A 72,089-nucleotide genomic window follows, 5' to 3' on the forward strand; every position below is an offset into this window, starting at 1 on the left:
AAAATGCTACTATTGGTTGTGACACACCTCTCTCCTCCACCCCCTCCTCTTCTTCTTCCTCCATGGCCTCTTCCAGTGCTCTGTCCTCAGAACCAGCGGTGCTCCGTAGGCGTTCCAGGGGCTACGCAAGTACGCAGGCAAAACAATGCCATGCCGTGCTTGCGCTGGTTTGTTTGGGGGACAGGAGCCACACTGGGGCGGATGTTTTGTCAGCTCTGCAGGGGCAGGCCGAGAGGTGGTTGACGCCACGCCAGCTTAAGCCAGGAATGGTGGTTTGTGACAATGGCACCAACCTCCTCTCCTCCCTCTGACAGGGACAACTGACCCATGTGCCCTGTGTAGCTCACGTCCTTAACCTGGTGGTGCAGCGGTTCTTGGGCAGGTACCCCGGCTTACAGGATGTACTGAAGCAGGCCAGGAAAGTCTGTGTGCATTTCCGCCAATCATTTAATGCCTGTGCTCGGCTGGCTGAGCTCCAAAAAGAGTTGAACCTGCCCAAGAACCGCCTTATATGTGACATGCCCACCAGGTGGAACTCAACGTTGGCCATGCTGCAGCGGCTGCACACGCAGCAGAGGGCCATCAATGAGTACCTGTGCGACTACGGCACCAGGACAGGGTCAGGGGAGCTCAGTTTTTTCTCACCACGCCAGTGGGGCATGATCAGGGATGCATGCACTGTCCTGTCACCTTTGAGGAGGCCACAAGGATGGTGAGCAGTGACAGTGCATGCATCAGTGACACTGTACCTCTTGTCCACCTCTTGGAGCATACGCTGCGTGGAATAATGGACAGGGCACTTGAGGCAGAACAGAGGCAGGAAGAGGAGGACTTCCTTGCCTCTCAAGGCCCCCTTTATCCAGACAGTGTTCCTGCTGTGCCACCCATCACACAGGAAGAGGATGAGGAGGAGGAAGAGGAGGAGGAGGATGATTGTGTCAGCATGGAGGTGGAGGCTGGCACTCAGCATCAGCAGCAGCAGTCTTGTAGGGATGATTTACAGTCCCAAGAAACACGTGGACTTGTACGTGGCTGGGAGGAGGTAGCTGCGGATCATGTTGCCCTTAGTGACCCAGAGGACTCCGGACCGAATGCCTCAGCTAACTTACGCTGCATGGCCTCCCTGATCCTGCAAAGCCTGCGGAAGGATTCCTCGTATTCAAGGATCAAGGAGAGGGACCATTACTGGCTGCCCACTCTCCTTGATCACGGTACAAGGGTAAGGTTGCCGACCTTATCTTGCCATCGCAGAGGGAGCAGAGGATGAGACATCTCCGGGAGGCCTTGCAGAAAGGTCTGTGCAACGCGTTCCCAGGGACTGGGAGGTTACAAACTCCTGGTCCTGGACAACATGTTGCTGAGGCATCGGTCAGAAGGAGTGGTGGAGAAGGTGGCCGTCTGACTGATGCTTTCAGACAATTTTTTAGTCCGCAGCCCCAAGGTATGATTGGTTCCAGAAACCATCGCCAGCGTCTGATTTACATGGTGCAGGAATACCTAGGGGCAAGGTCAGACTTGGACACCTTTCCCACCGATAATCCTCTGGCTTACTGGGTCTTGAGGATGGATCACTGGCCAGAGCTTGCACAGTATGCAATTGAGCTACTGGCCTGTCCTGCATCCAGAGTTCTTTCGGAACGCACCTTCAGTGCTGCTGGTGGCTTTGTTACTGATCACAGGGTGCGCCTGTCCACCGAATCAGTTGATCAACTTACCTTCATCAAGATGAATCAGTCTTGGATCACCCACAGCTACCAAGCACCTGAAGCTGATGTAACCGAATAATTTTTTTTTGAAATATCACATCCCTTCAAGACTGCCTATGCTGAGTGACTGTCCTCTTATGTTGATTGTCTATCCTCTTCCTCCTCCGCTGATATGTTGGAAGAACATTTCTGGTTCTGGGTGATGCCATTAGCCCAATTTTTCTGCCCCTGTTTAACAGGGGCGTTTAAGTACAATTTTTGATGCAATGCTTTGCAGCAGGGCTAATTCCTGCAATAAAACTAGAGTATATGGGATAGGTTGCAGTGTCGTGGCACCAGCACCAGTGCCTAAGGCCCAATTTTTCTGCCCCTGTTTAACAGGGGCGTTTAAGTACAATTTTTGATGCAATGCTTTGCAGCAGGGCTAATTCCTGCAATAAAACTAGAGTATATGGGAGAGGTTGCAGTGTCATTGCACCAGCACCAGTGCCTAAGGCCCAATTTTTCTGCCCCTGTTTAACAGGGACATGTAATTACAATTCTTGATATAATATTTCACAGGAGGGCCCGTTCCTGTGCCCACCCAGAGTAACTGTGAGGACTTATAGTGTTGTGGCACCAGCACCACAACCACCAAAGGTCAATTTTTCTACCACTGTTAAACAATGGCATGTAATTACAATTCTTGATATAATCGTTCACAGCAGGGCGCTACAGCGCCCAGCAAGAGTCACTTTGAGGGCTTACAATGTTGTGGCAAAACCAACACCTTGTTCCGCCATTTCTGCAGAGCATATAGGGCAGGCCCCTACTTTCAAACATCCAACTTACAAACATCTCCTACTTGCAAACGGAAGGAGACAACAGCAACTGAGATGAAAAAAGATGGACGACAAAACAAATTATACAGGGGTGATAACCCTTCCCTATGTTTTCCAAAAAGCTTAAAAATAGTTTTTTTGACTGGAGGTACACTTTAAAAATGTACCAGTTGAAAATTACAAACAGATTCAACTTAACACAACAAACCTACATAGTCCCTGTCTTGTTTACACCGCCTGTATACTGCTGTTCTGAGTATATAGGGCCTGGGGGCCACACGCATTTCCTTTTTTTAATATGGGTACAGGGTTCCCCTTGATATGCGTACAAGACCCAAAGGGGCTGGTAATGGGCAGGGAGGGCTACCCATGCTATTTTTCTCAATGGTTTTCAACCATATTGCAGGAACCAGATATAACATTAAAACCGCAAGCAGTTTTCAATGATGTTATTTCTGTTTAATGTCATTTTGTGCAGGGACTGTTCTAAACACGGGAAACACGTGGCACTTCACAGGCATACTACAGACACCCCTCAGGCACCATATTTAAAGGAATATTTCACTTTTTTTTCACTTTAATCATCATTAAAATCAGTGCTCCCGCCAAAACGGCCATTTTTAAAAACATTTTAGGCATTGACCCATGTCCCCTGGGGCAAGAGCCAGGTCCCCAAAAACTTTTTAGGACAGTATCTTGCAAATTAGCACTTTTAATTTCGAACATTCGGTCCCATAGACGTCAATGGGGTTCTAAAGTTCGTTCGAATTTGGGGTCTGTTCGAAAGTTCTGGTGCGAACCGAACCGGGGGGTGTTCGGCTCATCCCTAGTTACATAGTTAGTAAGGTTGAATAAAGACACCAGTCCATCCTGAGTGCCTACAATTGTCTCCCATCAGTCCCTATACTCAAGGAACCCACAATCCAGGGTCCCGATTCATATACCAGTGCCAATTTTGGACAGAAGCCAATTAACCTACCTGCATGTCTTTGGAGTGTGGGAGGAAAACGGAGTACCCAGAGGAAACCCACACAGGCACAGGAAGAACATGCAAACTCCAGGCAGGTAGTGTCGTGGTTGGGATTTGAACCGATGACCCTTCTTACTGCTAGGTGAGAGTGCTAACCACTACACCACTGTGCTGCCCACATACTTACACTATAGTTAAAAGCATGTTTTAAACTACTACACTCAGGTTGGTGCTGCTTGTTCTCTGTTTTATATATAAAAACATGTCCCATCCTTGCAACTTTTGGTATGCTTATGAAAAAAATACCATAAAGACTCAGTATAGTGAACTGTAATGTCCAGCGATTGATACAATACAGATCAGATATACATCTAAAATTCTGTGTGTTACAAAAAAATTGTACAGTAGACACTGAAAAAAATATATTTCATGGGTAAATAAAATGCTATCTTATATTGCCTATGTTTGACAAAAAAAAAAAAAATACTGTTTAATCTTTTGTTGTTGTTGTTAATAATATTATGGACATGGATCCAGGCATTATTTTATTGTTTGGTCACTGAACACTGCAAGTGGAGAGCAAACATGTTTTTGCTCTAACACAATTTAAACTAGTATGACATAAAGAAAGGGTTATCATGGTTAACTTATAGTGCAGCAAAATGTCATAGGCCTTAGCAAGGCCTTATTAGCAATAACTCAAGTCCAGTGAAGGGATATGACATTCAAAACTGATGAGCATTAATCCCCAAGGCCTACTTCGATCTAGCCACACTCAGGCCACTTGGTAACCTGAATGACCCAGGAGTCAAACAATGATAGCCCTCTTCAATTTAAATAGCTGCTTTTCCCATAAGTTTAAGTTCTGACTCTGCACAATAAATTTCCCAAAGAGCATAAAGAGCCATCTAGTGTATATCAAATCAATATCTCTGTGGCTTGTAAGGATATCTAAAGCTACAGTTCACAAAATAAACTAGGCTAGGGGCTGGAATTCTGCCCTTGGCAATCAATCATACTTGCTGGCTCATAGATTTTATTGTACATTAACACAGCTCATGTTGATGATATAATACAATATTTTCTTTTTGTCTATCTTTTTTTACAACTTAAAAAAGATACAGTGGTTAACACACTAAATAAAACTGTAAAGAAAAGATCATATATTCATTTTTATATGCTTTTAAAGTGTTTTTTCCCAAAATGTACGTGCAATCTAAATTATTCCAGGTAATTCAACAACATTTCAGACACAGCAAGAAACTTTCAACTATTTAAAATCCACGCTCTATTAAACAATTACTTAAGCACCATCTTTTTTTTAATAAAAGAACAATGCAGCTTTGACTTTTTTCTTATAATTTTTGGCTTATTTACAGTCTGTACATAAGATTATGTTGTTTAGTATGCTTTTCTACAATAAAAATAACAGTTCTCAAAGGGTACTCCTAAAAGTCAGTAGCCTGCAAAGGTAGTTTATTGTTAAATGGATTTGTGGATTGTTAGATTATGTTAGGAAAAAAATAGTAATTGTTTTCAGCTGCATGAAGCTTTCAAAGATAAATGCCCTATTGCATAAAACACGGCCACTGCTAACTACCTTAAAATATCAGTTGACTGGTTGTTATCGTGACCCAATGGCTTCAGTACTTTGAGTCACTGATCTGGGAAAAAAAAAAAGACTTGCATATCTAGAGAGTCATAGAACAAGTCAGAAGCAAATTTTTCACACACTTGTTCTAATTTAGTGAGGGTGAAGATGAAAGCTAGACAATTAGTATTTTAAAGCGGAGGTCCACCCTAAAGTGGACCTTCCGCTCATCGGAACCCTCCCCCCCTCCGGTGCCACAATCGGCACCTTTCAGGGGGGAGGGGGGTGCAGTTACCTGGATAATCCAGGTAACTGCACCCACTTCCGGGATAGCTCTCTGCGGAAAGGGGCGTAACTTACGCCCCTTTCCGCAAGTGCCCGCCCCTTCCCGCAAGTGCCCCGCTGCCTGCTGGGAAACACACAGATCCCAGAGGCAGCGGGGAGTGTCCTTATTGCGCAGCGCGATTCGTGCATGCGCAGTAGGGAACCGGGAAATGAAGCCGAAAGGCTCCATTTCCTGATTCCCATAGCCAAGATGGCGGCGGCAGGACCCGACAGGCGACCTAGAGATCGGCTTCGGGTGCCGACATCGCGGGCGCGCTGGACAGGTAAGTGTCACTATTTTAAAAGTCAGCAGCTGCAATATTTGTAGCTGCTGGCTTTTAAAAAAAAAAAAAAAAACGCGGAGTCCCGGTGGACTCCCGCTTTAAGGAGAAGAGCTTAGAAATTACATGTTTTACATGTAGGGTACAGTAGACCTACTGCTCACTGGCAAAATGTCTTCAGTGCAACAAAACTGCTATACCTTTCCATATACAGTATGCAATGGTTAACTGCATTTGAGGTTACATAATTAGTAAGGTTGAATAAATACTGAGTCTGGGGTACATGGTACCACTACCCATTCACCAAATAAGTGTAAAAAAATAATAAAAACACAGAGACAGTTCTTGACTATTCTTTTATTAAAAAATAAAAAAAGATGTCCCTCGATGTAAATCCATCGCCAATCACGATGCCCGTCACACTGTTGGAACTCAAAAAATAAAAATAAAAAGCTTCACACTTATTGACGGCTGACCGCCGAATGCCTCCTCTTATATAGGCAAGGGCGGGGCCACCTGGCGACCTCACCTGGAGGGACTGCCCCCTTGTAACATCACGGAGCGGTGCATGCTGGCATCATGATTGACGATGGATTTAATTTTTTTATAAAGGAATTGTGTTTTTATTACTTTTTGACACTTTCTTGGAGAATGGATAGGGGTACTATGTACTATGGACAAGGGTCCCCATGATGATGGGGACCCTTGTCCCCATCATCATGGGAACAAGGTGCTTGTTGAGGGCATGTGGCCTAGTATGGTTCAGGAGGGGGCACTCGCTTGTCTCCCCCCTTTCCTAACTTGCCAGACTGCATGCTTGGATAAGGGTCTGAAATGGGTTTTTGGGGGACCCCACGCCAATTTGTTTTTTTTACATTTTGGCATGGGGTTCCCCCTAAAATCCATATCAGACCTGAACGATTTGGTATGGACTGGAGAGGGGCCCCACACCATTTTTATTTTACAATTGTTTTACTGGCAAATGTTTTTTTTTTTCATTCAGTTGTCAGCGGGGAAGTCCATTGACAGCTGATTTGACAGACTTATCGGTAGTTAAGGAGGCCACGGCTGGCTTCCCAGTCCAGCTCTTTAACAACCAGATTTTACCGCAGCCTAATTGGCAAAGCTTTGCCCAATCAGGTCACAGAATGCACTGTGCAGCCAGCAGTGCATTGCAGGGTGTTTGGCGGGGCAAACACCCAGCTAATTTTCTACAAATGTGGGTGTTCCCTGAATGGGGCGAACAGCCAATGTTTAGCCCTAACTCATCCTCGGGTCAAACCGTTCGCCCAACCGTAACTTTGAAAATGGAAGTTGCACATTGCAAGAGAATTTTCCCCATAGCTTAGTAAATATGGTAACATTTTACTTTGGAATCACATGCATGCAAAAATAAAATAACAATATTGCTGCTACAAGATTATATCACTACTTGGAAGAAGGGCGTTCTACATTTTTGATGCTCTAGACAATTTCTGTTTAAGGCCCCATCTAGGCCTATGAATTTTTTTGTACATTTTAGCTGTGATGTGTTAAAAAATCTTGCTTAATGTATCTTTTATGAAATAAACATTCATGAAGACTCATTTTACATAAGGTCCAATGGTAATTTGCCTAAAACACATGTAAATTGCCTAAAATGTACAGCAGCACGAACTAACCACATAGATTTCCTCCAGTCCTAATTTGTAATGTTCTCATCAGGAACCTAGGATTAAACAAGTTGTTACAAAATGTACAGTCATCATTGATTAATTTATACATATTGATTATATATCCCTTTAAGCACCTCCTCTCCAAGGGTAAATCTGCTTAGGTTACCTAATTTTTGGGGTCCACAGCCCCCTGCATACTGAAGATGAGATCAAATCAGTGTTTTGTAAAATAGTATCAATATACTGATCCCTTGAATAAATACACTTTCTAATGCATGCACATATTCTGCTTGTTTGCTAGCAGCAGCCTGACATTGCTGAAGACCTCCAAATCTTTTTCCATCACTGATTGTCCCTGTCTAACCTATTCTAATGACTATCATCTCTAAAAGGTTTTATCAGCCAAATACATAACGTTGCATTGTTCAACATTTGGCAGGTCTCTAGCCATCCATAAATTGCATCCAGATCTTACTGTAACGTTGATACAGCCCTCTGTACCCGCTACTGAAACCAGCCCTCTATCCATGTACATACTCTTTACCCCACTTCAATAGACCTTAGTTTATATTGTAGGAGTTTGTGGGATACAGAGTCAAATGCTTTTGTAAAATTGAGATGAATTACATTTACCATTGTTCCTTTATCTAAACGGCTGATCAGTTTCTTGTAGAGTGTTAACCGGTTGGCCTGGCAAGAGTGGACTTTAACCACTTTCAGACCGGACCATTTTGCTGGCTTAAGACCAGACCACTTTTTGCGATTTGGCACTGCGTAGCTTTAATGGACAATTGTGCGTTCGTGCGATTTGGCTCCCAAACAAAATTGACGTCCTTTTTTTCCCACAAATAGAGCTTTCTTTTGGTGGTATTTGATCATCCCTGTAGTTTTTATTTTTTGCGGTATGAACAAAAATAGAGCGATAATTTTGAAAAAAACTCATTATTTTTTACTTTTTGGTATAATAAAAATCCCCCAAAAATATATAAAAAAAAACATTTTTTTCCTCAGTTTAGGCCAATACATATTCTTCTACATGTTTTTGGTAAAAAAAAATCACAATAAGCGATTGATTAGTTTGCGCAAAATTTATAGCGTTTACAAAATAGGGTATAGTTTTATAGCATTTTTATTAATAATTTTTTTTTTTACTAGTAATGGCAGCGATCAGCGATTTTTATTGTGACTGCGACATTACGGCGGACACATCGGACATTTATGACACATTTTTGGGACCATTGTCATTTATACAGCAATCAGTGCTATACAAATGCACCGATTCCTGTGTAAATGGCACTGGCAGTGAAGGGGTTAACCAGGGGGTGGCAGTGTAGGGGTTAAGTGTGTCCTAGGGGCGTGTTACTAACTGTGGGGGGCTGGGCTGTGTGTTAGTGAGCACTAATCTCTGCTCCAATCACAGGGAGCAGAGATCAGTGTCATGTGTTGCTAGGCAGAACGGGTTTACATCGGCATCTCCCCGTGAGATGGTCGTGGTTATCCCCGCGGCGATCGAGCCTGCGGGACCCGCGACCGGACTCACTGGGGTCCCAACCGACACACGTGCGCACCCCGATGGCAGGGCGGCAATTACAAATGGACGTACCTGTACACCAATTTGCCTGCCCGTGCCATTCTGCCAACGTACATCATCGTGTGTTGGTCGGGAAGTGGTTAATAAATCCATGTTGATTGTTCCTCATAGTTGATTCCCTTAAAATTCCCTAAAACACCATGCAAACTATTGATGTGAGGCTGACTGGTCTGTATTGCCCTGGCACACAAATCAGGAACAGCGGTATACTAACTCTTGTTATGGGTAACTATATTTTATTAAGTCATCCACCTTGTATGTGGATGGTTAAAAAAAAAAAAACGTTTTGCATTTAAACATGGTAATAATAGTAATAATACAGCACTTTTTAATGTGTAAATTCTGTGTTTGGTCAAGTAAAAATCACAGTTCCCATGCAATGCAATGCAATGCAAGCAGTGCTGTCATTTAGTCTAATGTATTAGAAGAGGTGCCATTGGGCCCCAAGCCAAGTTGTAAGTGTCACATAGCAGCAGCAGCCATGTGGATACCGGAAATGAAGGGAGCAGTGAGAGACATTGAGCCAGGTGTTTAGGGACAGAGGGGGGTTAGCATTAAGGGAAAAATGTTTACACTTTAACAGTTGTGCAACTATTTAAAACTGAATACTTAATAAAGCTTTAGGTTACTTTCACACTGAGGTGCTTTTCAGGTGTTTTAGCACTAAAAATAGCACATGTAAAGCGCCTGAAAACTGCCTCTCATTCATCTCAATGAATGCTTTCACACTGGGGCATTGTGCTGGCGGGGCATTGAGAAAAGTCCTGCAAGCAACATCTTTGGAGCTTGTTTGTAGTGCTTAAAAAATGCCCAAGTCCATTGAAATGAATGTGAAGAGCTTCAAAAGCGCCTTAAAGTGCCTGAAAAGCACATGAAAAGCGTCCTAGACAGTAGACTGAAGCTGTGGGAAGGTCACATGACCTCAGTGCAGTGTAGAATACTGGGATCCAGGAAATCTTGTTGAGAGGTGTTAAGGAGAGAGACAAGAGAGCATGAATGCTGCAGATAACTGGATGCAAGCAAGTGGAGAAAAGGTGGCAAGACCACCCAGTTCCAATGCAGCAGCAATAGAACTGCAGGAGTTTATTCAATCAGTGCGGGACCAACCTGGACTTTGGGACACCAAAAATCCCTGGTGTGCCAACCGCAGCAAAAAGTCTTTAGGATGGTGTGCCATTACTGAACAACATATTGAGGACTGGAGTACCAATCCCATAAACCTTGTCAGATAAGCGGGAGTGTGATTGTCAAGACACAAAAGTTCAATCGTAATCCCAGTCAGAAGAGTCCCAAGACACAATGTTCAACCCTAATCCCAGTCAGAATAGTCCCAAGACACAAAAGTTCAACCGTAATCCCAGTCAGAAGAGTCCCAAGACACAAAAATTCAACCCTAATCTCACTTCTACTAGTCCCAAACACCCCAACCCCTAACCCTAATCCCACTTCTATTAGTCTCAAACCCTGAACCCTAACCCTAATCCCATTTCTACAAGTCCCAAACCCCCAACCCCAAGAGCCCTTTTACACTGTTCCGCCTAGGGCGTCAGCAGTAAAGCGACGCTATTTTTAGTGCCGCTTTACCGTCACTATTCGGTTAAAACGGCCCCGCTAGCGGCTAAAAAGGGGTTAAGTCTGCCGGCAAAACACCGCCGCAGCGACGTTTTGGCGGCGGTATAGCAACGATACTCCATTGGAGGCACTGTGAATTAGGGATGAGCTTCGAGTTCGAGTCGAACTCATGTTCTACTCGAACATTGCCTGTTCGCCTGTTCAGCGAACATTGAACAATTTGGGCTGTTCGCAGCAAATTCGAAAAGCCGGAACACCCTATACAAGTCTATGGAAGAAATTTAAAGTGCTAATTTTAAAGGATAATATGCAGGTTACTGTCCTAAAAAGTGTTTGGGGACCCGGGTCCTGCCCCAGGGGACATGGATCAATGCAAAAAAAAGTTTTAAAAACGGCCGTTTTTTCAGGAGCAGTGATTTTAATAATGATTAAAGTGAAACAATAAAAGTGTAATATTCCTTTAAATTTCGTAGCTGGGGGGCGTGACCGGAAGCCGAGGACGACGGACGTGTTTGGGGAGAGCTCCGCCGAGGCCTAGCACCATCGATCCCCATCCTCGGCCACCGCAACTTTTCTCTGCCCGCCGGTCTCTTCATCTAGCCGGTGGGCCATCGGAGCTCCGGACGGAGCTGATATTTCGGCCGGATCCGCCGTCGTTTTTACTCCGCGGCGGCGGGCGGTGAGACAGATAGGACGCCGCCATCTTGCGGCCTACACCGCTTCTCGGAGCCTCCGGACGGCGCATCCCAGGCCCCATCCCGGCCGGGACGGTGGCATACATCTGGCGTGGACCCCTCCGGACGACCTCTCCTACACCGGACCACCGCTGGTCGCCGCACGGATACATGTGAGGAAGCCCAGGCTCCAGCAGGCAAGGTGAGCTCCGGCGGCCATCTTGCTCCACCCGAGGCCTCTCACAGCTTAATAGCTCTCCCCCCTCTGTGGCCAGAGTGCTACCCCATCCAGCACAGGTGTTAATCCCTGCCCCAGCTCAGCGTATTAGCCCTCCTAAGTGACTGCCAGCATTCATCAGTCCCACCCTCCTACCCAGCTTCTACCCTCGGCCTGCTCAGCGGCCATCTTGGTACACCCGTCTCCTTCTCCTACTGCCTGTGGCCTGCAACTGCTGCTATCTGCCCTGGTTTCTGCCCTAGCTAGTGCCCTCTCCCCTTATACAACCCAGAGGGGCAGTGGTGTCTGGATCTCCCCCCCTGGCTGTTTGGGACTGCTGCGGCCTGCTCTCCTGGTTTGTGTTCTCTAACCGACAGCGAACTTTCTTGGGGTCTCATCTTGGGTCCCTCCCTGTTTGACAAACGTGATCATCCTATATAGGCCTTAGCCGCCTTCCAATGCTCCTGTGCTGCTCACAGTCGCTACACCTCTATGGGAAACACCACATGTAACTAAATATACGCCTAGTCCCAACGCCTCATGGTGAAATACGGGCCGAAACACCTTCCTCAGTCTTTGTCCCCGGATTTGCGGCCCTCACAGACCCTGGATCGATTTTTAAGCAGACCGGCCTCTCCAGCTCCTTCTCCAGGTTCTTTCACGTATGCACAAGCGGCCTCCCAAGGACCGGCACAAGACAGTCCACATTCCTTGTCACATAGCCACTCAGACGGGATGTCCGCCCCGGTCACAGTCGATGTACTTGATGATAAACTGCGAGCTCTCCTGCAAGACTTGACGAGTAATGTTTCTAAGGAAATGGGTAAACTGGCCCATGAATTGCGGGGGGAGCTTGCCCAGATTGGAGAACGGACTGATGTCCTGGAAACCAAATTTGATGACCTGCTACAGTATGTCCACGTTTTGGAAGAAGACAACGCCGGTCTGAAACAATCTGTCTCTCAGCTCCAATCCCAACAGGAAGACCTGGAGAATAGGGAACGTCGCCAAAACCTTTGGATTAGAGGCGTACCTGAGGCCGTTAGTGAGGGGGAGATCAAACCATACCTACTTAGCCTCTTTAATGTTGTTGCCCCTAAAGTCCCGGACATAGACTGGAGAATGGATAGGGCCCACAGATCCCTAGCCCCAAAGCCTCCTGCCGGAGCCAACCCTAGAGACATTATCGTACGCTTTCACTACTACGATAGCAAGGAAGCTTTGACCATGGCCACCCGGAACAAATCCCGTCTGGAATTTAAAGGGGCCAAGATACAAATTTTTAGTGACTTATCCCCTATCACTCTTGCCAAACGTCGTAGCTTCCGCCCTGTGACTGCCCATCTGCAAAATCATCAGTTCCCGTATCGTTGGGGGTTCCCCTTCCGCCTCTCTGCTACTAAAGATGGGATTCAATACTCTATGAGAGATCTTCAAGAGAGTGAAGCTTTCATACGTAACCTGGGCCTACCACCGCTGCCAGATGAGGATCCCACGCCGCTCCCGACGACGCCCAGACCCTCCTCCATTCCTGCTTGGATTTGGACCCCCGCACGCCAGAAGTCGCAGAAATCCTTTTCTACCCCTCAACGTAACCTGCATCCTAGACTCCCTCCCTGATGGAAGCTTCCTTGTGTAGTGTTTGGCTGGCCTAGGCCTCGGCCCCTGTCTCACCATGTTTCCTCTTTAACAGGGGGTGTTTGCAACTTTAGTTACAAGTTATAATTTTTACTGCCCCTGTTGTTTTCTGGTTGTTGGGACTACAATGTTCTGCTCTTATTCCCTGTAACTATTGCTGGAAGGTGGCGGGGTCTCTCCAGATGAGCTGGAACCCCTGATGTGCCTCCTTTTGTTCCACGGTTATGGCTGTGGACTCCTGGGTGGTTTTTACCCCCCAGGCCTTTTTTCTAATTGTAATGTTTTTTTTTTTCTCTATTTTTTAGGCCTATTTTTCGGCCTTTTTTTCATTTTTCGTTCAATTTGGACACACTTTTCTACGCTTTATAATCACATTGTTGTTATTATATGCCTTCACCTGCCTTTTACTTCTAGGACACACCACGGGTCCCAGTATCTTCCTGGTTGGTATGGTTATATCCGTTTTTTTTTGTTTGTATATTATGGGTATCTTAAGTTTTCACTGTTTTCTACACGATGGCTTTGAGGGTACTGACTTATAATGTTAAGGGCCTGAACTCAATCCATAAGCGCTGGTTGGCTTTGAAGGAGTTCAAGTCCTCAAACGCAGATGTGGTCCTAGTCCAGGAGACCCACTTTCGCCCAGGGGGATCTCTTAAATTTGCGGCCAAACATTTTCCGGTCTCTTTTATGGCCTCTGACCCCTCTGGTAAAGCAGGGGTGGCAGTACTGATTAAAAAGACATGCCCGCTACGGGTTAAGTCCTCATTTATTGATCCACAGGGCAGATACATCCTCCTGGACTGTGACTACCTCTCTCGCTCTCTTACTGTTATTAATGTATATGTTCCCAACTCGGGCCAGATTCACTTCCTTACTGAGGTCTTGGACAAACTGGGCACCTATGCTCAGCCATTCATGATCCTTGGCGGGGACTTCAATATGGCCATGTCTGCTAGGAAGGATAGGCAGACCCTGTTTTCAGACAATCCCTCCTTAAAAACGGAACGTCAATCTACTGCGTTTCGCAAGCTCATTAGATCCCATAACTTTTTAGACATCTGGAGGATTAAACACCCTACGCATCGGCAATTTTCCTTCTACTCTCCCCCACACAGGATGTACTCCAGATTGGACTACATCTTTGTTACGGCGCCTCTTCTAACGTCGGCAGTGGCCTCGGAGTTGAATCCCATAACGTGGTCTAATCATGCATCGGTCCAGCTTGACCTCGCCCTCACCCTCTCTACACCTAAGACCTGCCACTGGAGATTCAACGAGTTTCTCCTCCGTGATCCAGCTACAGAAGCCCATTTATCCCACGGTCTAGCCGAATTTTTTCAACTTAACGAGGGGTCGGTGCGGGATGTGTCCACCCTTTGGGAGGCCCACAAGGCCGTTTTTAGAGGATTGTGTATCTCGGCTGGCTCCCGCCTCAAGCGAGACTCGGCTGCGCAGAGACTAGATCTCCTTTCGCAACTGCAAAAAGCTGAAGCTCTGCTTTTGTCCTCCCCATCGGTGCCACGTCTTCGCACAGTGACCTCTATCCGCGAACGGTTAAAATCCTTAGATATGCACAAGTGCTCTAAAGCTCTGCTTTGGGCTAAACAGAGGTTCTATGAATTTGCCAACAAGCCTCATAGGATGTTGGTGAACAAGCTAAAGCCCCGTCCATTTCACTCCTATCCTGATCTCCTGCTACAGTCGGACGGCACTCCGACTTACTGCCCCTTGACGATGTCTAAAGTATTTGGTGCCTTTTACAAAAAATTATATAACTGCCTAGCTTCAGACCCTAACCATGTGTTTTCCCAAGATAGCTTTGATGATTTCTGCGCTTCCTTGAAATTACCAGTGCTGTCTTCCCCACAAGTAGATACCCTGAATACCCCTGTCACGCCAGAGGAATTGGCTGCGGTTATAAAAGACCTCCCGTCCCATAAGTCCCCGGGCCCCGACGGGCTTCCTTATGTTTATTATAAGACTTTTCTCCCGACGCTGAGCCCTCATCTGCTTAATCTCTTTACCTCCCTACAGAAGGGCATTATACCGCATTCTCAGTTTCTACATGCGCACATCACAGTTATCCCGAAACCGGGTAAATCCCCTACCCTACCAGATAATTACAGACCCATAGCCTTACTTAACTCCGACTATAAAATTTTCACCAAAATCTTGGCCAATAGGCTTTCCCTATTGATCCCTGCTCTGGTTCACAACGACCAGGTGGGATTTGTACTGGGCAGACGGGCTGGGGATAACACCAGGCGTACCATCGACCTCATAGATTTACTCGATAAAACGACTCGCCCGGCTATCGTTTTGAGTTTAGACGCACAAAAAGCCTTTGACAGGCTGGGATGGCCATACATGTTTGCTACACTACAGCGTTTTGGCCTTTCTGGTTCTTTCCTGTCAGCCCTCCAAGCCTTATACTCATTTCCTACATCCCAAGTCCAATTGGCGTCTTACAGATCCCCGCTCTTCACACATAGTAATGGTACCAGACAGGGATGCCCCCTATCCCCCTTGTTGTTTATACTATGCCTAGAACCCTTGGCTGCAGCTATACGGGAGGATTCAGACATAAGTGGAATTTCCCTCAGACTGAAAGAATACAAGCTGTCTCTTTTTGCAGACGACATACTCCTCACCCTGACGAAGCCTCTAATCTCTCTTCCCAAACTTCACGCTCTTTTAGATTCATTTGGTAGACTCTCGGGTTATAGGGTTAATACGAGTAAAACCGAAGCGCTCCCTATCATATCCCCCCCACACTTCAAGCTTCCTTGGAATCCACATACCCCTATCGTTGGTGCCCCATTTCCCTCAAATACCTCGGCATTAACCTGACCGCCAAGTACAGCTCCCTTTATGAAGCTAACTATATATCTTTAATAGCGGAAACGCACGGGTTGCTCAGAAGTTGGTCGTCGTGTCCCCTATCTCTTCTGGGCAGGATTAACGTATTGAAAATAGCCATACTCCCTAAGTTTTTATATCTTTTTGAAACATTACCAGTTGCTATCTCTATGCCTCAGCTTAGGAATATTCAGAGCGCCTTTGCTAAATTTATATGGGGGAACAAATTGCATAGGATAGCCCAAACAGTGGTTTTTGCCCCACGGTCCCATGGAGGACTGGGAGCCCCCGATATAGTGAAGTACTACTATGCAGCACACCTTCAGGCGGCTGTCTCCTGGTCGTCGTATTTTGCTACCAGTAGATGGTCAGAGCTAGAAATGGATGTGGTCACTCCTGTCCATCCCTGCTCCATGCTGTGGTCTGATCTGACCTCCTCTATGGCTCAGATTAGGCGCATATGCCTTGGACCGATGCTTTTTACTCTCTCCGTATGGAAACAATGTCACAAGCGGTTCTCTCTCTCTTCTCCATGCTCACCCCTGCTGAATGTCATTTTTAATCCAGATATGCCTGACAGCCTCTCGGTGAAGAATATGTTTCCTTGGTATAGGTCTGGCGTTTTCCAACTCCGCCACCTGGTACATCCGGTATCTCATAAACTCCTATCCTTTTCTGAGCTTCGGGATAAATATGACATTCCAGAGTGACTCTTTTTTTCATACATTCAATTTAAACATTATTTTCACTCCAGATCTCCTGCCCTGACTTTGGCTAATCCTAACACCTTTGAAACTTTGTGCTCCCAAGGTCCTTGCCAGAAAGGACTTATATCCTCTATATATAGTATCCTCCACAATTCAACCTCACCCACCACGGAAACACATCTCTACATGAGGAGATGGGCTACAATTTTACCGTCCCCCTTAACCATTTCTCAATGGCAGGACATTTGGACTTCTACTTCCAAAGTCTCCAGATGTGTGGAGCAGAGAGAGACGGCCTATAAGATACTAATGTTTTGGTATAAGACCCCTGAAATGTTGCATAAATATGATCATTCCATATCTAAACTGTGTTGGAGATGCCTCAGAGATGAGGGCACCCATTACCATATTTTTTGGAGCTGCCCTTTGATTATACCTTTTTGGTCTATGGTCCAAACTCTACTACAATCTGTTTTAGAGGTAGATATCCCGTTAGACCCAAAACACTATTTGTTAGGCCTACCTATCGCGGAGTTCTCCAAGCCCGCCAAGAAGCTGACAGCCTATATTCTCCTAGCTGCCAAGAGAGTGATCCCGGCTCTTTGGCTGTCCCCCTCCCCTCCGTCCCAGCCGCAGCTAATTTCTGCCATTGCGTACATACGCAGGATGGAACGTATGACTGCACTGGTACAAGACTCTCTACCTAAGTTTTCTAAAATATGGGACAGGTGGGACAATTCCACGTTCAACCCTGAGACGACACCTTAATTTATGGCCTTTTATTCTCGGAAATGTTTTTCTCGGGTTTGAACTGGGGATTCATACTCCACGTCCCCCCCGCAAATATCAATACATCTTTTGGTCTATTTACATATCCTACTTGGCAGATTCGTGGTGTGTCCTTTTCCCCTTACCCTTTTGACATGCTGTATTAAACTGTTAACGTTTTATACCCCGCCTGCGGCGGTTTTCTTTGTTACTGTTACATTGTCAATTTTGATTATTTGTATCGAAATGTACAAATCTGTCTGTTGTACAAAACCTTTTTCTCAATAAATATATATTTAAAAAAAAAAAAAATTCGTAGCTGGGGGGTATCTATAGTATGCCTGTGAAGGGGCGCATGTTTCTGGTGCTTAGAACTGTCCCTGCACAAAGTGTCATTTGTGCAGGAAAAAAAGTCTTTTAAAATCACTTGCGGCTATTGTCGGCTCCCCGTAATACAGAGAACACTCAATGAGTGTTCTCTGCATTAGCCGACAATTCATTCATTCATTGATAAAAAAAATAAAAATAAAAAAAAAGCGTGGGGGTTCCCCTAAATTCAATTACCAGGCCCTTCAGGTCTGACATGGATATTAAGGGGAACCCCGTGTAAAAAAAAAAAAAAAAAATTGACGTGGGGGTCCCCCTAAATATCCATAACCAGACCCTTCAGGTCTGATATGGATATTAAGGGGAACCCTGCATCAAATTTAAAAAAAAATTGACGTGGGGGTCCCCCTAAAAATCCATATCAGACCCTTTATCCGAGCACGCAACCTGGCAGGCCGCAGGAAAAGAGGGGGGGACGAGAGAGCGCCCCCCCTCCCTCCTGAACCGTACCAGGCCACATACCCTCAACATTGGGAGGATGCTTTTGGGGTCTGTGACCCCTCAAAGCACCTTGTCCCCATGTTGATGAGGACAAGGGCCTCATCCTCACAACCCTGGCCGTTGGTTGTGAGGGTCTGCGGGCGGGGGGCTTATCAGAATCTGGAAGCCCCCTTTAACAAGGGGACCCCCAGATCCCGGCCCCCCCCTGTTTGAAATGGTAAGGGGGTACAAAAGTACCCCTACCATTTCACAAAGAAAGTGTCAAAATGGTTAAATAAGACAAACACACTTTTGAAAAATTCCTTTATTAAAAATAAAAAAATAAAAAAAAGATTCCAGCGGTGCTAATCCACTCTTGCTATCCAGCGACAGATCTCCGGGGTCCAGCGATGGATGATCATATCCAGCGACGGGGGATCTCTCAGTCCAGCGCTGTCCATACATCCTTCTTCTGTTTTTTTTTTTTATCAATGAATGAATGAATTGTCGGCTAATGCAGAGAACACTCATTGAGTGTTCTCTGTATTACGGGACCCGACAATAGCCGCAAGTGATTTTAAAAGACTTTTTTTCCCTGTGAAGGGGCGCATGTTTCTGGTGCTTAGAACTGTCCCTGCACAAAGTGTCATTTGTGCAGGGACAGTTCTAAGCACCAGAAACATGCGCCCCTTCACAGGCATACTATAGATACCCCCCAGCTACGAAATTTAAAGGAATATTACACTTTTATTGTTTCACTTTAATCATTATTAAAATCACTGCTCCTGAAAAAACTGCAGTTTTTAAAACTTTTTTTGCATTGATCCATGTCCCCTGGGGCAGGACCCGGGTCCCCAAACACTTTTTAGGACAGTAACCTGCATATTACCCTTTAAAATGAGCATTTAGATTGTGAACGTTCGAGTCCCATAGACTTTAATAGGGTTCTAAAGTTCACACGAAGTTTAGGTCTGTTTGCAGGTTCTGGTGCGAACCGAACAGGGGGGTGTTCGGCTCATCCCTACTGTGAATTCACGATCCTTCACCGCTCCAAAGAATCTGCTGACAGGACTTTTTCTGACGCCCAGCCAGCTCACCGCTGCAGTGTGAAAGCTTGAGTGCTTTCACACTGGTGTGAATGGGGCCGCTTTTTTTTCAGGCGCTATGCAGGCGCTATTTTTAGCACTGTAGCACCTGAAGAACGCCTCCAGTGTGAAAGGGGTCTAACCTCCAACCCTAATACCACTTCTACTAGTTCCAAACCCCCAGACCAAAGTCATTGTAAAGTTTATGTATATTATTCATATCGAACTCCTTAATAAAGTATAAACAACAACAAAGTAAACATGCTTTTATTGTCTTGAATCAATACAACAATAAAGAATTCTGAATTGATAACAAAATGCAATTTTTTTTGAAAATATATACTTGTAAACAAGAGAAAATATTCCATGAAACATATTAATGATCATTTTCATTTGATACCTATAATTTTTAAATCATATTTCCTTGCCAATTTACTGCTCCTGCGGGGCTCATAAAATAATTTGCCAATTCATCCCTAATACTGAAACCCACTGTTGGAACATGGTTCCAAATGGTGAGCCAATATGTCTTCAATAGGGATGGCCGAACGGTTCGCCCGGCGGTCGTTTCGCGGAGAATTTCGGCTGTTCGCCGTCCGCCCGATCGGCGGACTATTGCCGCCGTTCGCCCGGCGGACTTCCATGTTTACTGTGTAAAAGAACTTTGACCTATGATGACACATCCATCATGGGGTACAGGACAGCCAATTGAGACATTACAGCACATGGACACTTGGACATTCCCCCTAACTTATAAATAGACCCGATCCGGCGGCCATTTTACATTCTTTCTTCTGTCACTATAGGGAGAAGTTGCTGTGTGGAGCAGGGAGAGACTGCAGTGAGCCCAAATCGCTAGCTATTTGGTCCACAAAAGTTATTTTCAGGACTGGTATAGGTGTTAGGTGTAGTTCAGGATATAGGTTTGAGGCACTGCTGTGCTACTGATTGTTGCAGCAGCCTGTCTTTTGTCAGTGTAGAGAGAGGGACAGGACGCTGTGTGCTGCAGGGACAGTCAGTTTAATCATTAGCTGTTACTATTAGGTCCACAAAAGTGCTATTCAAGTTATTGTTCCAGCAGCCAGTGTTTTGTCAGTTTAAATAGGGACAGGCAGGAAGCTGTGTGTGAGGCAGTGAGGAACAGTCAGTTTAATCAGTAGCTGTTACTATTAGGTCCACAAAGGTTCTTTTCAGGACTGGTATGGTAATAGGCTTGTACACGTATAATATTCTTTCTTCCAAATATAGAAAGAATATTATACTTGACTGCTGCCCTTCTGCTGCAGTAGTCCTTCATCAGTATAGGGACAGAGGTACAGTCTGCTAATCATTCACAACCTACTAGTTCCACAAAGGTCCTTATAAGGACTGGTAAGGTATAGGGTACTACAGTACATAGGGTTGAGTGAGGTACAGTCTGCTATTCCTTAAGGACTGGTATAGGTCCACAATATATAGGGTTGAGGTGCACTACTGCTGACTGCTGTCCTTCTGCTGCAGCAGTCCTTTATCAGTATAGGGACAGAGGTACAGTCTGCTAATCATTCACAACCTACTAGTTCCACAAAGGTCCTTATAAGGACTGGTAAGGTATAGGGTACTACAGTACATAGGGTTGAGTGAGGTACAGTCTGCTATTCCTTAAGGACTGGTATAGGTCCACAATATATAGGGTTGAGGTGCACTACTGCTGACTGCTGCCCTTCTGCTGCAGCAGTCCTTTATCAGTATAGGGACTGAGGTACAGTCTGCTAATCATTCACAACCTACTAGTTCCACAAAGGTCCTTATAAGGACTGGTAAGGTACAGGGTACTACAGTACATAGGGTTGAGTGAGGTACAGTCTGCTATTCCTTACAGAATGGTATAGGTCCACAATATATACGGTTGAGGTGCACTACTGCTGACTACTGCCCTTCTGCTGCAGCAGTCCTTTATCAGTATAAGGACTGAGGTACAGTCTGCTAATCATTCACAACCTACTTGTTCCACAAAGGTCCTTATAATGACTGGTAAGGTACAGGGTACTACAGTACATAGGGTTGAGTGAGGTACAGTCTGCTATTCCTTAAGAACTGGTATAGGTTCACAATATATAGGGTTTAGGTGCACTACTGCTGACTGCTGCCCTATACTGCAGAAGTCCTTTATCAGTATAGGGACTGAGAGTTTTGTCACAGGGGTCATTTAAAAAATGACAGGCAGAGGAAGAGGCAGGCCCTTCCGCAGGGGTGGTAGGGGTAGGGCAGGAGCAACAGGCTTGAGCCAAAGTGGGAAGTTGCAGAAGGTGCATTCAATTACTTTAAAGGACGCACCAGACTTGGTTGAGTGGCTCACTCAGCCTTACTCTTCTGCACCGCCCTCATCCTCTCGATCTGCACCCTCTTCTTCACTCTCTGCTATGTGCACCCCCAAAGACACTACCACCAACAACACCACCACCACCACCACATACCTTCCGCTTGAGTCACAGGAATTATTTTCCGATCCATATAAAGACATTTCTGATGCGCAGCCACTCTTGGTATTGGATCAGGAAGAGGAGGTAGCAACAACCGCCACTCAGCAGTCTGAAGACAGTACCCAGATCAGCCCAAGGAGGAGGTTGGTCCCCGGTGTTGCTGCCTACTCCGAGATTTCTACTTATAGCGGTGGGGAAGGTGACGTCGATGATGACGTGTCTAGTGATGTCACGTAGGTGCCCACAAGAGAGGAAGAGGAGGGGAGTTCAGAGGGAGATATGGACCAGCAGATAGGGAGGAGAAGCAGGAATAACTTACATTGCACAGGAGGGACAAAGCAGACTGCTAATATATCAGGAGCGAGTCATCGACCATGTACGGTCACATCTGACGCTCCCAGGATGCCGCCACATGGCTCCGCAGTGTGGGCTTTTTTAACGTCTCTGCTGCTGACAATAGTGTTGCCATCTGCAATCTTTGCAGTCAACGCATAAGTCGCGGTAAGCCCAACACTCACCTAGGGATGACCGCCTTAAGAAGGCACATGAGCTGCCATCACCGAGCCCAGTGGGAGCAACGGAACACACAAAGCAACACTCCAGGCTTTCACCGTCCAGCCTCGTCTTCTACTTCTCCTTCTCCTCTCTCCTCACAATTGTCCTCCACTCCACCTTCCATCACGCCAAGCTCACGTTTTTCTGCAAAAAGGCAGGCTTCCGTGGGCCTAATGTTCGAGCGTAAAAAAATGATGACGCCGGATAACCCTCTTGCCCAACGGTTGACGGCTGGCTTGTCAGAACTGATAGCCCGCCAACTACTGCCATATAAATTGGTGGACTCGGAGGCCTTTTCGAAAATTTGTGGCCATTGGAACACCACAATGGAAGGTCCCAGGAAGGAAGTATTTCTCAGAGAAGGGCATCCCAGAGCTATATGGCCATGTTCAGCGGCAAGTAAATGTATCTCTGGCACACAGTGTCGGTGCCAAGATACATCTGACCACAGACACGTGGTCTAGCAAACACGGGCAGGGAAGGTATATCACTTTTACTGCCCACTGGGTGTACCTTCTGACGGCCGTCAGGCATGTAACCCGTGGCACCCGTGTAGATTTGGTTTTACCGCCACGGATTGCATGCAGGCCTGGCTCTTCTTCTCCTCCTCCTCCTAGTCCATCCTCCTCCCTCTCCTCCTCGGCTGACTCCTCCTTTTCCGCTGCTAGCGTCTCTTCCGCTGCGCCGCCCAAGCTCCCCAGAATCTATTCAACATGCCAGGTGAGATGTTGCCATGCCGTGCTGCGTCTGTTGTGCCTGGAAGCCAAGAGCTACACTGGCCCGGCACTCCTTTCAGCTTTGCGTTCACAGGCAGATCAGTGGCTAACACCGCTCAATTTGACAGTTGGTAAAGTGGTGTGTGACAACGGTGCCAATCTGCTTAGTGCATTGAAACAGGGAAAAATGACGCACGTGCCATGCATGGCACACGTCTTAAACTTGGTCGTGCAGCGATTCGTTCTCAAATACCCTGGGGTCCAGGACATTTTGCGGCAGGCACAGAAAATCTCGGCCCATTTCAGAAGATCGTACACGGCCATGGCTCGCCTTGCTGACATTCAGCGGCGGCACAATCTGCCGGTCAGACGTCTTATTTGCGATTGCCCGACCGGATGTAACTCAACCTTCTATATGCTTGATAGGCTGCTCCAGCAGAAACGCGCAGTTAACGTCTACCTGTATGAACTCTGCGGCAGAACAGGTTCTGGGGAGCTGGGTTTTTTTTCACCGTGCCAGTGGCTGCTCATGCGTGACACATGCAGACTTCTGCGGCCATTTGAGGAGATCACCAAACTGATCAGTCGCAGCCATGGCGCCATCAGTGACATGGTACCTTATGCCTTCTTTATGGAGCATGCATTGCGTCGTGTCATTGATCAAGCTGTGGAGGAGCAGGAGGGGGAAGATGAGGAAGTCGCAATGCTGGATGAATTCCCAGGGTGGGGGCTCCTCTATCTGAGACAAGTGAACAACAGGAGTCTGAAGAGGAGTCAGAGGAGGATGGTGCCGGGGCGGATGAGGAGGAGCAAGAAGAGCATGCTTTAAACATTTCTGGGATCCCTGTTGTTGTGCTTGGATGGGGAGAGGAGAATGAAGAGGACGACATTATCCTGGATGATGAGCAGGAGCCAGGCCACCACACCACTTCCAGTTTAGTGCAAATGGGGGCCTTCATGCTCCAGTGTTTTAATAGGGACCCCCGTATAAAAAGCATAAGGGTCAAGGACCAGTACTGGGTGGCAACGTACTTAGACCCCCGGTACAAACACAAAATGGCGGTAATGTTACCGCTGTCACAGAGGGCTGTCAGAATGCAGCACTTCCAGGCCTTGCTTCGAGAAATGCTGCATTCTGCTTTTGCGTGCCCTGGCAGAGAAGCAATTCCCACTCCCAGAGAAGGAGTTGCGGGTACCAATCCAACAGCGCCTGCAAGAAGAGGCCGGTTTGAAGATGTGTTGGTGACTTCGGATATGAGGTCATTCTTTCAGCCGACCCATCGACAGGTGTCATCCGGATCCAGCATCAGGGAACGCCTAGACCGTCAGGTGTCTGACTACATCGGCAGGGGGGATCATGACCAATAAGCGTACTTGCCTAGCTCACGACAGTGTTAACTACCTCACATTTCTAAAAATGAATGAGGCATGGATCTCGGAGGAATTCAACAACAGTAGACCATGTATATGTCTAGAAACTATTTTTTTAATCGAGCACACAGACCTTCTTTCTTCATTTGGCTCACTTCCTTGTCCAAAATAAGCACTCCATACTATATGCCCGTACCCTCCTGTTTGAAGAGGTTGAGCGGTGTCATATTTCTACTGGGGCTGCTTATTATGAGGGGTTCCCACCATCCCTGTGCTGTGCTGACTTCCTCCTGGGGCTGTACCTCTGCTGTGCATATTATGAGGGGCTCCCACCATCCCTGTGCTATGCTCAATATGAGGGGCTCCCACCATCCCTGTGCTGTGCTGACTTCCTCCTGGGGCTGTACCTCTGCTGCACATATTATATGGGGCTCCCACCATCCCTGTGCTATGCTCATTATGAGGGGCTCCCACCATCCATGTGCTGTGCTGACTTCCTCCTGGGGCTGCTTTTTATGAGGGGCTTCCACCATCCCTGTGCTATGCTGACATCCTCCTGGGGCTGCTTATTATGAGGGGCTGCCACCATCCCTGTGCTGTGCTGACTTCCTCCTGGGGCTGAACCTCTGCTGTGCATATTATGAGGGGCTCCCACCATTCCTGTGCTATGCTCATTATGAGGGGCTCCCACCATCCCTGTGCTATGCTGACTTCCTCCTGGGGCTGCTTACGGTGCAGGTGTCAGTGCTGTAAATCACGGTGCTGGTGTCAGTGCTGTATATCACAGTGCTGGTGTCAGTGCTGTATATCACGGTGCTGGTGTGAGTGCTTTATGTCACGCTGTTGATGTCAGTGCTCTCTATCATGGTACTGGTGTCAGATCACTCTATCACGGTGCAGATGTCATTGCTGTATGTCACGCTGCTGATGTCAGTGCTGTATATCACGGTGCTGGTGTCAGTGCTGTATATCACGGTGCTGGTGTGAGTGCTTTATGTCACGCTGCTGTCAGTGCTCTCTAGCATGGTGCTGGTGTCAGATCACTCTATCACGGTGCAGGTGTCATTGCTGTATGTCACGCTGCTGATGTCAGTGCTCTCTATCACGGTGCTGGTGTCAGATCACTCTATCACGGTGCAGGTGTCATTGCTGTATGTCACGCTGCTGATGTCAGTGCTGTATATCACGGTGCTGGTGTCAGTGCTGTATATCACGGTGCTGGTGTGAGTGCTTTATGTCACGCTGCTGTCAGTGCTCTCTAGCATGGTGCTGGTGTCAGATCACTCTATCACGGTGCAGGTGTCATTGCTGTATGTCACGCTGCTGATGTCAGTGCTCTCTATCACGGTGCTGGTGTCAGATCACTCTATCACGGTGCAGGTGTCATTGCTGTATGTCACGCTGCTGGTGATCATCTCCTGCACCCTCTTCTTTGACTAACCCTGACCTTCCCTCTCCTCCATTGCCTTCATGCACTCCACAGTCCTGAATTGTCACAACAATTTCACATATAAAAAAAGAATGCTTGTAGTTGTCGATCCCAGATTCACCTCATACATGTGTTATGTCATTGGCCATGTGGTGGGACTATGTTTGCACAGCTAGTAATTATTTTGTGGCTGCAAATTTGACCTGTAGGTTTGCAAAGTTTGCCTCCCATTGAAGTCAATGGGGCCCGCCGTGAACGTTATGGTTCGCGAACTATCGGCCGCGTTTGCGGTACGCGTTCGCGAAACGTCCCGTCGGAAGTTCGTCCATCACTAGTCTTCAAAATTCACGCCATCTCTATCTTTTAACACATTGTGCAACACACATGCTGCCTTTATTCGTTTGCATGCATTTTTGACTTTGAGATCTATGTAATATGTTCCATTTGTTGGCAAGAATGCCAAAGGAACATTTAACCAGCCTATGTGCCTGACAGACGATAATTGAAGATTCTCTTCTGGGTGTCAAGATTCCTCCGTGAGTAGGGCTTCATTACATGTTCGTTGATAGCGAAAGCTTTCATTAGCCATGAAAACAAATGGCATATCTGGACTTTCTGTACCGCGTAATGTTCGGTTTTCAGGCAAATCGAGTCGATTAGATTGAAGGCGCTTCCCGAATGTCGAATTCAGGAAAACAGAAGAGTCTGCAGAACTCCCAAATGCTCCTACATCAATAAATAGGAATTTATAGTCTGCATCAACCACAGCCATTAGCACACCTGAAAAATATTTTTTGGAATTATGTTTTCCATCAATTGCTCCCAGGCAGTTTGGAAAATTGGTTTTGCTCCAGAACTGTAGGGTGTCTTTGGCCAATCATGGCTCAGGGGGACAAAGTCCACGTCCCACACTATATAAGGCTGCTTACAAGGCGGCCGTGTGTATTGTTGTTAGCGTGGACAGAGAGATACCTTGATTTAGATTAAGCAGGCAGGTTATTCATATATATATATATATATATATATATATATATATATATATATATATATATATATATATATATATTCTGCATTTATCATAGACTATATATTCAGTGTTTACTCGATATTCAGTCAGTGCAGGCAGTGTGTGTATATATTATATATATCTGTATCCAGTGTAGCCTATATTTACAGTGCATTCTGTGGTATACTGTTTCTAATGCACTTATGCGGTGTAAACAGTATCTAATACAGTGTGTACAGTTTCTAATACACTTCTGGTGGTGTACACAGTACACAATACAGTGCAGCCATAGTACAGTTTCTAATACAGTGCAGGCGGTGTACACAGTATCTAATACAGTGTGTATAGTTTCTAATACACTTCAGGCAATGTACACAGTATCTAATACAATGTAGTGTGGTGTTGCAAAACAAAAAATACATCATGTCAGGAAGACCACCAAGGAGAGGCAGATGCTCACAGGCCACTAAAAGAAGGCAAGGAGCCTCTGTTTCTACAGTCAACAGTGGTGGTCGTGGACATTGGGCATCCTCTGCAGGTAGCTGTGGGGCACACATGTCCTTTTTTTCTGGTGCTTGCCTTGTTATTGAGCCAGAACATGCAGAAGAGTTGGTGGAGTGGATAACAAAGTCATCCTCATCCTCCTCATCCTCTTTCACCCAGGTTCAGAGTAGTTTGCCTTCCAGTGCAGCTGCCAAAGCAGCCTATTCCACCGGCTCCTTGTCCACAGTCACTCCTTCCTTTGCCACACCATCATGCATGGAGGAGTTCCCAGAATTATTCAACCACAGTGTCGGGTACATGCTGCTGGAGGATGCACAGCAATTTGAAGGCTCCGATGTTGGTTCCCAGGTTGAGGAAGAGAGTAATGTGAATCTAGAGAGAGGGGTGCCCAAAAGGGACAAGAAACTGGCAGTCATGTTCCCCCAGCTGCAGCATACTGCCAAGTTTGCTCCAGTGATGAGTGTTGTAGTCCAAGGATTTTGGTGCTATGGGAGGGGATGATGAGGTCACTGACTGTACTTGGGTGCCTGAGAGGAGGAGGAGGCACAACTCCAACGAGGCAGGATGTAATCTAGGGGGCAGCTTAAGGGCAACCACCCTATTGCATCACACTGCAGAGTTCTGGAGGTGCAGGGAGCTGCCGACTCCCAGCTGACTTTTAAAAGTCCCTTGGTGTGGGCCTTTTTAGACATGTGTGCAGCAGACAGCACATTTGCTGTTTGCAAGCGGATCAAGCGTGTCCAGAACAGCAGCCACTTGGGCACCACATGCTTGACCAGACATATGATGACCTGCCATGTAGTTCGTTGGCAACAGCACTTGAAAGACCCACATCAAAGAAAAAGGCAGACTTCTCCTTGCTCCTCATCTGGGATCTCCAACCCCACTATACCTCCAGTCCTCTCAAAAACCTGCACTGAGAGGAATGAAGGTATAGCAATAGGTGTCCCAAGTACTTGCAGCCAATCTGCTAGCAGTACATCACCACCTGATTTTAGCAGGCACTTTTCCCTACCCCAGTTGTTGAACCGTAAAAATAAATTTGGTTCCAGCCATCCACATGTTCATCATCTAAATGCTAGCGGGCCAAATTGCTATCACTGCAACTAGTAAACTCTGCTTCCTTTTGTGAATTTGTCAGAATTGTGCGAGGTATAAATTAAGATCCGCTTAATAGTAGCCAACATCCCAACATGAAATACTATAGAAGTTTTCCCCTTAAAAAAGGCTGGACTTTTTAGGCAAAGACTGTGACACCAATTAATTTGGTAAAAATATATAAAAAAATTATTTTATTTCAACATAGAAAGAAGAAACAAAGAATAATATATTAACATACATTTCCGAACAGGAGAAAGGGACACATTACTTCCTCCATGTGCATATATTTATAGAACCAGAAAACATTTGCTTCCTACATCTTATTCCAAAGGAACAGACTTCTATGACATTGTATATAGGCGTATTCAAAGCATTCTACAAACAAGGTCAAATTGCGTTAATACTGTGCATCCAATGTAACCTACGCGTTACGGAGTTATCTTACTCCTTCTTCAGGGATGATCCATTTTAGCACACTTAAATTTACAAAATAGTAGAATCTATAAAAAACATAATAAATAATTATATATACGTACAATTAAAAAAAAAAAAACACAACGCACCAATAAAACGCACCACCTATATATACGATCTTCACTCCAAGATGCAGGTCTAGGCTCATAATGAGGGGGAGATGTTTGACCACCTTCTTGGATGGGAACCGGGACCGCAGTGATAGGCGGACTGTAAGGGAGGAGGTGTACAAGTAAAGTAAATGCATGTCAAATTTTCACATGCCTAGATTTTAAATAAGTATTGCATGTATTTTACTGCAGCGCCAATAATGGCAGATAAAGGTTCTATATTTAAACCCTCTTGTATGACTTTTGTCATTACATTTGTACTAAGAGGGAAACACCCCTAGAGAAAGGGGGGGACTTTATCTAAAAATAGCTATCTCATAGTGATCATTCCTAAAGATAATAATATTGCAAAATCTTTTAAAAATCTTACCCAAAAGCGTTTCATAGAGTAGTTTGCTGTGTCCCGAAGAGAAAACACCTGAGATTCCTATGTTAGAATTGTTAAAATGAGATGCCCAAATGTTGCAACTCTTTTAAATGTTTAAGGCAATCTATTTGGCTTAAAGTCGCCGCAATCTCTCTGTAGTCCAAGGATTTTGGTGCTATGGGAGAAAAAGATTCCCTCCAGAGATAGACGTGTCAGGTCCAGCCTAAAATGGGAAGGGGAAGGACAATTATATCCGTTAATTCCCCTTCATTTTTTCATAAGGCTGCATTACAGACTGCATTACAGACAGAATTATATATTTCCTTACCTTCAATTGTATCTCTCAGCAAGTCACCTCCTCCATGGCCATTGCAGACTGATAACAGACTGCTCCTGGCCCATTAAAGTATCTCACCGCTCCACCTCCTTCCCTCCCCTTCCAGGTGAAGTAAATATTACTCACCTGTGAGTCCTATCACCTAAGCGCGGTCCCCCGGGTGTGCGGCACACGACGTCGCCCCATGCCCACATCCAAAATGGCGCCGTGGGAGGAGTGACGTCATGCGTCACGCTCCCACCGACACGCATGCACAGATCATACCTTAGCCCTGGAGTTGGCCAGACAGTGTTGTTCACTAAACTACATCCCCCAGGAAGCACAGCACCAGCAACAGTGTCAGCAACTGCACATTCATGTAGGATGTGTAAACACATTTAACCTCACGTTCATCCGAGATGTCTATAGGGTGAACGTGGGTGGAAAACCTAGGGAGACAGAGAAACGGGAAGCTGGGGTGATCAGACCCACATCCCATTTCTGTTACAGGTATACCGATGAGCGAGAAAAAAGGCCACCAGGGGGGAAAAACAAAAGGTACCTGCCAACCAAGGGCAGGCTTCTCCCCTCCATAGTGGCTTTAGCGTGCCGGGATCCCATCCAGAAGAGCCCATGGTGTTCAAAGAGCCAAAATTCACCTAATCGAGGGGGGAGGAAAAGTATATATAAAACGGAAATGTATGTTAATATATTATTCTTTGTTTCTTCTTTCTATGTTGAAATAAAATTATTTTTTTATATATTTTTACCAAATTAATTGATGTCACAGTCTATGCCTAAAAAGTCCCGCCTTTTTTAAGGGGAAAACTTCTATAGTATTTTGTGAATTTGTGGAATGGGCTGTACTTCAGTCGAAGTATCCAAAACACCATTTCTTTTCATGGAAGGCCATTCTGGCTCTCTACCAGTATGTGGAACGCAAAGTTTTGGCCTCGTTGGACAGGGCAGTCAGCAGTAAGGTTCATATTCCCGCTGACTCATGGTCCAGCAGGCATGGGCAGGGACATTACCTTTCCTTCATGGCGCTCTGGGTAACTCTGCCGGCAACTGGGAAGGATGCAGGACAGGGTTCAGCATTGTTGGAGCTTGTTCTGCCATCGCACCTCCAAAATGCTAGTGGTGATTCTGCCACAGCTCTCTCCTCCACCCCCTCCTCTTCTTCTTCCACTATGGCCTCTTCTTCAGATTTGTCCTCTGAACCAGCAGTGCTCTGTTGGTGTTCAAAGGGCTATGCAAGCACTCAGGCAAAAATATGCCATGTGGTGCTTTATTTGGTCTGCTTAGGGAACAAGAGTCACACTAGGGCAGAGATTCTGTCAGCTCTGCAGGGGCAGGCCCAGAGATGGTTGACGCCATGCCAGCTTCAGCCAGGAATGGTTGTATGCGACAATGGCACCAACCTTCTCTCCGGCCCCCAACAGGGACACTTGACCCATGTTTGGCACATGTCCTGAATTTGGTTGTGCAGCGGTTCTTGAGTGGGTACTCAGGCTTACAGGATCTTCTGAGACAGGCCAGAAAAGTCTGCGGTCATTTCTGCCAGTCATACAGTGCCAGTGCTTGGCTGGCTGACATTCAAAGGGAATGCAACCTGCCCACCAACCGCCTCATTTGTAACATGCTCACCAGGTGGAGTTCAACGTTGGCAATGCTGCATTGGCTGCACATCCAGCAAAGGGCCATCAATGAGTACTTGTGCGAGTATGGCACCAGGACAGGTTCAGGGGAGTTTGGCTTCTTTTCGCCACGCCAGTGGCTACTGATCAAGGATGCATGCACTGTTCTGTCATCATTTGAGGAGGCCACCAAGAAGCATGGTGAGCAGCGACAATTTATGCATCAGTGATACTGTCCCTCTTGTCTTCCTAATAGAGCACACGCTTCATGAAATAATGGACAGGGTACTTGAGGCAGAACAGTGGGAGGAAGAGGAGGACTTCCTTACCTCTCAAGGCCCCCTCTATCCAGATAGCATTCCTGCGGGTCTGCCAAACACACAGGAAAAAGAGGAAGAGGATTGTGTCAGCATAGATGTAGAGGATAACACTCTTCTGCAGTCTTCAAGGGATGGTTTTCAGTCCCCAGAAACCCAAAAAGTTGTACGTGGCTGGGAAGAGGTAGTTACGGATTATGTGATCCTTAGTGACCCAGAGGACTGCCTCTGCAAACTTACGCTGCATTGCCTCCCTGACTCTGCAAAGCATGCAGAAGGACCCTAGGATCCATGTTATCAAGGAGAGGGATCATTACTGGCTGCCAACCCTTCTTGACCCACGTTACAAGGGCATGGTTGCAGAACTCCCTTTCGCAGAGGGAGTAGAGGATGAAACATCATCAGGTGGCCTTGAAGAAAGGTTTGTGCAACACATTTCCAGACTCTGGGTGGTTACAATTTCCTGGTGCTGGACTACGTGTTGCTGAGGCTTTGTTCAGAAAGCAAGGAGAGGGGCGCCTCTGGGTGTAGATTTTAACACACAATTTATTTTGTAGATTAAAAAATGCACAGGCAACTCACATTTTATGTGACCAGCATGAGCATGTAAATATAAGAATCATCCATCAGGGGGAGATCATCAGTTATCTTCATGGATTCTTCCTTTCTGCTGCACTCTGAAGGCCGTTTGTTGTTTACACCACACGATGGAAATGCCTGCCACGGTGGAGATAAGACTCAAAACGAGGCTTGGAGCATAGGAAGCGTGAAAAGCAGCAGACGCAGAGAGATGACGTCACTGGAATGCAACGCGTTTCGTGAGCGGATGGGCTACGATCGTATGGTAACCACGTTCCTTCATCAAGCTACAATTGAATTGGGATTCTTGGGATAAAAATGCTAACAGGGGGGAGTGGCCTGAGTGGCAAGCACTACAATTGGACCAACAGTTGTCACCGTTTTGTTAAAAATACACATTGTAATTATACATTCCCTTACAATTGCAGTAAAACAATTAAGTAGTTAACAATAAAAGAAGGGGAAAGCAAAGGGGGGGGGGGGGGGGAAGGGGAACATCATGGTTATTTACAAATATTAGTTTAGTGAAAACAATGGAAAAAATCGTATCAGGCATAATTAGTGTCCCCTCGCTGGTATTTTGGGCAGTACAGATAAAATTAAGATGAATATATAAGTTTAAATTTATGGGATAAATAAATATAAGATAACTAAATGATAATGATAACGATGTGAAAAAATAATAATAATAAAAGATAATTATTCACAAATAATAAATAATAAATATTAAATAAAAATGAAAAATAATAAATAATACATAAAAAATAAATATTAAATAAAAATGAAAAATAATAAATAATTAAGAAAGAAATATGTAATAGTAAAAAGTAAAAATGGTATATATATGATGATAAATACTACGAATAAATAATGACTATAAGTAGGAAATGTGTATTAAAAATACACACACAGCCAGTCTCATAAAATATATGTATATGCAGGTATTACTACATGGGGGAACCCTTACGTATTCTAGTAACAACATAAAGTAAAAGAATTATTATAAAAATATGTAATGGAAAAATATAAAATAAAAACCATGTATATTCACATACTGCATGGGCGTGGGGAAAAGAGAGGGGGGGACATTTTTTGAAATTTGTTGAAAATTAATTAAAAGGCCAGTGAAGCATACAAAAAACTGTATATACCCCATGGCCCGTTTTTCAGAATCATTCTCACTTGAGGAGTGCTAGAGAATGTTAGTGACCTCAATACTTTCATTAATTGCTCCTGGAGAAAGTGTGTCCAACGTATAGATCCAAAAATCTCATGTGTGCAGAGCTTTTTGAATCTCTCCACAGCTGGTAAAGACCTGGGAATCCGTTCAATAACAAAGACATATAGGCCTGCTGTGGAGCCATGATGAGCCTTAGAAAAATGCTTGAGAACACTGTGGGGGTCCGTGCCCCCCTCAATGAGTCTCCTATGCTTGCCGAACCTCTGTCTCAGGGCCCTAATTGTCTGACCTACATACATTAGGACACATGGACAACTCAGGCCATAGACAACAAAGTCGGACGAGCAATTGAAAAACTCCTTCAGCATGTACGTTTTGCCTTTGGTTGTAAAGGATTTTTGTCCGTGATGGACAAAATTACAAATTTTGCACAATGCCTTTCGGCATTGGTACATGCCTGTCAGGGGTATCAATAGCGGCACAGGAGGTGGAGCTACAGTCGGCTTCAGTTTGCTCTGGGCAATTTTCGTTTTTAGAGTGGGAGGCCTATGATAAGTCACTTTAGGATGGGCCGGAAGTATTGTTTTAAGATGTGGGTCCTGCTGTAAAAATGTAATTCTTAGATGTGATAATATGTCCCTCATGTCCCAATTACAAATCTAAAAAGGCCATAGTTGCAGAGTTATCAACCGATATGAATGATAATCCAAATGGGTTATCATTACAGTGCTGAACAAAAGAAATTATATGGTCCGGAGTGCCATCCCAGATGATAATTATATCAACGATGTATCTTCCGAAGAAGATTAAGTTGGAAGAAAAAGGGTTGTTTTTGTAGATGTCATTTTGTTCCCAAAAACCCATGGCCAGATTTTCCTACTTTTTTATACCTATATAAAAAAAAAATCATTATTATATATTATTATTTTTTTTTACCTTATTTCTATTTATCATTCATTATTTTTTTGTTATTTTGGACCATAGCGTATTCCTTGGGCTCCTTCCCAATCATGTGGCATTTATACCAGCCTGCACACATGATGGGTTTCCATCTAGTGTGTGCAGCTAAGTCTTGACAAACACTATGAGAACCCATGCAGATAGGGTAACAGTGTGATGACCTCACACAGCCTCCTATGCTATGCTATGGCGGAGCTATGCACATTCCTCACACCTCATCACGTAAGTCACATGATGAGATCTTAGCACAATCACGTGCCGCACTCTCAGAACTAGCCAATTTACACTGAGAGTGAGAGGAGAGGCAATTTGTTTTTTCTGTAGCTTGCCCTGCAATTTTTGTGCAAGTACTGTCTTTTCCTTCAGCCGCGCATGACCAGAGATGTACTCTCCCACGTGGGGAGGTGACTTGCCATGCCAATTATCTCCTTAGACCCATATATATGGATTGGGGAGAAGAGACCATTCGTATGGATGCCTTATCTCTATCTGAGTCGGGTGAATTTTTTTACAGCTAGATTTGGCACAATCATCAGCAGAATGCATTACAGGCAATGTCCTCTCTTCCCTCCCTCTTTTTGTGGAGTCAAGCCTTTATAAGATTTATATATGAGAGGACTCTCTAGATTTAGATATTCTCATCTGTCTCCCACTACACTTGTGGGAGCTTATTGTAATATATATACTCAATATCTATATCCACAGTGGACATATGATTGTTGGAGATCTTCATTCATGAAGAACGGTATTAGAAAATTTCAAACAGACATCTCTCCATATCTTGCCTGATTGGACTTGATCCTCTGGACAAACTCTTTATATGGTAGGTGCACAAATATATCCCATTGTATACATAGGAATATAGACATATAAGGTATATATGAATATGCACCTTTCCAATACCCTATGCACATCAAACTATAGTGGCTGTACCCCTATACCCTGACCCAGATATAGAGCAACAAGTATGGTCCACAGACCCTCTCTTTCTCGCTATACTAGCTATCTTTCACATACATAATTTATTTGCAGGGTTACATAGTTACATAGTTAGTCAGGTTGAAAAAAGACACAAGTCCATCCAGTTCAACCACAAAAAAAAAATATATATATAATAATATCATACCAGCCCATATACCCAATTCTATACCCACAGTTGATCCAGAGGAAGGCAAAAAAAAACAGCAGAGCATGTTCCAATTTGCTAAAGCAGGGGAAAAAATTCCTTCCTGACCCCCCAAGAGGCAATCGGATTTTCCCCGGATCAACTTTCCATATAAATGTTAGTACCCAGTTATATTATGTACACTTAGGAAATAATCCAGGCCTTTCTTAAAGCAATCCACTGAGCTGGCCATAACCACCTCTGCAGGGAGTCTATTCCACATTTTCACAGCTCTTACAGTGAAGAAACCTTTCCGTATTTGGAGATGAAATCTCTTTTCCTCTAGACGTAAAGAGTGCCCCCTTGTCCTCTTTGTTGACTGTAAAGTGAAAAAACCCGACATCAAGTTCACTATATGGACCCCTTATATATTTGTACATGTTGATCATATCCCCCCTTAATCTCCTCTTATCAAGAGTGAATAAATGCAGTTCCTCTAATCTTTCCTCATAGCTGAGTTCCTCCATGCCTCTTATCAGTTTGGTTGCCCTTCTCTGCACTGTCTCCAGTTCCCCGATATCCTTTTTGAGAACTGGTGCCCAAAACTGAACTGCATATTCCAGGTGAGGTCTTACTAATGATTTGTACAGGGGCAAAATGATATCTCTCTCTCTGGAGTACATACCTCTCTTAATACAGGAAAGCACTTTGCTCGCTTTGGAAACCGCAGCTTGGCATTGCATGCTATTATTGAGCTTATGATCTACCAAAACCCCCAGATCCTTCTCCACTACGGATTCCCCCAGTTGGACTCCCCCTAGCATGTATGATGCATGCATATTCTTAGGCCCCAAGTGCATAACTTTACATTTCTTAACATTAAACCTCATCTGCCACATATTTGCCCAATTAGACAGAGCATTGAGGTTGGCTTGTAAATTGGAGACATCCTGTAAGGACGTTATTCCACTGCATAGCTTGGTGTCATCTGCAAAGACGGAAATGTTACTTTTGATCCCAGACCCAATATCATTTATAAAGATATTAAAAAGTAAGGCTCCCAACACTGAACCTTGGGGTACACCACTGATAACCTTAGACCATTCAGAGTAAGAATCATTAATCACTACTCTCTGAATTCTGTCTTTTTAGACGGTTTTCTATCCATTTACAAACTGATATTTCCAAACCTGTTGACTTTACCTTACACATGAGCCGTGTGTGTGGAACTGTATCGAATGCTTTTGCAAAATCCAAGTATATCACGTCCACTGCCATCCCTCTATCCAAGGTTTTACTTACCACCTCATAAAAAGAAATCAGGTTTGTCTGACAACTTCTGTCTTTCATGAATCCATGCTGTCTGTTGCTTAAAATATTTTTTTCCTGCAAGAACTCGTCTATGTGGTCTTTTATTAATCCCTCCAGTATCTTCCCAACTATAGACGTTAAACTAACGGGTCTATAGTTACTTGGTAAAGACTTTGTTCACTTTTTAAATATAGGCACCACATTGGCCCTGCGCCAATCCAGTGGTACTATTCCTGTCATTAATGAGTCCCTGAAAATTAGATACAATGGCTTTAAAATTACAGAGCTCAATTCTTTTAGGATCCGTGGGTGGATGCCATCAGGTCCAGGTGCTTTATCCACCTTTATTCTGTCCAAATATTTCTGGACCATATCACTTTTGAGCCATTGTGGATTTGGGGCTGCGTCCCTACCACCCCCATTATGGACACGAGCTCCCCCATGCTCCTTCGTATACACAGAGCAGAAGAAAGTATTTAATAAGTTAGCCTTCTTTTTGTCCCCAATCACCCACTCCAGATTATTTTGCAAAGGGCCTACATGCTCAGACTTAACCTTTTTACTATTAATATATTTGAAGAATTTTTTGGGGTTTGTCCTACTATCTTTTGCAATCTGTCTTTCATTTGGAATCTTTGCATCCTTGATTTCCTTTTTACATATTCTGTTATATTCCTTGTAACATTTAAATGACACTAGCGTTCCTTCATTTTTATATTTTTTAAAAGCTCTTTTTATAGTTTATAGCTTTTTTAACTTTGGCCATGAGTAGGGATGGCCGAACTGTTCGCCTGGCAGGCGGTTTGCGGCGAATTTCGGCTGTTCACAGTCCGCCCAATCGGCGGACTATTGCCGCTGTTCGCCGGGCGGACTTACGTGTTTACTGTGTAAAAGAACTTTTACCTATGATGACACATCCATCATGTGGTACAGGACAGCCAATTGAGACATTACAGCACATGGACACTTGGACATTCCCCCTAACTTATAAAAAAACCCGATCCGGCGGCCATTTTACATTCTTTCTACTGTCACTATAGGGAGAGGTTGCTGTGTGGAGCAGGGAGAGACTGCAGTGAGGAGGACTGGTATGGTATAGGTGTAGTTCAGAATATAGGTTTGAGGCATTGCTATTCAAGTCATTGTTGCAGCAGATTGTCTTTTCTCAGCGCAGAAAGGGACAGACAGGACGCTGTGTGTTGCAGAGAGGGACAGTCAGTTTAATCATTAGCTGTTACTATTAGGTCCACAAAGGTCCTTTTCAGGACTAGTATGGTGTAGTAGTACAGGATATAGTTTTGAGTGCAGTGCTATTCAAGTTATTGTTGCAGCAGCCTGTGTTTTGTCAGTTTAAATAGGGACAGACAGGAAGCTGTGTGTGGCAGTGAGGGACAGTCAGTTTAATCATTAGCTGTTACTATTAGGTCCACAAAGGTCCTTTTCAGGACTGGTATGGTAATAGGGTTGTACACGTATAATATTCTTTCTTCCAAATATAGAAAGAATATTATACTTGACTGCTGCCCTTCTGCTGCAGTAGTCCTTTATGAGTATAGGGACTGAGGTACAGTCTGCTAATCACAACCTACTAGTTCCACAAAGGTCCTTATAAGGACTGGTAAGGTATAGCGTACTAGAGTATATAGGGTTGAGTGAGGTACAGTCTGCTAATCCTTAAAGTGGTGTTGCCACCAAAAAATGAAAAGCTGCTTAACCACTACAGATCCGCGCTATTGCCAAATGACGGCATCAGCGCGGACCTACATTTCCGGGACTACGTCTATTGACGTCGTCCCGGATACGAGCGGCCTGCGCGCCCCCTGAGGGGCGCGCGCGGCGCGCTCTGTGATCGGCGAGTCCGTGAGACTCGCCTGATCACCGATCCGTGCAAGGGGTCGATCCCGACCCCTTATCACGTGATCAGCTGTCAGCCAATGACAGCTGATCATGTGATAGAACGGAGCCGGTAATCGGCTATTATTCCTCCTCGCGCTGACAGCGCGAGGAGAGAAAAAAAAAGCCGATCACCGGCGGCCGTGATCGGGACATCAGTCCCGATCACGGCCAGCAATACAGCTGACCACCTGCCCCCTGCCAGTGCCCACCTGCCCACCGCCGTGCCATCCTGAATAAAAGTAAGTGCCCCCCATCAGTGCCCCCCATCAGTGCCCCCCATCAGTGCCCATAGTGCCCACAGTGCCACCTACAGTGCCACCCACAATGCCACCCACAGTGCCATCCAGCAGTGCCACCAACAGTGCCACCCACAGTGCCCACAATCTGCCTCAAAGGTGCTGCGACCCAGTGCCGCCCATCAGTGCCCAGCAGTGCCGCCCATCAGTGCCCAGCAGTGCCGCCCATCAGTGCCCAGCAGTGCCACCTATCAGAGCCACCTATCAGTGCCACCTATCAGTGCCCATCAGTCCCATCTATCAGTGGTACCTATCAGTGCCCATCCGTGCCACCCATCCGTGCCACTTATCCGTGCCACCCATCCATGCCATCTTATCTGTGCCCATCTTTGCCCATCAGTGCCGCCTTATCTGTGCCCATCGGTGCCGCCTTATCTGTGCCTATTAGTGCCGCCTTAACTATGCCTATCAGTGCCCACCAGTGCAGCCCATCAGTGCCCACCAATGCAGCCCATCAGTGCCCACCAATGCAGCCCATCAGTGCCCACCAATGCAGCCATCAGTGCCGCCTAATCAGCGCACTTCAATGAAGGAGAAAAATGACCCGTTTGCAAAATTTTATAACAAACTATTAAAACATGATTTTTTTTTTTTTTTTTTTGCATTTTTTTTTTGTTTGTTTAGCAAAAAATAAAACTCCGAGCTGTAACTAAATACCACCAAAAGAAAGCTCTATTTGTGGGAAAAAAATGATAAAAATTTCATTTGGGTACAGTGTTGTATGCCCGCGCAATTGTCATTCAAAGTGCATCAGCGCTGAAAGCTGAAAATTGGTCTGGGACTGAGGGGGGTTTAAGTGCCCAGTAAGCAAGTGGTTAAAATTCATAAAAAAAAAAAAATTGGCAAAAAATAAAAAATTTTTACTCACCTCTAAATACCGGTTGCTAGGGGGTCCCTCGTAGTCTGCCTTCTTCATTGCCCGGGCTGGTGACATCACTTCCCCTTGCGCCGCACATTCACCTGGGACCTGTCACGTGTCCCAGGTGACTGTACGGCGTATCACGGCGCCCTGCGCCGCTCGCGCATGCGCAGTGGGTGCCCGGCTGTGAAGCCACAGCCGGGTGCCCACAGTATGCATGACGGCGCCGCGAGCGGAGCGGGGAACGAGGGGGGGCTTCGTTCCCCCGCATCGCTGGACCCTGGGGCAGGTAAGTGTCCGATTATTAAAAGCCAGCAGCTGCAGTATTTGTAGCTGCTGACTTTTAATTTTTTTTTTTAAGGGGTACCCCACTTTAAGGACTGGTATAGGTCTACAATATATAGGGTTGAGGTGCACTACTGCTGACTGCTGCCCTATTCTGCAGCAGTCCTTTATCAGTATGGGGACTGAGGTACAGTCTGCTAATCACAACCTACTAGTTCCACAAAGGTCCTTATAAGGACTGGTAAGGTATAGCGTACTAGAGTATATAGGGTTGAGTGAGGTACAGTCTGCTAATCCTTAAGGACTGGTATAGGTCCACAATATATATGGGGTTGAGGTGCACTACTGCTGACTGCTGCCCTATTCTGCAGCAGTCCTTTATCAGTATAGGGACTGAGGTACAGTCTGCTAATCACAACCTACTAGCTCCACAAAGGTCTTTCTAAGGACTGGTAAGGTATAGTGTACTACAGTATATAGGGTTGAGTGAGGTACAGTCTGCTAATCTTTAAGGACTGGTATAGGTCCACAATATATAGGGTTGAGGTGCACTACTGCTGACTGCTGCCCTATTCTGCAGCAGTTTTTTATCAGTATAGGGACTGAGGTACAGTCTGCTAATTACAACCTATTAGTTCCACAACAGTCCTTCTAAGGACTGGTAAGGTATAGTGTACTACAGTATATAGGGTTGAGTGAGGTACAGTCTGCTAATCACAACCTACTAGTTCCACAAAGGTCCTTCTAAGGACTGGTAAGGTATAGTGTACTACAGTTATATAGGGTTGAGTGAGGTACAGTCTGCTAATCACAACCTACTAGTTCCACAAAGGTCCTTCTAAGGACTGGTAAGGTATAGTGTACTACAGTATATAGGGTTGAGTGAGGTCCTTCTAAGGACTGGTAAGGTATAGTGTACTACAGTATATAGGGTTGAGTGAGGTACAGTCTGCTAATCACAACCTACTAGTTCCACAAAGGTCCTTCTAAGGACTGGTAAGGTATAGTGTACTACAGTATATAGGGTTGAGTACAGTCTGCTAATCACAACCTACTAGTTCCACAAAGGTCCTTCTAAGGACTGGTAAGGTATAGTGTACTACAGTATATAGGGTTGAGTGAGGCACAGTCTGCTAATCACAACCTACTAGTTCCACAAAGGTCCTTATAAGGACTGGTTAGGTATAGTGTACTACAGTATATAGGGTTGAGTGAGGTATAGTCTGCTAATCACAACCTACTAGTTCCACAAAGGTCCTTATAAGGACTGGTAAGGTATAGTGTACTACAGTATATAGGGTTGAGTGAGGTACAGTCTGCTAATCACAACCTATTAGTTCCACAAAGGTCCTTCTAAGGACTGGTAAGGTATAGTGTACTACAGTATATAGGGTTGAGTGAGGTACAGTCTGCTAATCACAACCTACTAGTTCCACAAAGGTCCTTCTAAGGACTGGTAAGGTATAGTGTACTACAGTATATAGGGTTGAGTGAGATACAGTTTGCTAATCACAACCTACTAGTTCCACAAAGGTCCTTATAAGGACTGGTAAGGTATAGTGTACTAAAGTATATAGGGTTGAGTGAGGTACAGTCTGCTAATCACAACCTACTAGTTCCACAAATTTCCTTCTAAGGACTGGTAAGGTATAGCGTACTAGAGTATATAGGGTTGAGTGAGGTACAGTCTGCTAATCCTTAAGGACTGCTTTAGGTCCACAATATATAGGGTTGAGGTGCTCTACTGCTGACTGCTGCCCTATTCTGCAGCAGTCCTTTATCAGTATAGGGACTGAGGTACAGTCTGCTAATCACAACCTATTAGTTCCACAAAGGTCCTTCTAAGGACTGGTTAGGTATAGTGTACTACAGTATATAGGGTTGAGTTTGGTACAGTCTGCTAATCACAACCTACTAGTTACACAAAGGTCCTTCTAAGGACTGGTAAGGTATAGTGTACTACAGTATATAGGGTTGAGTGAGGTACAGTCTGCTAATCACAACCTACTAGTTCCACAAATGTCCTTCTAAGGACTGGTAAGGTATAGTGTACTACAGTATATAGGGTTGAGTGAGGTACAGTCTGCTAATCACAACCTACTAGTTCCACAAAGGTCCTTCTAAGGACTGGTAAGGTATAATGTACTACAGTATATAGGGTTGAGTGAGGTACAGTCTGCTAATCACAACCTACTAGTTCCACAAAGGTCCTTCTAAGGACTGGTAAGGTATAGTGTACTACAGTATATAGGGTTGAGTGAGGTACAGTCTGCTAATCACAACCTACTAGTTCCACAAAGGTCCTTCTAAGGACTGGTAAGGTATAATGTACTACAGTATATAGGGTTGAGTGAGGTACAGTCTGCTAATCACAACCTACTAGTTCCACAAAGGTCCTTAAGGACTGGTATAGGTGTACTATTTGGTAGACATGTGCGATTCGTACGAATTTCTCAAAATTCGTACGTTCGGGAGGATCCGAAATATGAATTGCCATGCGTCCGAATTCTGTACGGAATACAAACTTTTGTTTACGAATTCCGGATCTCAGTCATTATGCTTATTATGACTTGCAGAAGACTTCTGTGATAGAAGTCAATGTAAATTGCCTGAAGACATCAGTGAAGGATTTTCATCCTCTCTGGGCAGGCTGCCAAGAAAAGAACAAAACGATACAATGTTTCTTCTTCAATGGGCTGAACTCCATGTGTAGAAGTTTTCAGTTTAACCATTTAAAGACTAAATCTTTTCTGACACTTGTTGCTTACAAGTAAAAATCCAGTATTTTCTGCTAGAAAATCACTCAGAAGCCCCAAAAATTATATATATATTTTTTAGCAGAGACCCTAGGGAATAAAATAGCGGTTGTTGCAATATTTTATGTGACGCGGTATTTGCGCAGAGGTCTTTCAAACGTAAGTTAGCCCTTTACCACGGTGCTGGTGTCATTGCTGTATGTCACACTGCTGATGTCAGTGCTCTCTAATTACGGTGCAGGTGTCATTGCTGTATGTCACGCTGCTAATGTCACTGCTCCCTAGAGGTCCACCGAAAAAAAAAGGGCTAACTTGTGTTTGAAAGACCGCTGTGCAAATACCGCGTCTCATAAAATATTGCAACAACCGCTATTTTATTCCCTAGAGTCTCTGCTAAAAAATATATATATAATTTTTAGGGCTTCTGACTGATTTTCTAGCAGAAAATACTGGATTTTTACTTGTAAGCAACAAGTGTCAGAAAAGATTTAGTCTTTAAATGATTAAACTGAGAACTTCTACACAGGGAGTTCAGCCCATTGAAGAAGAAACATTGTATCATTTTGTTCTTTTCTTGGCAGCCTGCCCAGAGAGGTTGAAAATCCTTCACTGATGTCTTCAGGCAATTTACATTGACTTCTATCACAGAAGTCTTCTGCAAGTCATAATAAGCATAATGAGCATGTTTTTGCCTTTAAATTCATCGTAAAGAACGTTCGTACACGTTAACGACAATTTGTATTTCGTACGAAACAGAATGGAATTTCGGACACGAAATACGAAGTACGAATTAATTTTATTACGAATCGAAACGGAACAGAACAAAACGAATTTATTGACGGCGCCCATGTCTACTATTTGGTGTGCAGTATATAGTTGTGTAATACACGTATAAAATACTTGCACATATAGAAAGCATAGTATAGTGCGTTTCCACCGTGCAGCATTGTGACTGCTGAGCGGCTCTGCAACGATACTACAAAGAGTAACAAACGCAATCCAAAAAAAAGTATTGTAACTGGTGTGATAGACCAGTGGCCCCCAAAAACAACAGATTAAAGCGGGGTGTTATATACCTTCTTCCACATACATACTGCACTTCTGTAGAGAGTTTTGTCACAGGGTCATTTAAAAAATGACAGGCAGAGGAAGAGGCGGGCCCTTCCGCAGGGGTGGTAGGGGTAGGGCAGGAGCAACAGGCTTGAGCCAAAGTGGGAAGTTGCAGAAGGTGCGTGCGATTACGTCAAAGGAAGCACCAGATTTGGTTGAGTGGCTCACTCAGCCTTACTCTTCTGCACCCTCTGCTGTGCATATTATGAGGGGCTCCCACCATCCCTGTGCTATGCTCATAATGAGGGGCTCCCACCATCCATGTGATATGCTTATTATGAGGGGCTCCCACCATCCCTGTGCTATGCTCCTTATGAGGGACTCCCACCATCCCTGTGCTATGCTCATTATGAGGGGCTCCCACCATCCATGTGCTATGCTGACTTCCTCCTGGGGCTGCTTATTATGAGGGGCTCCCACCATCCCTGTGCTATGCTGACTTCCTCCTGGGGCTGCTTATTATGATGGGCTCCCACCATCCCTGTGCTGTGCTGACTTCCTCCTGGGGCTGCTTATTATGAGGGGCTCCCACCATCCCTGTGCTGTGCTGACTTCCTCCTGGGGCTGTACCTCTGCTGTGCATATTATGAGGGGCTCCCACCATCCCTGTGCTATGCTCATTATGAGGGGCTCCCACCATCCCTGTGCTATGCTCATTATGAGGGGCTCCCACCATCCCTGTGCTATGCAGACTTCCTCCTGGGGCTGCTTATTATGAGGGGCTCCCACCATCCCTGTGCTATGCTGACTTCCTCCTGGGGCTTCTTATTATGAGGGGCTCCCACCATCCCTGTGCTATGCTGACTTACTCCTGGGGCTGTACCTCTGCTGTGCATATTATGAGGGGCTCCCACCATCCCTGTGCTATGCTGACTTCCTCCTGGGGCTGCTTACGGTGCAGGTGTCAGTGCTGTGTATCACGGTGCTGGTGTCAGTGCTTTATGTCACGCTGCTGATTTCAGTGCTCTCTATCACGGTGCTGGTGTCAGATCACTCTATCACGGTGCAGGTGTCAGTGCTGTATATCACGGTGCTGGTGTCACTGCTTTATGTCATGCTGCTGATGTCAGTGCTCTCTATCACGGTGCTGGTGTCAGATCACTCTATGACGGTGCAGGTGTCAGTGCTGTATATCACGGTGCTGGTGTCAGTGCTTTATGTCACGCTGCTGATGTCAGTGCTCTCTATCACGGTGCTGGTGTCAGATCACTATATCACGGTGCAGGTGTCAGTGCTGTATATCACGGTGCTGGTGTCAGTGCTTTATGTCACGCTGCTGATTTCAGTGCTCTCTATCACGGTGCTGGTGTCAGATCACTCTATCACGATGCAGGTGTCAGTGCTGTATATCTCGGTGCTGGTGTCAGTGCTTTATGTCACACTGCTGATGTCAGTGCTCTCTATCACGGTGCAGGTGTCAGTGCTGTATATCACGGTGCTGGTGTCAGTGCTTTATGTCACGCTGCTGATGTCAGTGCTCTGTATCACGGTGCTGGTGTCAGATCACTCTATCACAGTGCAGGTGTCAGTGCTCTATATCACAGTGCTGGTGATCATCTCCTGCACCCTCTTCTTAGCCTACCCTGACCTTCCCTCTCCTCCATTGCCTTCTTGCGCTCCTGAGTCCTGAATTGTCAGAATTTCACATATAAAAAAAGAATGCTTTTAGTTGTCGATCCCAGATTCACCTCATACATGTGTTATGTCATTGGCCATGTGGTGGGACTATGTGTGCACAGCTAGTAATTATTTTGTGGCTGCAAATTTGACCTGTAGGTTTGTAAAGTTCGCCTCCCATTGAAGTCAATGGATCCCGCCGCAAACGTTACGGTTCGCGAACTATCGGCCACTTTCGCGTTTCGCGTTCACGAAACGTCCCGTCGGAAGTTCGTCCATCACTAGTGTATATTCACGTTATATGATGTTTTAAGCTGAATGGTGACTTTAGTCTCTAATATATTATTATTATATTCTTGGATTTGATTTATAGGCACGTCACTTTAATTAACAATTTTATTTTTTAGGCCTTTGCTACAGGTTCAGCAGATCATTAAGGGGATAGTTCAGCACATGATTTATTTATTTATCCGGGGACACAGGGGGAGACAGACCCCACAATTGGTTAATACGATCCCAGACTCGAAGGGCATGAGTCATCAAAGGAGAGGTGACATCAAACAATCCCCTGTGTTCTTAAGCCAGCCACAGAGCATAATATAGGTTTCTGCCCGGCATACACTTCTCTACGGACACCCACAACTTAGACCGAGTATGGAAATGCCAGTTCAGGATCTGCTGGAGATCTATGGCCCTATAGTACTGCTGGACATCTGGAATTCTCAGACCACCCCTCGTTTTTAAGCGTTGCAGCATTCACATGGCAATTTGTAGTCTCCGCTCTTCCACACAAACCTAGTCAACAGGCTATTAAGTTGGGTAAAGAAACACCTGGGTAAAGGTATTGGAATCATTTGCATAAGTATCCATGGGAGGACATTCATTTTTATAATAGTCACTTGTCCTAGCCAGGTAAAAGCTATCTTAGTCCAGGAGGCTAAGTCCCGCCAAACTGTGGCTAACAGCATGGGATAGTTATGAGCATATAGAGTGTCAAAGTTATCAGTAAACTGAATACCCAAATATTTAAATGAGGACTTGGCCCAAGCAAAGGAGAAGGCTGCCTGCTAAGGAAGAAGGTAGTTGTATAGGGAGGATCTCTGATTTGGTAATGTTGATTTTGAATTTGAAAATTAAGTAATTGGTACAATAAATATTATTTGAGGGTGGTTATGGATTCTCTCTATTTATTGCACCTATGTATTAGTTCTACTTTGTAAGCTCTAACGAGCAGGGCCCTCTGATCCCTCCTGTATTGATTTGTATCGTAAGTGTACTGTCTGCCCCCATATTGTAAAGCGCTGTGCAAACTGTTGGTGCTATATAAATCCTGTATAATAATAATAATTACCTTGTCTATTCCCATAGTTAGCTAGTCTATTAAAACTCTGATAAGCACAATGATATAAGGTTAGCTATGTCTTATTTATTTCCCAAGTAAATAGGAAAACGCCAACATGAAAATACTAAAGAAAGATATTACAAAGCATATAACAGAACATATAATACAAGAATATAAAAGATACTTATTGCATGGTCTCTTCGGCTGGACTCAAAATTGTAGAGAGGGAGCCATGCGGCTCAGAGAGCCACCAAGCTTGAACAAAAAGTGAAAAAGGTAGAGACAGAGAGAGGCTCTCTACTCGTTCAGTCCTTTTATACTTCAATCATACAGACCCAACCCCATTGCCATCCCATCTAGACTTTTGATAGATCAAAGTACTTATGGGGATTATATTACTGTCCGTCCTGCTGTATTGGTCTCTAGGGGCAGCATTGTCCATGTCTATGTATCCTGGTCAATCTTCAATGCATTTGATCTTTTGATCTTCTGTAGCAGGAGATTTAGCAATCATCCTGTCAGCTATGGTCCCTTTCAAGTTTATGTTATAACAGACGTTCTTGATGGAGGCCTGATCTGCTACAAAGCTTTGATGTGCAACTTGCTACATTCCAGACTTGGTATCAATCAAGAAGAATGTCAGACCTTTAACCTTTAAAGCTAAGGAACTGCAAGTATCAGCATGGCTGATCTTTGCGAATAGGAAACAGATATGTAACGGATCTATGACAGATCCAATTTAAACTCTGGATAATACCAATACACTGTTACCAATAAATGCAGTAACATTGACAGAGAAACTCCAGAAATATGACATTAGACCATGTTGCCTTCTAACAGAAAGCATCTCAAAACGTTGAAGTTCCCACATCAGATTAGGCAATGAGACAAGGGGATTGGTGAGATGAAAGAGCACATCATCCGCATATGCTGACAGCTTATGTTCATTATTGCCTACTGTCTGGCCTGTAATATCTGGGTTCGCCCTTACTATGCATAAGAAAGGTTCTAGAACCAAAGCAAATAAAAGGGGGGAAGGGGACACCCATACCTCGTGCCATTCCCGATGTGGAACCTAGAAGAGGAAAGGCCATTGACCGTGACCTGGGCACTGAGTGTCGAATACAAGGCCATGACCGAGGACAATATGTTTGATCCTAACCCAAGACCTCCAAGACCACCCTAAGACACGTCAAGTCAACACTATCTAACTATTTTTCCACATTCATTGATAGGTTCATGTAGGGCAAGGGGTCCTGACTTCTACAAGCCTAACGAATAAGCTGAATAGCCCAGAGAGAATATCCCTGACTTCATAGCCAACAATTAAATCTGTCTGGTCCGGAATGACTTACATGGGGCGTAAGATGTTTCAATCGACTTATCAAAATCTTTGCTAAGATTTTTATATCTGCATTAAGCAGTGAAATTGGTCGATAGCTTTGTGGCAAGGTAGGGTCCTTACCATCCTTTGGGAGTATCGTAATATGAGCCAAGAAGGCCTCTGAAGGAATTTGACTGCTACCCACTATATAATTAAAATAGCTACACATCGGGTGTATTAAATGCGGCAGGAAGGTAACATAATATGCTTTGGTGTAAGATTTCACTACAGACTCAATTTCCAGTGAAGTAATGGGGGATTCCAGTGTGGATTGCTGTTCGTCGGTCAGGGGAGGAAGGCCTGCTGAGGCCAAGTATTCACGTATGCTAGACAGATTATAGAGTTCGGCATAGTAGTCATGAAACACCGAGGCAATTTAGGTGCAGGGAGCAACCATATCTCCAGCGGGGGAACAGAGCTTGTGAATGTGGCCCTGAGCACACCGTTTCTGGAGGGCCCTAGCCAGCATTCGACCACACTTGTTCCCCTGCTCATATAATTTATAAGTCAGGTAACATTGGTGTCTACTGACCTGGCGATCCAGTAAGCGAGCAAAAAGCTCTTGAAGTTCAGTTAGCATTTTTAATACCTCAGGGTCCCCATGAGCCCGATGACGAAACTCAGCCTGTTAGAGGGCACAGAGGACCAGCTGAAAGTCTACCTGGTGGGCCTTCTTCAGTTTAGATGATAAAAAGTATACTGCGCTAAATGCTAAAAAAAATTACATACAGGTAATAAATGATACACTGGTAACAATTAATAAAATGAATCAAACAGTCCCCAGTGAAAAAAAGGTGCTTGTGCCAGTGAAACAATACCCAGTGCTGTGACTTGAATAATAGATGGATGATTCCGTACTTCTTAAGTGCTTTAACCACTTAACAACCGCCCATTGCCGATTAACGGTTTCAGGGCGGTTGTTTAACTCTGAGAGGCCGTTAATTAACGGCCCCCCAGAATTCTGCTCTCGCGCGCCCCCTGGGGCGCGCACACGAGATCATCCATGGCCGCCGGGTCAGATGGACCCGGCGCATCACGGATCACGGTAAACAGCCGCTCGTCGCAGTCGTTTACCACATGATCGCTCCGTCAAATGACGGAGTCATCACTTGTAAACAAACCGGCGTCATGTTATGACGCCGGTTCCTCCCTCCCCCTCTCTGTACCGATCGGTACAGCGGAGGGGAAAGAGATCGGTGTTAGCAGCGCTGTGGGCTGCATCTGCAGTGCCCACATCACTGCTCACCGAATTTAACCCCTCAATTCCCTGACATTACTCTGCAATACCCTGCCATTACTCTGCAGTACCCCCCAAATAACTCTGCAATACCCTGCCATTACTCTGCAGTACCCCCAATACTCTGCAGTACCCCCCATTACTCTGCAGTACCCCCCCTTTACTCTGCAGTACCCCCCCATTACTCTGCAATACCCTGCCATTACTCTGCAGTACCCCCCATTACTCTGCAATACCCTGCAATACTCTGCAGTACCCTGCCATTACTCTGCAATACCCTACCATTACTCTGCAGTACCCTGCCATTACTCTGCAGTACCCCCCAATACTCTGCAGTACTCTGCAGTACCCCCCAATACTCTGCAATACCCCCCAATACTCTGCAATACCCGGCAATACCCCCCAATACTCTGCAATACCCCCCAATACTCTGCAATACCCCGCAATACCCCCAATACTCTGCAATACCCCCCAATACTCTGCAATACCCCCCAATACTCTGCAATACCCCGCCAATACCCGCCAATACCCGCCAATACCTGCCAATTCCCCGCCAATACTCTGCAATACCCTGTCATAAATTGCCATACCCAGCCATACTTGGAGATACCCTGCAATACCCAGCCATACTCGGAGATACCCAGCCATACTCGGTGATACCCTGCAATACCCAGCCATAGACACCCCCCCACCCCTCACCGCCCTCCAGGGCTTCTACCAACTCGCCAATACGATCAAAGCCAAAATCTTTTTTTTATTTTTTTATTTTTTATTTTTTATTTCAGGCTTCCCAGCCTAGAGGTGAGATGTGGGGTCATATTGACCCCCAGATTTCACTGTAAAGAGGACCTGTCATGCCATATTCCTATTACAAGGAATGTTTACATTCCTTGTAATAGGAATAAAAGTGATCAAAAATTTATTTTTGGGTAAAAAAATGTCAAACTAAAATAAATAAAGTAAAATGAACAATGACCGTTTCAGACAGTGCTCGGGACTGCGTATCAACTACTCCAAGAGCGAAATACTCCCCTTGGGATCCCTTCCACCTCCGACATGGGCAAACCACTCCATTTTCAAGGTAGCTAGAACCCATATCACATATTGGGCATTAAGATAGGGAGGCTCCCCGCATCTCTCTATCACCTGAACTACCCCCCCCTCTTTGCCAAACTTACACAGGAATTGGACAACTGGATGGATCTGCCTCTTTCGCTCTTGGGAAGGTGCCACCTGGTAAAAATGGTCAGCTTCGCACGCCTCCTGTATCCCCTTCAGACGATACCCTTACTCCTTAGATATAAGGATACAAAACTTTTAAACTCAGCAATCTCTAAATTCTTATGGCGAGGCAAGAGACCCCGCATAGCCTTCTCTAAACGTCACCTTCCCAGGAGCGAAGGGGGGTATTAATCTTCCCAATCTTAGAATGTATAACCTAGCATGTCTTTTGAGGGTAGGCCTGGACTGGATAACCCAAAAATCCCGCTGCTCAAACTACCCACTGGAAGCTGCAATGACCCATCCTTACTCCCTAGCAGCTCTTCTCCACTGCAAATGGAAACAATTAGATCCGTCACTGCAACATAACCTTTTACTGAGAGATACGGCTATTGCCTGGAGAGAAACAGGGAAGAGCCTTAAGCTGTCTCCCTTCATCTCTAGACATCTCCCGATACAGGGCAACCCGAACTTTACCCCGGGGCTGGACCGCCAACCCTATGAAACATGGCGTCAAAAGGGCCTCGACTCCTTCTACTCCCTATGTGACCCGGTCTCTGGTCGTGCACTCCCCTTCCGCCAGCTGGCCGTCAAGTTCTCCTTGCCGGATTCATCCACCTTCCATCATGGCCAATGCCTCAGCTTCTTGCAGAAAACTTGCAGGGTGGAACATGCAAGATTCCAATCCTCTTTCATCGAAGTACTTCTCCACAAAGACTCTTATGGCATCTCTGATATTTACAAACCTCTACTACTAAATACAACACCCTCTCTAGAATCATCCTCGGTCTCCAACTGGGCCAAAGATTTCCCAAGTACCGATATTGTGGATAAGATCTTACACGGACTCCAATCAGTCTATAATCTGGTTCCTAATGAAACTTGGAGGGAAACCCAACTAAAAATTGCACATCGAGCGCACATTCCTTTTCTACCCTCTTCACCTTCGCATCAATCCTCTGCTTCCTTGTGCCCTCTATGCCAACATCCTAGACCCTCCCTCACTCACCGCTACTGGTCTTGCTTGGCCATCTCCTCGTTCTGGGATAGGATTTTGACTTTTATCTTCGAGATAACACTCCTGAAGCTCCCCAAGGACCCGCTACTCCTCATCTTTGGGTATTGGGACCCCAAACTGCTCCCTTGGTCGGCTACTCCCACACCTCTGGGCAAGGAGTGGGCCCTGCTCTGCCTGTTACTCGCTAGGAGAACCATCCTAGCCAACTGGGCAACCACGACTAAACCCTCTGTCCCTCAAGTCAACAGGGAACTTATGCACCTTCTCTTTCGGGACAAATTGAATACTAGCCTTCTTCACGCAAAAGCCAAACAACGCTTTCACAACAGATGAGGCTTGTTTATAGCATCTAAACTCACCCCACAGGAACGAGCCCACCTTGAGGACCACTCCTTCATCCATAAGGGACACGCGCCAACGGCGATAGTCGCTGCAACCTAAAACCTTACCAAGCGGGTCTCTGTGCTCCTGACTCTCTCCCCCTCACATGGGGACTCATCATCTTTTATTGACAGCCGGGATCTGTGCAGCACCTCTCCCCCCCCCAATATGCAATAAGTCACACCTGTTCCTGATCACCCCCCCCTCCCCCCTTCCCCCCCATAGTTATTTTATTTCATATTCCTTGTATGCTTTATTTTACCCTGTAGCTCTCTTTTATAAAACATACCATGCTACCTTATGACCACCAGATCCATCCAGTTGAGGCTTCCCCTTCTCCCTCCTTTGGGGAGAATGGTAAGTTTCCCTTGAGCAATGTGCAAAATGCTTTGTTACTACCAAACCCTAGGTTATATGACTGCTTTCACTCGATCTTTATACTACAATGAGAAAAATTTTTGTCTTTGTATTTTTGTATTATTTGTTATATACCCTTTTTCAATAAAATGTTATTTAAAAAAAATAAATAAATGAACAATAAAAATAAAAATTAAAATTAAAGCGCCCCTGTCCCCATGTGCTCACATGCAGAAGCAAACGCATACGTAAGCCCCACCCACATATGAAAACGGTCTTCAAACCATACATGTGAGGTATCGCCGTGAACATTAGAGCGAGAGCAATAATTCTAGCCCTAGACCTCCTCTGTAACTCAAAACATGTAACCAGTAAAAAAATTGTAAAGCTTCGCCTATGGGGATTTTTAAGTAGCGACGTTTGGCGCCATTCCACGGGCATGTGCAATTTTGAAGAGTGACATGTTCGATATCTATTTACTCAGCATAACTTCATCTTTTACTTTATGCAAAAATTGGGCTAACTTTACTGTTTTTTTTTTAAGCACAAAACAGTTTTTTTCCCCCCAAAAAATGCGTTCGAAAAAAAATTGCTGCGCAAATACCATGTGAGATAAAAATTTGCAACGACCACCATTGTATTCTCTAGGGTCTTTGCTAAAAAAAAATATATATTGTTTTGGGGTTCTGTGTAATTTTCTAGCAAATAAATTATGATTTTTACATGTAGGAGAGAAATGTCAGAATTGTCCTGGGTGCTCCAGAACGCCTGATGGCGCTTCCTGCATTTTGGGCCTCTGTATGTGGCCACGCTGTGTAAAAGTCTCACACATGTGGTATCGCCGTACTCGGGAGTAATAGCAGAATGTGTTTTGGGGTGTAATTTGTGGTATGCATATGCTGTGTGTGAGAAATAACCTGATAATATGACAATTTTGTGGAAAAAAAAAAGTAAAAAAAATCTTGATTTTGCAAAGAATTGTGGGAAAAAATGACAACTTCAAAAAACTCATCATGCCTCTTACTAAATACATTGGCATGTCTTCTTTCCAAAAAGGGGTCATTTGGGGGGGTATTTGTACTTTTCTGACATGTTAGGGTCTCAAGAATTGAAATAGGCCATCAGTACTTCAGGTGTGATCAATTTTCAGATATTTGCACCATAGCTTGTGGACTCTCTAACTTTCACAAAGACCAAATAATATCCACCAATTTGTACTTATTTTTACCAAAGATATGTAGTAGTATAAATTTTGGCCAAAATTTATGAAGAAAAAAATTACTAATCTGCTAAATTTTATAACAGAAACGAAGAAAAATATATTTTTTCACAGAATTTTCTGTCTTTTTTCTTTTATAGCACAAAAAATAAAAAACTGAGAGGTGATTAAATACCACCAAAAGAAAGCTCTATTTGTGTGAAAAAAAGGACAAAAATTTCATATGGGTACAGTGTTGCATGCCTGAGTAATTGCCATTCAAAATGTGAGAGCACCAAAAGCTGAAAATTGGTCTGGTTATTAAGGGTGTTTAAGTGCCCAGTGGTCAAGTGGTTAAATAGGGTGCCCCCCTAATAGATGTGCACTCACCCCTGGGAGTGGACCAACTATCACTAGTTAGGTCAAATGCGTGTGTGCAGCGACCCCTATGGATATCCTCTGGACCATTGATTGGCAGCTTTGAATGTTCCTCATATAAATAAATATAATAGAAAAAGCCTCATTGCGCAGTACTGTTGATGAAGAGCTTTTTATTCCAAAAATATAAAGGTATTGGACTCACATGTATGAGTGCCTAATGTCCTGGCACCCGGAGTGAACAGCGGGTATAAGTAAATCCGTGAAATCCGCCTGGTTGGTTGATGCAGCTGCTGGCTCAATAAAGGCTTGATTTTCGGATTGAATGTGTAGACAGAAGTGTGTCACAATAAAGTGACTCAAAGTCTATGCATTTCAGCCTATCAGATTGGACGTCCTCAGGAAGTTACAATTCCACTATTTTAACTGAGGGCATAAATACCCTCAGCATGAATCAGGTGATTTGGCACAGACACTAGCGTTACTTTCCCTGTTATTAACTTGGGACTGCTCACAATCTAACTAAAAATGCCCTTTTAGCATTGTTAGTATAATTAAAATGGATTTTTAATAATGTGCAAACTTAAAATACATTAGTACGATTAAAAATTCAAAATTAAAAAGTTTAAAATGTAATGGCAAAAACCCCCATATAGACAATACATATTCAACCATGGGATAAGCGTGGCAACATCTAGTGGTAAACATGTATAGCGATGATCTGTTCTATTATTCCAATAGAAGGCAAGGATGTGAAACAGTCATTCCTATATTATAGCCCACTGAGTGGCCCCCTACTGGCCATGGATGGTAACTAACCAAAATATGTTAGTCAGGGATAATGGTGATAAAAAATATAAAATAAAAATTATTTACTTCCAAAGACTAGAAATACCGGAAAAAAAGGGCAAACTTCCAATTTAGGGACTGACTAGGGTCTAATAATTAGTAATAAAACAAATGAGGCCCAGCTCAATGTTTAACCCCTGCGAAGTAAGAGTCTGGAACTAATTCTGGGAAATGTGTTTTATCATATTTGAACCTCTCCAATGCCTGTCCACGTAATCAATAGCATAGAAAGACAGGGATGAGGGGTCCTGACCATGAGCTGAAAGAAAATGGCTCGATACGCTATGTTTTGGGAAACCATTGTGTATATTTGCAATATGTTCTCCAACGCATATAGCTAAAATCCAGGAGGTACGACACAATGGTTCAAATTACTCAGAACTTGGACAAGCAAATAAGAACGTGGTGGGATATAGTCACCATGAGCAATATATCAGTGACAAGATTACCCCCAGGAGTCTACGGTGGGACTTGGGACCCAATGACGGAATGACTGAATCACATTTGACTGAGGAGTGGTTGGAATTCTTCAGCCAATGTGAGCAGAAATTTATGGGGATAATTATACACAGACGTAGATGCAAACTTCAAAATATAGAACAAAAATTGCAGAACTTAATGGGCTTGTGACCCCATTCATGGGTTCAGCGGAATTCCAGTAAAAACAACATAAATTGCAAGAAGCAGTCCAAAAAATAGAGAATGACACTAAAACCAAAAAATTCAAGAAATATTCTAGGGACAAAAAAGATTATGCCACAAAAAAGGTTTAGAAATGGCAGGAAAATACAAATGGGGAACAGGTTAGGAACCTAGACAAGTTTGAGGCATTTATCGATTAGCAAAAATGTGGCCGAACACTAGGAATTAAATAACATTTTGCCATGAGGAATAATGGTACTACTACCACGCAACCTCCTAGGTATACTCACAGCGGACTTCGGAATAAGTCCATCTTCAACCCCAAGACCCCAGCTCATCAATTTATAGAGGTTTTTAAGAAAATGGTTGAAGCAGAGATTAGGGAAATCCCAATAGCAAAAGGATCTAAAGACAAACATATATTAGAAGGGATCAGGAATATAGAGAAGCAGAGAAATGTGGTAATACGCCCGGCCAATAAAGGTGGGGGTGTGGTTGTCCTTGACAAGGACGACTATGATGCAGAAATGCAGCGCATCCTTAGTGAGGAGAGCACATATAAGAAACTTACTAAAAATCCAACAAAAGAGTTAAAAATAGCATTACAGAACATGGTGAATGAAGCAGGGGATATATTGAATAAAAAGGAAACCAGGTATCTGGTCCCTGATGCTCCAAATATGCCAGTATTATGCCAAGTTCCTAAGGTGCATAAAAATGCATAGAAACCACCATCCGTCAACCAGATGCTATCAAAGCAGTCAGGTGGGCTATGAACAAATTTACCAACCTAAAATACAAGCAAAAACAGTTCATCCTCAGGGGACTCAAACTAGCCATGATTTCTTATGGTATGGTGGGCAGCACTACAATCAGATAAAAGGAGTCTCCATGGGAGCCAAATACGCCCAAGTGTCGCCAATACTTTTCTCAATAAATGGGAAGATGAGGCAATATATGTTGAACTGTGGCCAGGCCTAAAAAGCTACTATAGGTATATAGATGATATACTGATTGTGTGGGAGGGACCAACTACATCTCTTAACCAATTTATCGACCATATCAATGGAAACAACTATGGAATGAAGTTCACGGTCAATGTACATGAACAGGCTGTCTTTCTGGATTTGCATATATTCAGGGATGGTGACAAACTTTTAACCAAAACCCATTTAACCACTTCCCGACCAGCGCACGACGATGTACGTCAACAGAATGGCATGGGCAGGCATATTGGCGTACAGGTACGTCCAATATTCAATGCCGCCCTGCCATCGGGAGCGCGCCGCCGGCGGCGCGCTCCCTCGCTGGTCGGGACCCCCGTGAGTCCGGTCGCGGGACCCGCCGGACTCGATCGCCGCGGGCATCCCCGCAATCGTCTCACGGAGCGGCCGAATGGAGGAAATGCCGTGTAAACAGCATTTCTCCATTCTGCCTAGCAACTAGTGACGCTGATCTCTGCTCCATGTGATTGGAGCAGAGATCAGTGTTCACTAAATGAAAGCCCAACCCCCCCACAGTTAGTAACACACCCCTAGGAACACTTAACCCCTACACTGCCACCCACTGGTTAACCCCTTCACTGCCAGTGTCATTTACACAGGAATCACTGCATTTATATAGCAGTGATTACTGTATAAATGACAATGGTCCCAAAAATGTGTCAAAAATGTCCGATGGGTCCCCCACAATGTTGCAGTCACAATAAAAATCGCCGCCATTACTAGTAAAAAAAAAAATAATAAAAAATTATTAATAAAAATGCTATAAAACTATCCCTATTTTGTAAACGCTATAACTTTTGCGCAAACCAATCAATAATCCCTTATTGCGATTTTTTTACCAAAAATATGTAGAAGAATACGTATCGGCCTAAACTGGGGAAAAAAATGTTTTTTTTATATATTTTTGGGGGATATTTATTATAACAAAAAGTAAAAAATAATGTGTTTTTTTCAAAATTGTCGCTCTATTTTTGTTTATAGTGCAAAAAATAAAAACCGCAGAGGTGATCAAATACCACCAAAAGAAAGCTCTATTTGTGGGAAAAAAAAGACGTAAATTTTGTTTTGGGAGCCACGTTGCACGACCGCACAATTGTCAGTTAAAGCGACGCAGTGCCGAATCGCAAAAATTGGTCTGGTCATTGACCAGCAAAATGGTCCGGTCTGCAAGTGGTTAAAGAACACTGACAGGAATGGGTACATTCCCATTCAAAGTTGTCACCACCCAAAATGGAATTCTGCAATCCCAAAGGGACAGTTTATCCGCATACGCAGAAACTGTTCAGAATTCAAGGACTATATAGTCCAGACTAATGTGCTTATCCAACGGTTTCTAGACAAAGGTTATGCCCATGATAAACTATTGGATGTGAGAGAATCAATAGGCCAAATAGATAGAGAGACCCTCCTGGCACCAAAAGAAAAACAAGAAGCCACAAGAGATATCACTTTTATCACAGGTTGTAATAAACAGTACAAATACCTGGAGAATTTTTTTTTTAAAAGTATTGGCTATTTTACAAAAAGACCCCACTTTGAGAGACATTTTACCAAATAGACCCAAGTTCATCCATCTAGACTGGACCCCTGAACTAAACCAGCTAAAACTATACCTGATCCCCCAATGGACCCAAAACCACCATGTTTGATTTTAAAGTTTTTTACAGGTGCGGGAGGTGCCTAACTTGTAGGAACACCCTGACTGCACCCAGGAAACGCATACATTTTAAGTCCAATCAGACCCAAAAGGAATACCCCATCACTTGTAATACCAGGCATCTTACCTACATGCTGAAATGCAAGCGTGGGTTTCAATATGTGGGTCATACCTCCCGGACTCTAGCTATACGCGTTGGAGAACATATTGCAAATATACGCAATGATTTCCAGAAACATAGCGCATTGAACCATTTTCTTTCAGCTCATGGTCGGGACCCCTCATTGCTGTCTTTCTATGCTATTGATCATGTGGACAGGCATTGGAGAGGTTCAAATATGATAAAACACATTTCCAATAATTCATTTATAAGTTCCAGACTTTTACTCCGCAGGGGTTAAACATTGAGCTGGACCTCAATTGTTTTATTACTAATTATTAGACCCTAGTCTCTAAATTGGAAGTTTGCCCTTTTTTCCAGTATTTCTAGTCTTTGGAAGTAAATAATTTTTATTTTATATTTTTTACATATTTTTTATATATTTTTTATAGCTATTATCCCTGACTAACATATTTTGGTTAGTTACCATCCATGGCCAGTAGGGGGCCACTCAATGGGCTGTAATATAGGAATGTGCTGGAGGGTGTATAAAAAACCCTCTAAAGTATTACATGCACCCGTAAATAATTTACAAACATTAACTTATTGTTAAAATATAAAAATAAATAGTGGTTAGACATAGTCCATATCCTAAAGCAATGGTGCATAAATTAGAGTCCCAAAGCGGATGTTATGAAAAAAATCCAGGTAAAATATATCCACAGAATTCACCGCTGTGTAAATCCCGCCACCATAAGAAGTGCAGGCTTACCAGATATAAATGACCCAATTAGACGTATATCTAAGGGGTCATAAATTGCTTATTACTCCAAATTTCGGGGCACTGATTCAGCGTTCTCCGGTTAAATGGATCCCACTTGTGGAAATGGCTCTTTCTCCAATATTAGAACATATATAGTAACAGCATTTGAAGAGACAGCTCCGACATCAACCCAAACATGTAATGGAAGGATAAAGCCAGGATAGCATAATAAAGTTTTTAAAATAATTTAATAAAAATAAAGTAGTAAATTCACATTTAGGTAGTCAATAAGAAGCATAGCAAATAAAATAGGCAGTGGTAGAGTCTTCCCGGCGCATTTCGTACGCTCGGACATCATCTGGGGTGTACTACTACCACTGCTGTACTGCCTTATATAGATTGCATACCATAGTACAATCAGAATTGAATGCTCTACCTCGTAGGGAGTATGCTAACTCTCCCTATTATCCTCCACCTAGAGAGTTGGTATCCTCAAATTATCATAATGGAGTATCCCAACATCAAGATGGTAAACCCCCCTACACAGAATAGATTTTTACCACTTAGAGACATGAGAGACCCCGACAATATTTATAATGGATATAGATCTTCTCCCTATCCTTATAACCAACCTACTACTAACTATGAACAACAGGTGGACATATAGGCAACTTCATCATTTCCTGGTAAGACGAAATACTACCAATCATTGGACGAGAGACTTAAACACTCTAGAGGAACTATGTTCACAACACACACCTCAAAGACATCTCATTTCTACCCTTTATTTATTTCTCTTCAGGGACAACTCAGCGTTCTCCAGCAAGCCTTTTTCTTCATGGGAGCAAGATCTAGCTATCAAACTCTCTGATTCGGAATGGGAAACTATATGTACATACATACACACAGGCTCCCTTAATGTAGCTATTCAAGAATGCGGATACAAAATTCTCTCCAAATGGTACAGAACCCCTTCATTACTTCACAAATTCTCGGATACCACCTCAAACAAATGCTGGCACTGTGGCATGGAGGAGGGCACCATGCTCCACATTTGGTGGTCGTGTCCTTCCATCCAAACCTTCTGGGGGTCGGTCCACGATATTATCTTTGCAGTTACATCCCAACGCAATGATTTCCCCCCAGCCTCCTATCTACTTCACCACACCAAAATCCCCAAAAGACGCTACCTTAAATCCCTCAATATGATCATGATCAATGCAGCACAACAATGCATCCCATGTCACTGGCGCTCCTCTTCAGTACCAACCTTGGCTGAGTGGTTCCGCAGATTGAACAACACTGAGACCTTTGAAGAATTGATTAGCATCTCAAATGAAACAGTTTTTAAATTTGCAGCAATTTGGCATGATTGGCGACGTTTCAAACTTACAGACGCTTATTCTTCACAAACTGGCTAAATGTTTCACATACACGAGACTATGTTTCTTTCAATTTATTCCTTCTTCCCCCTTTCCTACCCCCCACAACGGATGTCCATGCGCTGCCTTATTGTCCACAGTAGGTTTCAGATGCTTTAGAATAATCTTTTACCTAGACGAGTCAATACTTCTACTGCTACTGAGCCAATTCTAAAACTGTTCATGGTTCTCTTTATTGTATTCTACATAATTGGAAGTGTGTTATGTACTTTCACCTACTTTAAAGAGGAAGTAAACCCTGATGGGTTTACTTCCTCTTTTTTTCCCTGCAAAGGTAAAGCATAATGGACTACTATACATCGCATAGTAGCTCATTATGTGTCACTTACCTGACACAGGAGCCAGCGAAGTCGCCGCTGTCCCCTGTAGTCCGCCGCATCCATGTTGCTTGTGGCGTCTCGCAGCTCCGACGAATCACAGCGGCGCAACCGCGATGACGTCACTCCCGCGCATGCGCACGGGAGTCGCGCCTCGCAGCTCCGCCGCTGTCATACGGCGAAGCCGCGATGACGTCACTCCCGCGCATGCGCACGGGAGTCGACAAATTTGGCAAATCCATTCTTGGATTTGCCGCATTTAGTGCGCCTGCGCGCCGCTGTCTACGGCGCATGCGCCGTAGACAGCGGTGCCCATTTTCGGGCAAATATCTCCTAAACCATATAGGTTTAGGAGATATTGCTTGGACCTACAGGTAAGCCTTAATCTAGGCTTACCTATAGGTCCAAGTTGTTTGGAAGGGTTTACTTCCTCTTTAATGTTTTTCTTTATATATCTCTATGTATCCAAATACAGTGCCATGGCAATATTGACATATTACCTTCATTGGAAACCTGTTTTCTGTATGTTTATATTATCTCAATAAAATTTTGTGGGGAAAAACCCTGTTGTTCATAGTTTTTTTTTTTTTTTTGAGATTTGCCTTTTTTTTTTTTCCCACAAAATTTTATTGAGATAATATAAACATACAGAAAACAGGTTTCCAATGAAGGTAACGTGTCAATATTGTCATGGCACTGTATTTGGAGGACCCATACACCCGAAAACGCGGTCAAGAACCAAGAGAGGGTGTAGAAGTGGAAGGAGATTACAGAGGAGGAAAGAGAAGAAGGCTCTGATAGGCCAAGGTGTTTTCAATTTAAGTGCCAAATCTTTTACACAAGAGGAAATGTTCATTTTGGACAAGGGTCTCAAATATGCACCCCCTAATAAATTGAATAAATTTAACACCTTCATAGACATACAAAAATACATACGTAAAATTAACATTCAACGATATTTGATATCTAATCCATATAGATCAGATTACCGTGCAACTACATCAGGCACTGTTTATTCGGGATAATCAAACCCCTCTCTCTTTTCTCCTCCAGTACCCACCACACCTGCAATAAAAATCTTCAAGGATTCAGTACTTAAAGATCTGGCCAATCTTTCTGTGAAGAAACAGTATCCTTCCCCCCTGCCTAAGATGGCGTTGCGGTCACTATGTGACAAAAAACAAGTTATATGTCTGGCAGATAAGGGAGAAGGAGGATGAGGATGAAATGTTCAACATCCTTAGTGAACCTGGCACATATAAGAAATTGCCCAATAATCCCACTAATGCTTACAAGAAACAATGAGTGACCTCATAGATAAAGGCTATGAACAAAAAAAATTGAATAATAAGGAGAGAGCATTTTTAATTCCCACATCCCCACGAATACCTACGATTTATTATTTGCCCAAAATTCATAAAAATTCTGTTAATCCCCCTGGGAGGCCGATAGTTAGCGGTATTAATTCAGTGACATCCCGTATAGGCCGCTACATCGACTTCTATCTCCAGCCCCTGGTTAGAAGGACACCATCTTATCTCAAAGATACAGGTGACACCATCAGAATATTGGAAGGTGTACAAGTTCATGGGCAGTATATTATTGCCACTGCAGATGTTGCATCCTTGTACACATGTATACCACAGGGGAGGGGTATTGAAGCGGTATGTTATTTTTTGGATCAGGAGCAGTCTTTTGCCTCCTTTCAGCGTGATTATATCATTGAGTTATTGGAATTCGCAACGAGCCAAAGTTATGTTTGGTTCAATGTTCAATACTATTTGCAACAAAGGGGTGTCACCATGGGGGCCAAATTTGCCCCTAGTTTGGCCAACCTCTTTATGGCAAAATGGGAGGAGGATGTCGTCTATGCCCAACGGAGTCCATCATTGATTTTGTGGGTCAGGTATATAGACGACATCCTCCTCCTATGGGGTGGCACCTCTGAAACACTTTTTTTCACCTTTTTGAATTCTAATGATAGGGGCATTACATTGACCTATCAGATGAGTACTGAAAAATCCACTTTCTGGATTTGGAAATAGAAATTACACCTGGAGGTTTCAACTTTAAGACACATTTTAAATCTAATGACCGCAACAGTTATATCTCCATGGACAGCTGTCATCATAAAACTTGGCTCACCTCGGTCCCACAAAGCCAATTCATCAGACTTCGTCGTAACTGTACTGATGTGATTTCTCACTCAGGCTAATATTCTAAAACAACGGTTTATAGATAAAGGATACCAAGCAATGGTCTTGGAGGAACAATTACAAGAAGTTGCCCAAATTAATAGGGAAACTCTACTACAGGTTAAAACTCCACGTACAACAGGTGATGAATTCAAATGGTCTTTGTTCACCACATTTAACATTCAACATAGACAAATAAAAACAATTTTTAATAAGCACTGGGACATTCTTAAAAATGATCCCATTTTGGGCTTCAAACTTCCTGAAAAAGCTAGAGTTCTTTTCAGGGGTGCCCCTTCTTTGCAAAGTAAAATAGCACCCAATATTATTAACTCACCGGTCCATCCCACGTTTTTTCATAATCTTGTCGGGTATTTTCCCTGTAAGAGATGTACAGTAGTGCGTGTCAACATAACACACTAAGGAAACAAAAGACCTTGGAGTTTACATCTACAGTGACTAATAGAAGATATTCCATAAAGTCTTTTTGTACATGTAAGACCAGGTATGTAGTCTATTTAATCACCTGTCCATGCGGGGGAAACAATATGTTGGTCGTACCACAAGAACCTTCTCTATTAGAGTAAGTGAGCATATCTCAAGAGTCTAAACATACTGTCCCTAGACATTATAGGGAGTTCCATAACAGTAATCCAGAAGGTTCACAGTTTATTGTGATTGATAGGTATATTCCATCATGGAGAGGGGGAGCCTTGACAAGAGGAGTCTCAAGACTTAAGACTTATGAACTCCAATCCCACTCCCTGTTCCGCATGAACGTGGAGTGGGATATTAATGCTTTTATTGACGATTCTTGAAATATATTTTTGTAGGTAATATATTTTTGCATGTCATTTTTTTATTTTTTTATTTCTCTTTTCCTATTGTAAGCGGGATCTATCCCTCTGTGTTACTCCATTGTGTCACTCTTTTGTGCGGATAATTTGTTGATGCAAAAAAAGGAGGCTTGTCATGATTCTGCATTTTTTCCCTATTGGCCTTTTCTATTTTTTTATTTATATGCATTTGTATTTATATGCATTTTGATTACTTTTGATTGGTTAGTGGGCATTAATTCTTACAGAGACTTATGATCTCTATAGAATTATCTTGAGGATATTTCATTAACTATGATAAATTGGTTATGTTTTGTCACTCTCCACATCCATTCTCGCACTGATTAACCATTTCATTGTCATATAAATTTACTTGTGGCACATCAAGGGATAAATTATTTTCTTTTTTGTTCCTTCTCACAGTCTGGCGAACAGTGGGAAGCTGTTGCTATGGAGATGGTATACTTAGGCCCGTATTACTGGTAGTGACGTTTGTTTACTTCTGTACCTATGAATTCTCTCCATGTCTATGTCGAGGCTTAGAATATAGATGTGATATTCAAGCCTTGTTTCCGTTGTAGTCAAAGTGACGTTCGACACTCAAGCCTCCTTTTCGTTGTTTCAGGAAGTGACGTTTGTTTACTTCCAGTCACGCTATTTTAATCTGTGTTCATATCGAGGCTTGGAGCGCAAGCCTGGTTTTCATTTGTGACACTCGGCGTGCTCCGGAGGTGAAGCTGTTTGGCTTTGTCTCATACCTGATGGGCATAAAGATCTTTATACTGTCTTAAGGTTTATTATTTCATTTTTATTTCGGGCCCATAATTATGTATTTATAAAGCATATGGTCGGTTTATTAATGTGAATTGGGTGGAACGCATTATTATTGCACGAAATAGAGGCGTGGAACGCACGCCCAGCCGCCATCTTCCCACAAACCGTAAGTGAACACCTATGACACAGAGGGGTCGATTCTAATTAAACTATGGTATGTAATCTATATAAGGTAGTACAGCAGTGGTAGTAGTACACCCCAGATGATGTCCGAGCGGACGAAACGCGTCGGGAAGACTCTACCACTGCCTATTTTATTTGCTATGCTTCCTATTGACTACCTAAATGTGAGTTTACTATTTTTTTTTTTAAACGTTATGCTATCCTGGCTTTATCCTTCCATTACATGTTTGGGTTGATGTCGAAGCTGTCTCTTCAAATGTTGTTACTATACACTTTTCTTTTCATTTATTTTTCCTTTTGTATCACTTTGGATTTCTGTTTGAATATGTTTATTGAAAATTTGCATAAACAGGAATAAACAAGAGACTACAATCTGCTCCTTGAGCGCCCTCACAGGGGCTACAAAGCATGAATACGAAACCAAAGGGCAAACCATCACATTATGCTTATAATAAACACAAGAAAAGGAAGGAAAATTAGTAGGGGATGGTATTGAGACTGGCTCAAGTACCAAACAACTTGTTCCCTTGTTGTTTCCGGAGGGTAAGCCCTTCTCCCACTACCCCCTTCCACGAGGGGCAGCAGTATTTGTTAACAATGGGAGAGATTACAAAGAAGAGTGAAGAGAGATAGGGAACAAATGAAGGAAAGGTAGAGAGAAGAGAGGGGGAAGAAAGGAGGGGGAAAGTTCGGGTGTGGACGCCTCGCCAAGAGGAGTTAGACCAAGCCCAGGCATGCAGCTTGGAGCGCGGGGAACTCATAGGAGATCCACGGCTCCTAGATTTTTTGAAATTTAGCATGAGAATTATGGATAATACTGGACATAAGTTCCTGAAGTAACATAGCAGTCATGCGGGTTTTAACCCCTTGAAAATCTACCCGTTGGGACTTCCAGGCTTGGGCAATGGTCCGCTTGGCTGCTATAAATAAATAGGTAGCCAGCTTCTGTTGAGGGCCTCGCAATCCAGGTACCGGGCAATGTAAGAGAGCTAGTTTAGCGTCCCTTCGGATCGTTAGGTGGAAGAGTGTCTACAGCAAACCAAAAACCCTAGACCAGAACCCCACCAGCCTTGGGCAAGCCCACCATGTGTGCATAACATCATCTCGCTGTCCACAGTTGCGGAAGCATCTGTCAGTACTCCCAGGGAAAGCCCAAGCTGTGCGGGCAGGTACCCAATACCATCAGAACATTACTTTATTTGCGGCCTTCAGGGTATTTGTGTTGAACGAGCATTTGGCGACCGTTTTCCAGGTCCTGCTCCAGTCATCTGGGTCTACTGGGACCTGAAGGTCCTTTTCCCATTAAATCATATAAGAGAGGGGTGCTGATGGCAGGCGACCATTCAGGGAGGCGTAAATGGCCGAAATAAGGCCTGGGGACCCTGGGGAGTGTTGGCATGTATGTTCAAAAAAATTTTTTTGGAAGGGGTAGGTGGACATGCGGCGCAATGTTGCAATCCAGTGCTTTAATTGAATAAAGTGATAATGCTCGTTGGCCGGCGCCCCTTGTGTTTCCTGGATACTCCCAGGAGGGGAATAAGCGTGAGGAAAGAAAATTTTGGACTCATGGGTAGCCATGTGAGGGCCACCAGAAGAATGCCTGGGGCTCCTCCAGACCCGGGGGGAAAAGAGGGTTATGGGTGATGGGGAGTAGGGGTAGAAAGGGGGACATCAGATTGCTGGAAAAGCGAACTGAGTCCCACACCTGCAGACCATGTAGCAGCATGGGGCTCAGGGAGGGAGGGCGCAGATTCCTGGGGAGCCAGAGGAGTGCCTGAAGTGCACAAGGGTTACAGCCAGGCACCTCCAGGAGCACCCACAGAGGAACATCCACGGTTGCATGAAGCATAGTCAACGGAGAGATCTGGGCCGCTGTGTAGTATTTAGAGATATTGGGGACCCCAAGCCTCCCCGGAGCCTATGGGTATAAAGGGTCACTCTAGGTACCTTGGGGCGTTTGCGTGCCCATATAAATTGGAAGATCCTATTCTGCAGGAGTCGAACGAAAAAAGTGGGTACCCGGACAGGCAAAGTACGAAAATAATAAAGGACTTTAGGAAGGATTGTCATCTTGTCACCGAGATCCTGCCTACCCATGAGAGTGTGGGGAATTGCCAGGCTTGCATAAGGGTGAAACAGGGGATAATAATTGGCCGAGAAAAGGGAAGAATAAGATGGTGTTAATTTGACACCTAAATATTCAATCGAGTGGGATGCTCAACGGTAAGGAAAATGGTCCTGGAGGCGCTGCACCAATTCCAGAGGGAGGTTAACATTCAGCGCTGTGGTCTTGGAGGGGTTAATTTGAAGACCAGAGAAGGCTGAAAATCGGTATAATACTAGTTGCAGGTTGGGCAGGGAGATAAGAGGGTCAAAAGGGCATCGTCCGCAAAGAGCTTCACTTTGTATTGAGTGCCCGCGTAAGGGATTCCCGAGATATCACTATTGGCCCTGTTCGCCGCTACCAGCGGCTCCAATGCCAGGATAAATAGTGCCGGGGACAGGGGGCATCCCTGTCTAGTCCCCCGGAGTATCAGGAAAGGGTCAGAAAGAAAGCCTGCTTATTTTACCGATGCCAACGGTGCGGAATAGAGGGCCTGGATTCATTGCAGAAAATGTGGTCCAAATCCCCATTTGGTTAGAACAAAATAAAGGTAGTCCCAGGAGAGTGAATCAAACGCTTTATAAATATCTAGGGAGAGCAAAAGTCCTGGTATTTTACGCTGACGAAGTATATGGAGAAGATATCTGTTGACTCGCGTGCTCAGAACCTTTCCCAGAACCTTCAAGTCAACATTCAACAGGGAGATGGGACGAAAGGACTGTGGGTCTGTGGCTTCCTCGGGTGACTTAGGGATCATAGAGATATGGGCTTTCAGCGAGTCTGGCAAGGGTCTCGCACCTTCCTGCCAGGCGTTGAAATAAGACTTTAGATGGGGCATGAGCAGGGATGCAAATATCTTATAGTATAGACTGGTAAAGCCGTCCGGACCCGGGGCCTTGGATGGCTTAAGGGACTTTAGGGCTTGGGCGACCTCCATTTCAGTTATAGGAGCATTCAAATTAGCCTGTGCCGCCGAGGACAATAGAGGAAGACTAAACGATTGGAAGAATCTCTCGGCCTTGTCTCGGTCAAAGGCAGCCAGTCCATTATATAGGGATGAGAGGAAGGAGGCAAAGCCAGCTGCTACCTTGGATGGATTTGACATGAATCCCCCTCCTGTCACCTGTAGTCGAACCGGCCTGCCCGGACGTCCCACTGAATTAAGTTTCCTAGCCAACATAGGACCAGGTTTGTTCGAGAAACTGTAAAATTTATACTTGGACCAGCGCAGGGCTTTCTCCGCCTGAGCAGAGGCGAGCAGGTCCAACTCAGTGGCCAAGTTGTTACGTGTCCGCCTATGGGCTACCGTAGGACGCGCCTTCCACGTTGCATCTGCCGCTTCTAACAAGGAAGTCAACTCCCGTATCCGCTGCTCCCTGGCCCGCTTTGTACGGGAAGCGATCTGGATCAGATGTCCCCTGACTGTCGCCTTGTGGGCTTCCCACAAGGCAACTGGAGAATCGACTGAGCCTACATTTTCTGTGAAATAAGTTTGGATATGTGTTTCTATCTGGGAGGATGTAGCTTGCGTGCTCAGGAGGGATTCATTAATCCGCCAGAGACAGGCCGGGCGGGAGAATTCTGCCAAGAAGATTCAGAGGATCAGGGGATCATAATCAGACCATGGAGAGGTGGCAATAGTGATCTTATGTACCAACGGCAGGGAGCTGAGTTGCAGAAACACGTGATCTATTCTACAAAAACTCTGGTGGGGTTAGAGAAAAAGGTAAATTCCTGTGACAACGGATGTTGCTCGCGCCACACGTCCACCACGCCATATGATTGGAAGAGATTCCGCAATATTTGTTCTTGGGAGGCATCACGGGACGGGGGCACTTCCCTGAGACTACGCCTGTCCAAAGAGGAGTTAAAAACAGAGTTGGAGTCTCCCATCATAATCAGAAGGCCTTTTTGGTGCCTAGTGATCACTTGGAACAAATGGGAAAAAAACCTCTGCTGAAATGAATTAGGAGCATAGTATCCAACCAAAGTGACCTCCTGGTCCCACAAGCTGCCCTGCAAGATCAAATATCTACCCGTAGGGTCCGCTATTTCCTTAGAACAGGTAAATTGGAGGTTACGCCTAAAGGCCATAAGCACGCCTCTTTGCTTCTCAGAAGCGGATGCCTTAAAAACACTGTATAATGGGAGGACAAATATTTGGGGGATGAGAATAGGGAGAACCTGGTTTCCTGCAGACACACCACATCAATAGATTGAGATTTTAAATGACGGAAGACCTTCGACCTCTTAATGGGGGAATTGAACCCATGGATGTTCTGCGAGAATATTTTCAGCACATTCTGAGCCATCTGGGGGGTAAAGGAAGGTTCATATAATTATAGAGTGGCCAACAAGGTACGTACTTACCCTGATCCCAAGGCGAGGCAATCCGAGCCCGAGTAGGGGAGTGGGAGGGAGGAGAACACAAGGAAGAAGAGAAAGAGAGAGAAAAGGAAACACAGAGTAGATAAGTGAAACACATAAACACCACAATTGGTGGGCATTGCATCCTGCTACAGGACACTAAAGGAGATGGCTCTACCACCAACCACAAGGCTAGCAAATAGTAAAACATAACAGCATTAACAGCAATAATACTACAATATTACTAGAATATTACTACATTATTACCTTATTACCGCCCCTGCACAGGGCTATTAAAACTAGAACAAAAACAGGCGAGACGAGCTATGCCCATCTCGTAGTACCGCTACCGGGTAGCAGTGAATAGAACTAACAATGGGATTAAAGGTTCTCCCCAGCCGGTGCCGCCCCGCAGGGAGCGCCCAAGGAGAGAACACAACCTCGGTCCCCAACCGTGACCTCCGCGCTGGAGCGCCGCCAGGCCTCCAGGGGTCCAACAATAAGAAAGGGGACCCCGTAAGGCCTAGGGCTACGGTCCAGCGGGGAGCCACCAGCGCTGATCATGACCCGCCCCTTAAGGGGGGTAGACCTGAAATAAACCATGGCTTGACCCGAGCAAGGAAGGGAGGATAGGAAGGAAGTGGAGGGATCGGGGGAAGAAAAAGAAAAAAAAGAAAAAAATATATACAGTGGTGTGAAAAAGTGTTTGCCCCCTTCCTCATTTCCTGTTCCTTTGCATGTTTGTCACACTTAAGTGTTTCGGAACATCAAACCAATTTAAACAATAGTCAAGGACAACACAAGTAAACACAAAATGCAATTTGTAAATGAAGGTGTTTATTATTAAAGGTGAAAAAAAATCCAAACCATCATGGCCCTGTGTGAAAAAGTGATTGCCCCCCTTGTTAAAACATACTATAACTGTGGTTGTCCACACCTGAGTTTAATTTCTCTAGCCACACCCAGGCCTGATTATTGCCACACCTGTTCACAATCAAGGCATCACTTAAATAGGAGCTGCTTGACACAGTAAGGTCCACCAGAAGATCCTTAAAAGCTACACATCATGCCGAGACCCAAAGAAATTCAAGAACAATTGAGAAAAAAAGTAATTGAGATCTATCAGTCTGGAAAGGGTTATAAAGCCATTTCCAAAGCTTTGGGAATCCAGCGAACCACAGTGAGAGCCATTATCCACAAATGGCGAAGACATGGAACAGTGGTGAACCTTCTCAGGAGTGGCCGGCCGCCAAAAATTACCCCAAGAGCGCAGCGACGACTCATCCAAGAGGTCACAAAAGACCCCACAACAACGTCCAAGGAACTGCAGGCCTCACTTGCCTCAGTTAAGGTCAGCGTTCATGCCTCCACCATCAGGAAAAGACTGGGCAAAAATGGCCTGCATGGCAGAGTTCCAAGGAGAAAACCACTGCTGAGCAAAAAGAACATCAAAGCTCGTCTCAATTTCTCCACAACACATCTTGATGATCCCCAAGACTTTTGGGACAACATTCTGTGGACCGATGAGACAAAAGTGGAACTCTTTGGAAGGTGTGTGTCCAAGTATATCTGGCGTAGAAGGAACACTGCATTTCATAAAAAGAACATTATACCAACAGTAAAATATGGTGGTGGTAGTGTGATGGTCTGGGGCTGTTTTGCTGCTTCAGGACCTGGAAGACTTGCCGTGATAAAAGGAACTATGAATTCTGCTGTCTACCAAGAGATCCTGAAGGAGAATGTCCGACCATCTGTTCGTGTACTCAAGCTGAAACGAACTTGGGTTCTGCAGCAGGACAATGATCCTAAACACACCAGCAAGTCCACCACCGAATGGCTGAAGAAAAACAAAATGAAGACTTTGGAGTGGCCTAGCCAAAGTCCTGACCTGAATCCTATTGAGATGTTGTGGTATGACCTTAAAAAGGCCGTTCATGCTCGAAAACCCTCTAATGTAACTGAATTAGGACAATTCTGCAAAGATGAGTGGGCCAAAATTCCTCCAGGATGCTGTAAAAGCTTTATTGCACGTTATCGCAAACGCTTGGTTGCAGTTGTTGCTGCTAAGGGTGGCCCAACCAGTTATTAGGTTTAGGGGGCAATCACTTTTTCACACAGGGCCATGATGGTTTGGATTTTTTTTCACCTTTAATAATAAACACCTTCATTTACAAATTGCATTTTGTGTTTACTTGTGTTGTCCTTGACTATTGTTTAAATTGGTTTGATGTTCCGAAACACTTAAGTGTGACAAACATGCAAAGGAACAGGAAATGAGGAAGGGGGCAAACACTTTTTCACACCACTGTATATATAAGAGGGAGGGAGAGGTAAGGGAAGGGAATTAAGAGGAGAGGGATGGGGAGAGGGAAGTAAGAGGGGGAGCAGGGGGGAGAAGGGAAGAGCAGGAAGGGGGGAAGAGAGGAACAGGGTGAGGGGAGCAGGGGAATGGAAGGGAAACGGGGAAGGGGCATGGATGAGGAGAGGAGGGAGTGGGGATGAGGAGGTAAGGCAGGGTAAAAGATGGAAAGATTAGAGCCCTTTATAGTTCTTAGGATCCAGAAAGCAACCAGCATACACAGAAAATTAGACTTTATATACAGTAAACCATGGTACTGCCCCCCCAGACTGCCCCTATCCCACCAGGGCGATGGTCCCACTTAAAAAAAAATAAATAAAATTGTCCCGAGAGAAGGCTGGAAGTCTCTCCTGTACAGCCTCTAAAGGAACCTCTATGGAGAGAACCCCAATC

The sequence above is a fragment of the Lithobates pipiens genome, unplaced genomic scaffold, assembly GCF_037356315.1.
Source record: "Lithobates pipiens isolate NorthernLeopardFrog02 unplaced genomic scaffold, aLitPip1_a1.2 Scaffold_19, whole genome shotgun sequence".
NCBI classification, from domain to species: domain Eukaryota; kingdom Metazoa; phylum Chordata; class Amphibia; order Anura; family Ranidae; genus Lithobates; species Lithobates pipiens.